At 49.7% G+C, this 68,180-nt stretch overlaps 4 protein-coding genes and 1 pseudogene across 15 annotated transcripts in view; 2 read left to right on the top strand and 3 right to left on the bottom strand.

Moving 5' to 3' along the window:
• The window catches only part of TIMM50 (translocase of inner mitochondrial membrane 50), an 8,986-nt gene extending 477 nt beyond the window's left edge, over positions 1-8,509 (bottom strand). Inside the window, exons 1-10 of one of the 2 annotated variants that reach the window (XM_084860969.1) lie at positions 8,361-8,509; positions 7,020-7,185; positions 6,374-6,405; positions 6,120-6,141; positions 3,737-3,795; positions 3,526-3,645; positions 3,111-3,215; positions 2,915-3,013; positions 1,265-1,421; positions 848-954 (exon numbers count right to left, since the gene is read on the bottom strand). In XM_084860969.1, the coding sequence (XP_084717095.1) occupies positions 848-954; positions 1,265-1,421; positions 2,915-3,013; positions 3,111-3,215; positions 3,526-3,645; positions 3,737-3,795; positions 6,120-6,141; positions 6,374-6,405; positions 7,020-7,185; positions 8,361-8,468 (975 nt within the window). In that variant the 5' untranslated portion in view covers positions 8,469-8,509. The remainder of the gene's footprint in view (positions 1-847; positions 955-1,264; positions 1,422-2,914; positions 3,014-3,110; positions 3,216-3,525; positions 3,646-3,736; positions 3,796-6,119; positions 6,142-6,373; positions 6,406-7,019; positions 7,186-8,360) is intronic. The other variant, XM_084860970.1, reaches the window with a different exon arrangement.
• A 4,480-nt stretch (positions 8,510-12,989) lies between these two features.
• On the bottom strand, positions 12,990-45,016 carry SUPT5H (SPT5 homolog, DSIF elongation factor subunit). 8 transcript variants are annotated; one of them, XM_084861395.1, is made up of 30 exons: positions 44,935-45,016; positions 44,589-44,666; positions 37,489-37,654; positions 32,558-32,623; positions 32,009-32,023; positions 31,479-31,548; positions 31,291-31,359; positions 31,114-31,179; positions 30,806-30,836; positions 30,424-30,492; positions 26,519-26,770; positions 25,319-25,408; positions 25,144-25,214; positions 23,499-23,604; positions 23,214-23,307; positions 22,987-23,123; positions 22,381-22,536; positions 22,159-22,305; positions 21,193-21,339; positions 20,984-21,109; positions 17,294-17,378; positions 16,867-16,986; positions 16,689-16,791; positions 16,476-16,603; positions 16,273-16,378; positions 15,721-15,879; positions 15,442-15,610; positions 15,121-15,324; positions 13,492-13,587; positions 12,990-13,412 (listed from the first exon to the last, which is right to left on the bottom strand). In XM_084861395.1, exons 2-30 carry the CDS (start codon positions 44,661-44,663, stop codon positions 13,269-13,271), a joined length of 3,267 nt encoding a protein of 1,088 aa, XP_084717521.1. In that variant the 5' UTR covers positions 44,664-44,666; positions 44,935-45,016; the 3' UTR covers positions 12,990-13,268. The 8 variants fall into 8 exon arrangements, with proteins under 8 accessions (XP_084717521.1, XP_084717526.1, XP_084717519.1 ...); XM_084861400.1 differs by having other exon boundaries at positions 44,914-45,015; XM_084861393.1 differs by having other exon boundaries at positions 44,589-44,730; positions 44,935-45,001.
• Positions 39,965-42,055, top strand: LOC311632981 (PRELI domain-containing protein 1, mitochondrial-like; annotated as a pseudogene). The gene is made up of 2 exons: positions 39,965-41,097; positions 41,268-42,055. The product of its transcript is annotated as a PRELI domain-containing protein 1, mitochondrial-like (transcript).
• A 4,211-nt stretch (positions 45,017-49,227) lies between the features above and the next one.
• Positions 49,228-52,613, top strand: RPS16 (ribosomal protein S16). Its single transcript, XM_084905670.1, has 6 exons — positions 49,228-49,338; positions 50,158-50,416; positions 50,552-50,653; positions 52,049-52,145; positions 52,253-52,300; positions 52,421-52,613. The coding sequence occupies exons 2-6, from the start codon at positions 50,180-50,182 to the stop codon at positions 52,564-52,566; spliced, it is 630 nt and encodes a 209-aa protein (XP_084761796.1). The 5' UTR covers positions 49,228-49,338; positions 50,158-50,179; the 3' UTR covers positions 52,567-52,613.
• A 561-nt stretch (positions 52,614-53,174) lies between these two features.
• PLEKHG2 (pleckstrin homology and RhoGEF domain containing G2) lies at positions 53,175-67,555 on the bottom strand. Of its 3 annotated transcripts, none has more exons than XM_084905669.1 (18): positions 66,991-67,555; positions 65,897-66,168; positions 65,719-65,819; positions 64,639-64,705; positions 64,482-64,528; positions 64,136-64,189; positions 63,693-63,830; positions 63,331-63,531; positions 62,831-62,923; positions 62,659-62,745; positions 62,274-62,307; positions 62,102-62,188; positions 61,937-61,984; positions 61,819-61,857; positions 61,636-61,652; positions 61,301-61,477; positions 60,276-61,194; positions 53,175-60,194 (listed from the first exon to the last, which is right to left on the bottom strand). In XM_084905669.1, the coding sequence occupies exons 7-18, from the start codon at positions 63,780-63,782 to the stop codon at positions 58,624-58,626; spliced, it is 3,363 nt and encodes a 1,120-aa protein (XP_084761795.1). In that variant the 5' UTR covers positions 63,783-63,830; positions 64,136-64,189; positions 64,482-64,528; positions 64,639-64,705; positions 65,719-65,819; positions 65,897-66,168; positions 66,991-67,555; the 3' UTR covers positions 53,175-58,623. The 3 variants fall into 3 exon arrangements, with proteins under 3 accessions (XP_084761795.1, XP_084761794.1, XP_084761793.1); XM_084905667.1 differs by having other exon boundaries at positions 55,408-60,194; positions 64,136-64,286; positions 66,991-67,110; XM_084905668.1 differs by lacking the exon at positions 63,331-63,531 and having other exon boundaries at positions 64,136-64,286; positions 66,991-67,110.
• Between the last annotated feature and the right edge of the window lie 625 nt (positions 67,556-68,180).

The following is a 68,180-nucleotide window of genomic DNA, read 5'->3' as shown; positions in this document are numbered from 1 at the left end:
CCCTGCATGGATGCTGGCGAGACTCAAAACCCTTTACCAGACTGCACTGTTCCTTTCCCTGGTCTCCCATTGCCCAGCCTGGAGCCCCAGGACTTCTGTGTGGATGGTGGGGGATCCCAGGCTCAAATCTCCCAGGAATTCTGGCCCTACTCCAAGGACCCAACACAGAATCTAATCAACCTCAGTCAAGATTCCAGGGAATCTCTTTCCCAGACTCAATCTATACTTTTTTAAAATACATATTTTTATTGATTTCAGAGAGGAAGGGAGGAGATAGCATCAGTGATGAGAGAAAATCATTGATCGTCGGCTGCCTCTTACACACCCCTTATTGGGGATGGAGCCTGCAACCCGTTCACATGCCTTGGACAGGGACTGAACTTGGGACCCTTCCGTCTGCAGGTCGACACTATCCTCTGAACGAGACTGGCTAGGACAATCCATACTTAGTCCTACTTCCAAGTCACCAAGATCACGGTAGACCACCAGAACTCACTCCTCAGACCTTGGGGCAAATGTTCATGGATCCCTCTTCCCAGACCTGATCCAACCCATGGTCCACAAAACACTGGGGCCCCCAGACCAGCTCAAGGCCACCAAGGACAACTCCTCTCCGGATCTATCTCAAATGCGTGGTGTTTTCTGCCTCCTTTTCTCAGAGCAGGTGCAGAATCAATTTTCCCATCATTATAAGAGCCCTACAGGACAGGTGGTGTGGACGAGAAGGAATCTATCTGCTCAAGGTCATAAAGCCCAGAGCAGAGCCAGGCTGCTCCAGGGCTCCACCGTCAGGACCCTGGAGAACTGCTGCGATGTCCCCCACCTGGGCTGGGATCGGAGCACCCACCTGCTCCAGCCGGCTTTGGCGCTGTTTGAAAGCCTCCAGCGGGTCATCCTCCAAGGCATAGTGCTCCAGCACAGTCCGGACATCCTCCACGCCATTCAATGCAATAGCTGGGGACACAGCAGGCAGGAGTCAACCAGGCTGAAGGCCAGAGGCAGGCAGGCCCACAAGAATAAAGGTCAAATACTAGGGGATCAGTGCTACCTGGAACACTTTTCAACAATTTAAAAGGGCTCCCCTAAACATTCCAGAGGAACACCCCAAACATGCTAAGCTTCTAAAGATTGCAAGATGTTTGTGGACCTTCCACATCTCAAGAACCCAGTTTTACATGAAAAACAAGCCAAAATCAAGTGACTGTAATTCCTCTTAAAGGTCAAAGGCTCAAGGGTCAGAAGTCAGGTCAGGGGTCAGTCTCACTCTTGAGGAAGACAGACAGGTCCAACAAGACCCGGTCATCAGAGTTGCCATCCCAGGGCCGCAGTGCGACACCATTGTAAGGCTGTAGGCGGAAGGCTTCCTTTTTGCAGTCCACAACCACCACACGGGCTGGGTCCCGATTCAGGCAGGAAATGTCCTAGAAGTCGGGAATAAGTTAGGTTAAAGCCTATGCTCCTTCCCTTCCCACAAAGAACCCTCAAAGGGAGAGACAGACACACACACACCATTGCACACCAGGTGCCTCCCAAAGACCAAGCTGGGATGATGGCATCAAATTCCCCAGGGAGCTAGTCACACAGATTCCTGGACCCAGGGTCTGGTACACAGGTTGACTTGGAGGTTCCCTGGGGAGGAGGCCAAGCATTTGTGTGTTCAACCACTGCCCCAAGTGACTGGGAAAGGTTGAAAGTTTGTGAACCTCTCACCCAGACAAAAAAGTGCAGAATGCCCTAGCTGGTTTGGCTCAGTGGATAGAGCATAAGCCTGAGGACTGAAGAGTCCCGGTTTAATTCTGGTCAAGGGCATGCTCCATCCCATCAATGTGTCTCTCTCCCATCAATGTTTCTCTCTGTGTCTCTCCCCATTCCTCCCACTCTCTAAAAATCAATTAGGTGCCGAGACCGGTTTGGCTCAATGGATACAGCGTCGGCTTGGGGACTGAAGGGTCCCGGGTTCGGTTCCGGTCAAGGGCATGTGCCTTGGTTGCGGGCATATCCCCAGTAGGGGGTGTGCAAGAGGCAGCTGATCGATGACTCTCTCTCATCGATGTTTCTAACTCTCTATCTCCCTTCCTCTCTGTACAAAATCAATAAAAATATATTTAAAAAATAAATAAATAAATAAATAAATAAATAAAAATAAAAATCAATTAGGTGAGGATTAACAACAACAACAAAAAAGAAACACAGACAGATCTATAGCCACACTGGGACTCACTCAAAGAAAGGTACCCAGATGCAGACCCTTCAAACCCTCAATCACAGTTCACATCCTTTTGAACCTTGAAGAACTACGTAGATCCACCAACATACAGTGAGAAAGCCAACAGACCCCTAAACATATGGGAACTTGGACCTAGACTAAGGTGACCAGACGTCCTGATTTTCAACAATTTGAGTCTTTCCAAAAATTGGGACTTTTTTGAAACGCCTTGGGACGCAGGACAAATTGTTGAAAATCGAACTGTCCCGCCAAGAGCGGGACATCTGGTCACCTTAGTCTAGATTCACAGAGACCCATTCACAGACCAACGAACTCCTGTTTCCATGGGTACGTTGCTGGTGATAGCAACAGACCTCAGGTCAAACAAACCCCAACAGGGTCTCAGATAAGATACCACAAATTACACAGTCCCAGAGACACTCAGTTCCAGACACAGAGAAATAAAAATAGCCTCCTTTTCCCTACTCCTTGCCCCTCTTTAGAAAGACCCCATTTCCCCCCACTTTCATTGCCAGATTCTGGGGGAGAGGGCCCATGGGCCCAGTCCAGACTGGGGACAGGATCAGACCTGGGGCAGACCCAGAAGCAGGACTGACACTAGGGTCAGAGATGGGTCCTCTTTCCCTCATGAAGTGCCAACCCTCAACCCCCAATCTCAGAGATCCATCCATGGCCCCAACATGGCACCTTAACATGGTGCCCGTCCATGTATCGTGTAGCATCCCGGAAGAGGCGGTAGGAGATGAAGCCGTGGGGGTCCACACTGTCGATGAGTGGAAATGCAGTCTGGAGTATAATACAATGGAGGAAGAACAAAGTCAGCTGGCCCTGCAGCTCTCTACCTCCCCCACGTAGACCCTCCCTCCCTTCTCCAGGGCCTCACCATGCCAGTCTCTGATGTGAAGATGACGATTTCATACAAAGGGGCAAGCTGCTGGAATAAAGTCTCTATGCCTGGACGCTTCTTAAACCTCCAGCCAGTGGCCAGCTGGGGAGAGTGAGAAGAAGAAAGTACTGAGACCCAGAGGTCCCAGAGTCCCCAAAAAAAACAAGACCCAGCCTGAGGGATTCCCAGACCAGCCTGCTCTTCCCCTGTCTTTGGGGCACTTGAGGGGTTCATGGTGGGGAGCATCACACCATGGAAAGAGGCAATGAGAGTGCCACCTCCTCCCCAAGATCACTGTGGAGCCTGGGCTAAATCCCAGACTGGCTCCAGGCTACGCTCCTAACCACATCATCATGATCTGCCACCCAGGTCTACCCAGTGTCCCCAACTCGCTGTCTTCCCCAGGACACACCGACCACTCAGGGTGCAAGAGGACGCCGGTGAGCTCCAAGACCAGTGTGTAGGGAGGCTGATAGTACGGCTCTCGCAGAGGGTCTGGGAGAAGGCAGGGGCTAGTGGGCTCGATGATCATCTGTGGGACAGGGACAGAATGGAGACATTCAGACAAGGAGCAGGAGGCTGGGGAATGCAGGGATAGGGACTGAGCCCAGGGCTCTTCTCACCTGTCTATAATCTTTGAAATATTTGTATGTCCGGCGTAACTGCTGTACCAGAATTGGATCTAGAACACCAGGGCACAAAGGGATTCCATGATAAGCCACTGTTCAACCTCTGGACAAACCATGGCTTTACTTATGTACCAGATAAGTAAAATGGTTTTGAACCAGCTCATTTCTAAGTCTAAAGGTAGAAGGCAATGACATAACAACCAGACAGGAACAAATATATTTATTCACCTGTCCAATTTTAACTCAAATACTTCATCCACACACCACCCCAGGTATAAAACAGAATGTTTATATATCTGCCCACTTGAAGCCCACCTATAACTCTGCTGACATGATGCCACTATATTTAGTTCATTTGGAAACACTAGGCTTCCAGATCTGCCTACTTTAAGCCATTATGATGAGTCCAGTTAAAAAATGATGGATAGTCCGGCCGGTGAGGCCCAGTGGTTGAGCACTGACCCATGAATCAGGAGGTCACAGTTCGATTCCCAGTTGGGGCACATGCACACGGGTTGCAGATTAAATCCCCAACATAGGGCATGCAGGAGGCAGCCAATCGATGATTCTCTCATCTTTGGTGTTTCCTGGTTTAAGTGAATTTATTGAATCAAATTAAAAATATAAACTTACATAACTGCCTACTTCAACATAGTATTTTTTGTTTTAAAAACCAAAACATTGGAACCAATTAAGTTAGTATATACCAATTTTATTTTATTTATTTTTAAATATATTTTATTGATTTTTTACAGAGAGGAAGGGAGAGGGATAGTTAGAAACATCGATGAGAGAGAAACATCAATCAGCTGCCTCCTGCACACCCTCCACTGGGGATGTGCCCTCAACCAAGGTACGTGCCCTTTGACTGGAATTGAACCCGGGACCCTTCAGTCCGCAGGCTGACACTCTATCCACTGAGCCAAACCAGTTTCGGCCCAATTTTACTTTTTAAAATATATTATTATTGACTTTAGAGAGGGAGGGAGGGAGAGAAAGAGGGGGGAAAGAAGGGAGGGGGGAGGGAGAGAGAGATAAACAGAGAGAATCATTGAGCGGCTTCCTCCTGCATGGCCCACTCTGGGGATAGAGCCCGCAACCCGGGCACGTGCCCTAACTAGGAATTGAACCTTGTCATAGGCTGACACTCAACCACTGAGCAACACTGACCAGGGGTAACCACATATTTTAAATCTGCTTGTTTACCTAACCAGTAAAAATCAGTATACTGATTTGTTTAAACCAGTATGATTCTGTTTCTACCCAGTTAAGACATCATATTTACCCACCTGCTCAGTTTAAAATAAACAATGTATCAACATCCCATTGTGCAAACTTCTAAACACTAACAGTAGCTTTCTGCACCTACCAACTTTATTTTTCTCCTAGGAAGGGCCAGGTGTGACAAAACTGACAACTGTCCTAGCCAGTATGGCTCAGTGGATACAGCATCCGCCTGTGGACTGTACCGCCCAGATTTGATTCCTGGTCAGGGCACATGTCTAGGTTGTGAGCTAGATCCCCAGTAGGGGGAGTGCAGGAGGCAGCCAATCCATCATTCTCCCACATCATCATTTCTCACATTCAACATACTGTACTGTGTTGAAGTAGGCAGTTATGTAAGTTTGTACTTTTAATTTGATTCAGTAAATTCACTTAAACCAGGAAACACCAACGATGAGAGAGAATCGTCGATTGGCTGCCTCCTGCATGCCCTACACTGGGATCAAGCCTATAACCCAGGCATATGCCCATAATGCTTCTATCTCTCCCTCTCCCTTCCTCTCTGAAATAAATTAAAAAATAAATTATTCATATATATATATATATATATATATATATATATATATATAAAAGAAACAGAAAACAAAAAATAAAGCATGAAAATTATATATTCTTTTAAAAACAAACAAATCTGACAACTATTTTCTACTGTCCAATCTGTCAGAAACTCCCCACCAAAAGCTAACTAAAAGGGGGAGGGAGGAAGGAGGCAGTTTTGGAAATGAGGAGCTTGATGGGGTAGAGCTTGGGGTGGGGAGAAGAGGCTGTTAAAAGGGGAGGGACTTAGGGGCTGCATATGCTCAGATCTAAGGCACAGGAAGCCATGTGTGTCTGGCAATAGACAGCACCTTCTCCCAATGCACTCCCACCCCAGACTCCCCTCCCCCCATCTGTCCCTGACCATCTGCTCCAGGGCTGAGGGGCCAGAGAAAGGGACTGGGGCATTGTAATGCCCTTCCCCCAAAAGTCATCTAGCTACTGACTCCCTTACCTCCAGGAGGAGGAGGAGGGGCACCATATGGGCAGAGCAACATCCCTACAAATGGCAGAGAAGGGAGGGTCAGGGGACCAGATTTTATGCTTGTTTACTCACCATTGTCGAATTCATCGGGAATCTATGCGGTAGAGAGAAAAACAGAGGGTTTGAGATAGCAGAGGCAAAATCCCATCACACCCAGAAAAGGAATCATCTCCAGGGCCCTGGAAGGAGTAGGCAAAGGTGCCAGGGAGGGAGAGACTCACTCTAGACCAGAAATGAGCCTGAATTAACCAAAGGAGGGGGAGGGTGTGTGTGGCATCCACAGGATGAGACCCCTAGCAAGGCCTTTGGGTGTCTTTCCCCCTTACCTTGGCACCAGTTTCATCCACAGAGTTGTTTCCTGCAAGAAAGACAGAGATGAACCAGAGGAACTGGGACCCCATCTCTTGGGCCATGAGGGAGAAAAAAAGTAGAGGCCCTGGATTCTTGGGTGTAAGGGAAGAAGGCTTGAAACATGGTCTCCTAAAACTGAGAGGAGGGGGCTTATAGCCAGGAAGCCTGGGTCTCTAAGGAACGAGGGAATGGGGCCAGATCTCCTGGGTCTCTGAGTGATAAAGGGACTAGTGAGGACTGGAGTTTTGGGTGCAGAGGAAAGAGGCAATTTAGGAGGCTGATCCAGGCCTATCCTTCCCCATTTTCTCCTCTTCCAACTTATTCCCTGTAGACTAATACAAAACCAACTAGATACAGTGGAACCTTGAGCACAGGGAATAGATGAGAGAAGAAAGGAGATTTCCCACTTTCCAAGGTAGATGTTCTAGTTCAGCGGTGGCCAACGTTTCGGACCTCACGGACCACCAGTGGTCCTCGGACCACCGGTTGGCAACTGTTGTTCTAGTTGACTGTCCTATTATAGGAGGAGCCATGGAATGATGATGGATAAAGAGGGGAAGCATCTGCAGAAGGATAAAGAGCCAACAGAACAAAACTACAGGACAGGAATATGTCCCTCACCGAAGATATAGACGACACTCACGGTTCCACCAGCCCCAAGCAGCCCAGCAAGCCAGAGTGCGACTTTTTTGGCATAGCTGGGACCCTCCGTGCCCTGCTGCTGCTGCTGCTGCTGTGACCCCTGGGCCTGGGCCTTAGTGCTTGGGCGGCTCCCGATCTCCTTGGCCTACAATTGAGAAAGCGTTGGTTAGCCAAATGAGAAGAGAGAGATGGTCAGGATGGTTCCAACACCCTGGGTCCAATAAGAATCAAGGTCCGGAGCCAGGAAGCAGACACCCACAGAGCCCCTGGGATTGTGTCCCTGGAGGGGCAGCCAGCAGTTTGACTGGGTGTCTCAGAGGGGTCAAGAAATACTGTCTGAGGCCGGGACCGGTTTGGCTCAGTGGACAGAGAGTCGGCCTGCGAACTGAAAGGTCCCGGGTTCGATTCCGGGCAAGGGCATGTACCTTGGTTGCGGGCACATCCTCAGTAGGGGGTGTGCAAGAGGCAGCTGATCGATGATTCTCTCATCGATGTTTCCTAACTCTCTATCCCTCTGTCTTCCTCTCTGTGAAAAATCAATAAAATATATAATAAAAAAAAAAGAAAGAAAGAAAGAAATACTGTCTGAGACATTCAAGAGTTGATAGGCCTGGAACCCAGGATACTGCAAGCAAAGGACTGGAGAACCTGGAGCCCAGAAAAGCAGGGCAGGGAAATGAGATCAGGAGCCTGGCTGAACACTGGGATGGAGGAGCAGAGCAATGGAGGGCGCACAGAGGACAGAACAGGGAGTTAAGGCATCCTGATGTCCGGAGCCCAGGTTATAGAGCGGAAGAGATTGCGAGCCGGGACGGGGAGCTGGGGTGTGGGGCTGCTATCGCTCGTCTAGGGATTGGGGAATAGGGCACGGAAGTGATGGAGCTGAAGGTCAGAAAGGCTGGTTCTCAGTCAACATGGAGGCAGGTCGAATCAAAAGCCCTAACAACATCTACTTCACCACCTTCACTACCGCGGGGAAAACACCCCCAGGGCCAGGCAGCGATTCCAGCGTCCCGAGTCCCTTCCCCTCAAGCTGTTCCCTGAGCGGCCATCGAGTTGAGGAACAGGTGACCCTCCTCCCCCGGCACCCACGTGGTGTCCAAAGAAAGTGGAGTCCAGAGAATGTCCTGGAACCCCTAGCACCCACCCCACCGCTGGGAAGCAAGTGTCGGTCACCCCGGGAGGCTGGGACAAGCCGAAACGCGGGCGGCGTTCCATTCAGCACCCTGAGGTGCTGCGTCCCAGAAACCTGGAGCGGCGACCCGCCTGGAAATCCAGGAAGGGGTCTTTGCAGCCGGAGCCCACCACCGTCCCGCTCACCTGGCCCGAGGCCCGCGGGGGCAGCGTCACCAGCCTCGCGCACAAGCCCCGCGCGCCGAGCGAGAGCCCGCTCCGCCAGCGCAGGGCCCGCGCCGCCGAGGCCGCCATCTTGGGCTGACGTCACGTGGGCCCCGCCCACTCGCCCCTCTTTCCTCCTGTCCCGGGCGGGGCTCTGGCCAATGGGGACGCAGGGGCGGGCCGCGTGGACGGCAGCCCGAGAGAGACAAAGGGCTTCGGGCGTCCAGCTGCGGCCGTGCACACCCGAAGCGGCCCTTCCGCCTGCCCCCGCGCGCCTAACAGGATGGGGAGCCCGCCTACTCCAGCGCCCCGCTACAGTACCTGCCCAGAGGTAAAGCTGAGCCCACACTGAAACCCTCAGGCTGCCAGCCCTCACAAGCTCGCTGCCTCACACGGAGGCCATCTGTCTGCGCTCCTGTTCTCAGACCCCTCGCTGCCCTTCCTCCCAGGTGGGCAGTCCAACCATTTCATGGGAGCCTGCAGCTAAAGAACAGCGGCCGCGTCGGGAGGTGTCGGGAGTGTGGGAAATCAATTAGCGGTCATAGGTAACCACAATAGATCTCCTTCAAATTAGTTTGAGAGGGGAAAGTCTGATAGTATTTATGTGAACTTTAAAAACATGTAAAACATGTTTTTAAACAGCAAGTGGGTCTAAAAATTACCCCACTTATAACCATATAACATTTAGGGGAAAATACTACGGTGGTAAAAGTATCAAGTCAAAAGACAAATGGGCCCTGGCCGATGTGGTGCAATGGTTAGAGCATCAGACTGCACACAGAAGGGTGGCGGGTTCCCTTCCTGGTCAAGCGCACAAGCGCAGGTACCTGGGCTGGCTCCCTGTCCACCCCACAGGGCCTGGAGCCTGATGGAGGCAACCAATCCATGTCTTTCACAATCATGTTTCTCTTTCTGCCGCCCCCGCGCTCCCCCCCCGCCCCACACACACACACATACACACACACACACTGAAAAGCAATGGAAAAATATTCTCAGGTGAGGATTAACAAAAGACAAATGCAATTAAGGGTTGTGGATACCCATGGGGGGATGGACTGCGGGTGCTGTTAAAGTGGGTGCTAGGGTGCTATTTGGTACATATTGTTTCCTAAACTGGGTGGTGGGAACACAGGTGTTCCTGGTATATCTTTTTGAAATATTTTATAATACACTAGAAGCCCTGTGCATTAAATTCATGCGGGGGTGGGGGGGCTGTTCCTCAGCCCAGCCTGCACCCTCACCAATTTGGGACATCCCTCTTCAATCCAAGACTGCTGCCTCCCAACAGCTCCCCTGCCTGCATTCTTGATTGCCCCTAACCGCTTCTACCTGCCAGCCTGATCACCCCCTAATGACTCCCCCACCAGCCTGATCAACACCTAAATGCCCCCTTGCCGCCCGATTACCCCTAACTGCCCTCCCCTGCTGGCCTGGTCACCCCTAACTACCTTCCCCTGCCAGCCTTGTCACACTTAACTGCCCTCCCCTGCAGGCCTGGTCACCCCCAACTGCCCTCCCCTGCTGGCCCTTTCACCCCTAACTTCCCTCCCTTGCCAGCCTAGTCACCCCTAACTGCCTTCCCCTGAAGGCCTGGTCCTCCCCAACTGTTCTCCCCTGCAGGTCTGGTCGCCCCCAACTGCCCTCACCTGCAGGCCTGGTCCTCCCACAACTGCCCTCCCCTGCTGGCCTGGCCCCCCCACCCCCCTCCACACACACACACACACACACACACACTGCCTTCCCCTGCAGGCCTGGTTGCCCCCAACTGTCCTCCCCTGCCAACCTGGGTCATCCCCAGCTGTCCTCCCTGCAGGTCTCTGCCCTCCCCTGCTGCCCATCTTTTCTTTTTTTTTTCTTTTTTAAATATATTTTATTGATTTTTAAAAATATATATTTTATTGATTTTTTACAGAGAGGAAGGGAGAGAGATAGAGAGCTAGAAACGTCAATGAGAAACATCGACCAGCTGCCTCTTGCACACCCCCTACCGGGGATGTGCCCGCAACCAATGTACATGCCCCTGACCAGAATCGAACCTGGGACCTTTCAGTCCGCAGACCGACGCTCTATCCACTGAGCCAAACCGGTTTCAGCTATTTTATTGATTTTTTACAGAGAGGAAGGGAGAGGGACAAAGAGCTAGAAAAACCGATGAGAGAGAATCATCGATCAGCTGCCTCTTGCACACCCCCTACTGGGGACGTGCCCGCAACCAAGGTACATGCCCTTGACCGGAATCAAACCTGGGACCTTTCAGTCCGCAGACCGACGCTCTATCCACTGAGCCAAACCGGTTTCAGCCCTGCTGGCCATCTTGTGTCCACATGGAGATAGCCATCTTGTGTTGGAGTGATGGTCAATTTGCATATCACCTCTTTATTATATAGGATTGTTACATTTGTAAAAGGATATTAGTTATCAAATGAGGAAGGTGAAGGAAGGTCATAGTACTAAGCTCCATTGTCTATACCTCCATGCCATCAGACAAGCTACAGCAATTCTTAGGCCACCACAATGTAGGCTCAAGAGAAAGTACAGCACAACAGGAGGAACTTAGGTTTCCTGAGTCTGGATATTGACTGATTTCCACACAACTCAAACATGAGTAAGACGTAACTTCATCAGTCGCAAGGCAGGTTTTGTTCTAACCTCTTTACCGTGTTTTCTCAGACATTCCTCTCAAGTGCCCCCTGGAGTAGGAAGTATCATCTTCTACATGGGGAAACTGAAGCTTAGGTAGGACCCAGTTGTTTGCCCAAGACCACACACCATGGAAGCAAGTGGGTCTAAAAATTACCCCAGTTATAACCACATATGGATTAAAAAAAAAATTTTTTTTTAAAAAGCTACATGCTAACCTGACAAGCTCAGGGAAGGCCTACATGACAGTTTTGCAAACTCAGAGACATAAAGTAACCACTAAGGATGGTCTGAAATTATAACTTTTAACTAAAAACAGGGTGGGTAGTCAGTGTCTTTTCTGACAAAGTTCCTCTTTACCTTAACTGAGCCTATTGTCTTTTTGCATCTTTGATAACTTATCTTAGCAATGTCAAGGTTACTTGTACCTTCCCTTTTTCAGGACCCCTTAGGGCACAACCAAATGCACTTTGGTGTCAGGACTGAAACCATAAATTCCTTCACTTGTTGTTAATTAGAGGCACGCTGCACAAAATTTGTGCAGGGGGGGTGCCCCTCAGCACAACCTGCACCCTCCAATTTGGGACCCCACAAGGGATGTCAGACTGCCCTTTTAGACCCGATCCAGGACTCACAGTCCAGGACTGCTGGCTCACAACTGCTTTCCTGCTTGCCTTCCTAATTGCCCCTAACCACTTCTTCCTGTCAGCCAGCCTGATCACCCCCTAATCTCTCCCGACAGCCTGATTGATGCTTAACTGCTCCCCTGCCAGCCTGATTGCCCCTAACTGCCCTCCCCTGAAGGCCTGGTCACCCCTAATTGCCCTCCCATGCAGGCCTGGTCCCCCCCCCAACTGCTCTTCCCTACTCTGCTGGCCCGGTCACCCCATCTTCCCTCCTCTGCTGGCCTGGTCACCCCTAACTGCCCTCCCTTGCAAGCTGTCACTTCTAACTGTCCTCCCCTGTAGACCTGATCGCCCACAACTGCCCTCCCTTGCAGATGTGGTCCCTCCCAACTGCCCTCCCTGCAGCCATCTTGTGTCCACATGGGGGCAGCCATCTTGTGTGTTGGAGTGATGGTCAATTTGCATATTACTTTTATTAGATAGGATTATTAACTGTTAAGTATACTGCACCCACCTAAGTAAAAGAAGTATGCGTCTATCATTTTTAAAAAAATCATTTTACTTTTTATCCAATCTCCAGAGGTTCTCCCCACCCCCCTTTGCTTTCTCCCATCTCTCAAATCTATCACCAGCCAAAACCAGTTTGGCTTAGTGGATAGTGCATCAGCCTGTGGACTGAAGGGTCCCGGGTTCGATTCCGGTCAAGGGCATGTACCTTGGTTGCGGGCACATCCCCAGTGGGGGTTGTGCAGGAGGCAGCTGATCGATGTTTCTCTCTCATTGATGTTTCTAACTTTCTATCCCTTTCCCTTCCTCTCTGTAAAAAATCAATAAAATATATTTTTAAATAAATGTTAAAAATTAAAAAAAAGAATCTATCACCAAAGGATTTCATGTAACCCACTCACATCTCCTTTGATTACAATGTATAAAACAAGGTGAAGAACTGCTATTCTCCAGAGAATTATCCAAATCCATTGAGATTCTGCTTCCTAGCGATTGTTTTTTTTGTTTGTTTGTTTGTTTTTTAAAGTTGGGCCTGGCCAGTGTGGCTCACTGGTTGAGAGTCAACACATGAACCAGGAGGTCATGTCCTTTTTTTTATATATATATTTATTTTTTATTGATTTTTCACCGGGGATGATTTTTCGCCTGCAACCAAGGTACATGCCCTTCACCGAAATCAAACCCGGGACCTTTCAGTCCACAAGCCGACGCTCTATCCACTGAGCCAAACCGGTTTCGGCTGCTTCCTAGCAATTGTTGACAGTTTGGCTCAAATAAACTCACAAAAATTCATTACAAGTTTGAATGTTTTCATATTAGCGCACACATACACACACAGGACTTTTGACAGCTTTTTATTGTAAGACCCTAACATAAAAGCAAGCTGAGGAAGGGGGGATACAGGAAGATGGGGACCCTCCCCCAGACTCTACTGTGATTCCCATAAACATCAAGGAGAAAGATAGGAATCCTGAAAGGGAAACAAAGGAAATACTGAACAACCAAGCTAGGGTCTGCTCCACACTTGAATCCTATGTCAGAACCAAGGACTAGGAAAGGAAAAAGGGACACCCTCTATTTGCCAGATGTCTGCCAAAGTTCACCAGCCCGGCCTGCCTCAAGCCTCCTGGAGCTTCCCCAGGAAGCGGAGGTTGAGGATCTTGAACTGTTCATCGAGGTCCATGTGGACGATGCCATCCTCACCATCGATGCTCAGCAGCACTCCTGTGGCTTCCCGATCCTCGCCCAGGATGACCTTCACCTGGAGAGTGGGCACGGCGTCATGTGCATGCCCGCAGCCAGTGCCCGCAGCCCATGCTCACAGCCATGTCCCTCCTTACCTTGTTGTTCTTGGTGGGGGTGATGGGCTCCAGGTGCTCACTGGAGATGCTGACAACCTTCTCACTGTCCTTCAGGTACACAGAACACATGCCTCCCTGGGGGTGGGGACAACCTGGTTACCTGACCTGCTCCCAACTTAGGGCTGATGCTCACACGCAGGGGACTTGGGCTCAGTGCTCATTCTAGGAAGTCACTTCTCCAAGGTGACACAGCAGGAAAGGCCAAGGCTGGGCCAGGGTCCAAGGTCTGGAGTCGTATGTAGGGGCAGGGTGACCAGATCAGCAAGAGAAGCATCAGAATGAAGCCACCTTAGGCCAAAAGGGACACTGCTTCTCAGACACTTAACTCTTCATCCTAAAATGGCTTCAGATTTTTCCACACACCTGCTCCTCCTGGGCCAGGGATGGCCCTACAATTCCTCAGTCCCCAGCCAGACTCTGAACCTTGTCTTGGCTCCTTCACTGACAACCTCCAGCTCTGAGGCCTGTCCATTCAGCCTCCTGAGGGTGTTCCCCTCCTCTCTCCTACCCCCCTCTTCCGCAGGCCCTGTAGTGCAGCCTGACCTTCCCCCAGCTTCTAGTCCCCAGGCTCACCACCCATCACCTTGATAGGGCAACATAGTGAATTAATTCCAAAAAACATATCTGATCCCTGCTTAGATTCTTCCATGATCTCCGTGTCCTCAGGACACAGTCCACATTCCCCAGCCACTTCTCCGGCTTAGTTCTTTATGTTCCAGACATGATGAACATACTTCAACTCCCCAAAACGTGTCAGGCTTTCCCTCACCTCTAGGCCTTTGAGAGTCCTCTCTGTCTGGAACATACTTAACCCCTTCTCCAGCCACTTACTCCGATTCATTCTTCAGGTCTCAGTGCAATGTCTCCTCTAGGAAGCCCTCCCTGACCCCTCCAAAGTCGGTAAGGTGCCTTCTCTGAGTTTGCCCTCTGGGCTTCCCATAGTCCAGCTCTGGCCACTTGGGCTGTCGGGGCAAGTCTGGTAACAAGTCCCACTAGAATATGAAATCTGGGAGGGCAGAGCCTGGAGCTGTTTTGCTTGGTCTCTGATGTTTAATTCACTATTTACTGGTGAGCCAAACAAGGTGCCAGTTCTTCAACTAAGAACTGGGACTATTTAGGAATAAAGACGGGATTAGTAATCAAAGAGTCACCAGGGCAAACTTAAAGCTTTTAGGCAGAGGTCCATGAGAAAGAATTATGTGGACCTATAAGATATAGACCTGAAATAGCTTGGGTGCTTTCCTGAAGATAGAGAAGTTAACTAGACAAAGAATGAAAGGAAGAGAATTCTAGACAGAAGAAAGTTATGAGCAAAGGTCCTGAGGCTAGAGGGAACTCGGTGACTAAAAAACGGAGAGGCCAGTAGTGCTGGAGCAGGGAGAGCCCGGGGGCTGTGGGTGCCTCGCGCTGTGGGTGAAGCCTGGCACAACAGAGCATTCAGTCCATGTTACGGAACTGATCTCAGAAGAGAATGTCACAAAGTAGCCATACTCATGGGTGGCAGTCATTATTCCAGGCAGCGGGAACCCCAGTCATGAACGTAACAGACTTTATGGAACACCCAAAGGAGAGGATGCCTGCCTACCCACCAGCCCGAACCCCACTTACCATGACACTGCGGATGACCCCCGTCTGCCCCACCACTTGCGTATCCAGATAGGTGTCCCGCACTTTCACCTGGATGTCAGTGGTTACCCAATCACTAGAGTTCTGCTCAATGCCTGAGCCTGGTGTATGTGGGTTGTAGCCACCAGGGGAGGGCGCTCCAGGTGTCATCGGACTGTAGCCAACAGGGCTCGGACTGGGGCTGGCCTGTAGGAGAAAGAGGGGCAGTACTGTTGGGAATAGGTCATCTGAGCTGCTTGTCCTTAAAGGCCTGAGACCCACCCTAGGCCACCACCCTCAAGGTACATGCCAGCTAACCAGCACCTGATAGGCCATGGGCGAGGGTGTGGGGTGGTAGCTGGCCGGAGAGTGGGTGTTCTGGTAGCCAGCTGGGCTTGGTGCCACCTGGTGGTAGCTCTGGGGACTAGGGCTGGGCTGGTAGGAGCCTTGTGGAGAGGGGGCAGCATAGGGGGAAAACTGGTCTGTGTTGTACCTGCAGAGACAAGGAGTGAAGGGGCCATTTGTTGGGGACAAGGAAGAGGAAGTGGTGGCATTGGGGAGAGTTTGGGCAGGAGTTAATGAGGGCTACCCTAGTGGACTCACATGGCTGGCGTCCCCGGTGTCTGTGGGTTGTACTGCGGGTTAACCTGCGGAGATGAGGGGTCTGGGTAGCCAGGTGTTTGGGGGTTAGGGGTACCCCCGTAGGCCTGTGGGGATGGAGTGGGCTCGTCGTCGAAGGCGTACTCATATTCTTCCTCAGCCCTGTTGGAGAAAGAAGTCTGTTTAAAATGGTGATCATAACAATGTAGCAAATGCTTCCAGAACAGCACTGTAACCAGACCTTACAACAGCCTCATCTGGAAGCCTCCATTTCACAGCCGAGGAGTCTAGAGTCAGAGATTAGGCTGCTCAGAGTCACACAACCTGTCATATGACCAAAGTCACACAATCTCCAAACCCAGATTTTAACCAGTGTGCTATTGAGTCAGAAAGATTATTTTGTCCCAGCCATGCTTACTCCTTCACAGACCAGCCAGGGCTGGAAGCAGAGAATTCAGGGTGAGCCTCTACTCCCCAGACACCCAGCATAACTCACACATGGCACACACTCACAGTAACTCAAAAAACCTTGTGCCCTCAGCAACTGGTCCTCACCGTGATGGCGTGTTAGGGTTGTTGGGATCCCAGGCCCCACTCTGGGCAGGAGTACGGCTGCCATCATGCAGGGGTGTCTGTGAGCCGTAATGCGGGGTGCGGCTGCCTGTGACAGGAGAGAGTGTCCTTCAGCACTGTTCTATCTCCAGTTCTCCAGTCCCCACCACATAACGCCTCCTCCCTGTCCCCTGGGGAGCACTCACCATCCTGAAGAGGTGTCTGAGACCCATACATGGGTGTGCGGGAGCCAGAACCATACATGGGTGTCTGGGAGCCATACATGGGTGTCCGCCCATAGGTTGAGTTCATGCCACCCGGGCGCCGTGAGCCCCTGTGGACAGAGACAACTAGTGGGGTGAGTAGGCCTTCTCACCACCTGATAACCCACTCCCAGCCTGCCCTGGCCCAGCCCGTACACTGTGGTGAGCCGCTGACGGTCTACAGAGATGGTCTGGCAGGTGGAATGCAGCTCCACTCGGGCCGTAGACTCCGTGGCATCCTTCACCACACCAATGTAGCCTGGTGGAGAGTAGGAAGTCAGACTGGGTGGGGCTCTCCTTCACCATGCCCCCTCCCCGGGCCTCCACAGATCACCTTTATAGGGCCCCTGGGAGATGCGCACAGTCTGGCCGATGAGCTCATTGTCTCTTCGCCCCCGACCCCTGCTCATGCCGCCACTGCTGCCACCTGGGCTACCAAAGCCACCACGCTGACCTGAGGGGGGAAAAGAACACCACCAGTCCCAGGGCCATGCCCTCCCCTCACGTTCTGTGCCCAGCTAGGGTACTCACAAACCCTCTCTTCACCAGTTTTCCTCTCCTCCCCTGTTGGGTTAGAAGCCTTCTCTGGGGTTCCGATCACAGCCCTGACCACCCTGGGCTGTCACTATGGGGCAGGGCCTGGTCTCCACTAGGCTGTGAGCCCCATCTGACTGAGCCGGCCCAGAGTAGGCACTCAGTGACTGTGGGCTGAACCTCCCTCCCCAATCCCCAGACATGGCCCCATCCTGACTCCCCCTCACCTCCAGCACTGGGGTGCATGGGGCTGCTGATCCGGGGACTCATTGGGGCAAAGCCACCCAAGGTGAAGTTGGTCACATCTCGTGGCTAAAGGAGGAACAAGAAGTGAACTGACAGGCAGGGTCTGGGTGACTGACTCCCAGCCCCCTTGCCAAACTGCTTGCCTGCATTTGAGAACAGTTCCTACTTGAACCTTCTGGCCACCATCCCCACCTCCTTCTGGTGACAATACCTCAATTTCCCTTTGTGGAAACTGCCACCACTCCTATGCCTTCGTGGGCCTGTTAATCAAGAGGCCCTAGTCGAGGCGTGGAACTGAAATGTGGTAGTCAGGAATTTAAATCCCCAGTGACACAAAAACTGCACGCCACGGACTTCATCATCCCATTTGCAGGGCCTTAAGGAAACCACCTCCTAGTCCCAGCTACCCAGACCCCAGGCCTGATTTTCTTTCTGACACCTGGTTCTATAGAACCTTCCTGCAAATACCCCTCAGGGCCTTTGCACTTGCTGTGTCCCTGAGATATTCATGTGGCTCTCCATACATATATTCAGGTTCTGCTCAAATATCACCTAAGGCCTTTCTTTAACCTCCTCTATCTAAAGCAGCACCCCCCATCATTCTCTACCTCCTATCCTTATCCGTTATAGACCATAGTAGTTAAAAAAAATAAGGAAAAAGCTAGGAAAACTTTCATTATAAATATCTATTAGACATTTTTCTCTTTAATGCCAATAAACTTCCTTTGGGTTTCTCACAAACACAAAGAAAGTAATGTAAGATGAAAATGAAATATATCATGTTAACAATGTTATTAATGTATGTACATATTATCAGTAATATTTAGCCTTTAAAACTTACGGGTTTTTAAAAAATCAGAACCATTTTTCATTTGTTAGTGGATTAGAGCAGCAGAATAAATTTAAACTTAACAAAGTCGATCATGCAATTTTGTATTACTTTTAAAATAAACACACCTCACCCTAGCCAGTTAGGCTCAGTGGCTAGAGCATCAGCATATGGACTGAAAGGTCCCAAATTCTATTCTGGTCAAGGGTGCCTGCCTAGGTTGCGGGCTCAATCCCTAGTGGGGCGCATGCAGGAGAGAGCCAATCAATGATTCTCTATCATCGTTGATGTTTCTCTCTTTCTATCCCTCTCTCTCCCTCTCTGAAATCAACAAAAATATATTTTTAAAAAATAAATAAATAATAACCACACCTCTGGTAGAGAGAGTGCTCTCCTTTATAGTCCACCTTCCCTTCCTTCCTGCCTCCCACAGGGGCAGCATATACACAGCTCTAGCAGAAAATATGCAAGTTAACCTAAACAGCACATAGGATAACTCTCTGCTAAGGAAGGATGCTCTGTTCCATTGACAAGGACAACTACAACAAAGTTCAACTATTTTTTTTTTTAAACTTTTGTTTTTTCTTAAGGTTTTTTGTTTGTTTTTAATTTTATTTATTTTATTTCAGAGAGAAAGGAACAGGGAGAGAGGGAGGGAGGGAAAGATATATGGGCGCGCGCGCGCGCGCGCACACACACACACACACACACACACGCATGCACGCACGCACGCACACATATCATTAATTGGCTGCCTCCTGCACAGACCCTTATTGGTGATCAAGCCCACTACCATAACCCAGACATATGCCCTGACTGGGAATCTAAACCATGATGCTCAACCACTGAGTCACACCAACAGGGCAAAGATGAACTACTTTTAGATAACTACTAGTTTTGGTAGCCAGATTTTCTGAAATTTAAAATAGGCATTATGTTGCCCCAAAACTATTTTGGATCACTTTTCAACATTCGTAAACAAAATAGTATTCTAAACATATATTATTATATTGACCCAGGATAAAATTCACTTAAAGAAAGCAAATTAGAGTAATGGAATGAAAGGAAATGAAGCAGGCATTATCAATAGCACCATCAAAACCCATACTGTAACCTCAGCCACACACCCAGAGTAAAGACTGTTGTAGTAAGAGGAATGTTCCATAGCAGTCACAAATAGCAACTAGATAGACTGTGGAGTAAAATCAAATACTTATATTTGAATATGTCTATGTCTGATCATCTTAAAACAAGAGGTATTTAGCTCTTTCTCCGCCATCGAGGTGCGTGCGCTCGCCTCTCCCTCACCATGTCTTCCCACAAGACTTTCAGGATCAAGAGTTTCCTGGCCAAGAAACAAAAGCAGAGCCGAAACCGGTTTGGCTCAGTGGCGGAGCGTCAGTCTGCGGACTGAAAGGTCCCAGGTTCGATTCGGTCAGGGGCATGTACCTTGGTTGCGGGCACATCCCCAGTAGGGGGTGTACAAGAGGCAGCTGGTCGATGTTTCTCTCTCATCGACATTTCTAGCTCTCTATCTCCCTTCCTCTCTGTAAAAAAATCAATAAAATATATATTTTTTAAAAAATCGTAAACCTATGGATGAGAATAGAGGTAAGGGAAGAGGGTGGGGTGGGAACCATGTGGAAAGGAGCTAAGGGAGGAAAAGGAAAAAATTGTAATAATCTAAACAATAAAGACTTATTAAATTTTTTTAAAAAAGGATCACTGTTGGCACCAATAAACATAGACTAAAATTGAAAAAAAAAGCCCCAACGGGTTTGGCTCAGTGGATAGAGCGATGGCCTGTGGACTGAAAGGTCCCAGGTTTGATTCCAGTTGAGGGCATGTACCTTGGTTGCAGGCACATCCCCAGTGTGGGGGGGGGGTGCAAGAGGCAGCTGATCAATGATTCTCTCTCATCGATGTTTCTAGCTCTCCATCCCTCTCTCTTCCTCTCTGTAAAAAATCAATAACATATAGCCGAAACCGGTTTGGATCAATGGATAGAGAGTCGGCTTGGGGACTGAAGGGACCCGGGTTCGATTCCGGTCAAGGGCATGTACCTTGGTTGCGGGCATATCCCCAATGGGGGGTGTGCAAGAGGCAGCTGATCGATGACTCTCTCTCATCGATGTTTCTAGCTCTCTATCTCTCTCCCTTCCTCTCTGTACAAAAACAATAAAATATATTTTAAAAAAATAAATAACATATATATATATATATATATATATATATCTTTTTTTCTTTTTTTTTTTTTTTAAGTGAGGTATATCTTGAGCTTTGGTGGGATAGCTCAGTTGGTTAGAGCTTCATCCCAATACATCATGGTTGTGGGTTCGATCAGGACACATATTAATAAATGCATAAATAAATGGAACAACCTCAAAAAAAATGTTTAAAGGTATAACTCTAAAACTTAAGAATAAAGATAAAGTTAAAAATAAAATAAAAACCCCCCTCCCCATCATTCTCTGTATCCTTTTCCTGTTTTACTTTTCTTCTAGTGCTTGTCATCTCACCCCACATTGCATGTTGGGCCATGTATGTACTTATCTGTTCACCTCCAAAGTAACAGCTCTAAGAAGACAGATTTGCCTCTTATCCACTACCTTTCTCATGTCTGGCACTTAATAGGTGCTCAATAAAACCAAATGCATGAATGATTTAGTAAATAGCTCAGAAACCCAATAAACCTTTTTCTTCACACTTTGCTGAGGACCCGACACTGACATCTGCCCCTCTAATTCTCTACCAGCCCATTCTTTGTCTCTCCTGGGGTCAGGGAAGGCTGCAGAGCCAAGCCAGGCACCCATTACACAAGGTGCCACCATGCCCACCTTACCTTTGAGCCCCCAGCCAGCACCAGGTGACGTGTCTTACAGACAAACATGCCCCCGTTCTCCACCAGTTTTTTGCAATGCAAGAAGGCAAAGCTGCGGAAGAGATGGCGAATCTCACCCTCCCGGCCCTGGAGGAAAAAGAACGGTCACTCATGGCTGTGCCCACCCCTACTCTTTCAGACGCAGCTGATGGGCAGGAGCTCATACTTACTGAGTGGGGGCCATCAATGACCTTGACGATGTCTTTTACATGGATGTTGTTTTGTTCCGAGTCCAGGGCCACAGCAAATCGGTTGTCCTTCTTCCGAGTCACAGCCTGGTGCCTGACAGTAACCACCTTCCCATACATATTAAGCACCTTTGAAGGGAGAGGGGGGATATTGAGGGGTGAAAGTGAAAATAGTGACCTGGAGTAAGGCTTCCCTTAAATGGAATGACCCTTCCTTGTGGGAGACTGCAGGACATCTAGGCTCCCTGGCTCTGGGTCAACCAAAATGTCAGAGCGCCAGCCCCTAGGCACTGGGTCAACCGAAAATGTTCCAAATCAGACTCCACCCCCTTGATTGAACACCAGGAACTGGAAAGATGGGCAGAGGAGTAGATATTAACATAATAGCTAATGTTTACCTGTCACTCTGTACCAGGCAGGCCCCATGCTAAATCTTTCAGATAAGATTTTACTGAAGCTTTAAAACTTCCCTCTGAGATGGATGCTGTCATGATTCTCATCTTACACATGTGGTGTCTCAGGCCAAGAGAGGGCAAGTCAGCAGCCCAGGGTAACACAGTACCAAAGTAACACAGATGTGAACCCAGAATGCAGGGTTCAAAGCACTATGCTGTGTGGCTCCCACATCCATGAGATTGGGTGAAGGAGAGTACCGGCAACACCCCTTACTTTAACAAGCACCGAATACCAGGGTGCATATTTAACCTCAGAAATTCATTCACAACTAATTAGGTAGATGCTGCCACTATCTCCATTTTATAGGTGGGAAGCGGAAACACAGAAAGGGTAACTGACGTGCCACCTGCCTAATCTCACACAGCCAGCTATGGGCAACAGAGGCAGGTCTGCAACACACAGCAGCCTGGGCTCTTCCCTGCCATACTCTGCCACCTCCCAGGATGAAAAGAGGAAGAGAGAGGAAGCCCCCAATGAGTGCAGCACACACACCTGGAAGGTCTCCCGCTCTAGTCGCACAATGACACCCACGGTCTGAGGGTCCAGCTGCACCAGCTCCCCCCATTCGTGCTGGCCCCCCACATCCACACCTGATGCCGTCTCTGAGCAGAGCTGCAGGTCCCGGGGGAGCACTTTCAGCTGCCAAGAGAGGGAGAGGAGTGAAGCAGGGCCCAAATGGATGCATATCCAGCCAGCTCCCACCCTCTGACCTACCTCATGCATGGTGAGGTCGGAGAAGAGGATGACAAAGTTCTCCTCCACTCGCACAATGAGGCCTGTGTCACCCTCGAATCGGCCAGCAATCACCTTCACATGATCCCCCATCTTGAAGTATTTCCTAAGTTCCTGGGCCGGGAACTCTAGCATGTCCTGGGGATTGGGTGTGGGGACAATGAGCAGGTAAAGCAACCACAAATCATCTGCCCCACCCATCCTCAGTATCCATTCAAGTTCTCGAAAAGACCCTAGCCAAGATTACTCCAGGCTCACACCAGACTACTTTAGGTCATCCATCGGGACAACCCTCAGACCTCCCCAGAGACAGTTGAACTCAGACAGGAGATCAGCCTAGACAACCCTTTATCCCATGGAGCCAACCTGTCCCCAGGCATGACATCAGATTCAACACTATCTCAGATCACCTGGAGACAGCCTCACCCTAGACCCACCATGCTAGCCTAGACAAGCCCTCGGACTCACAGACACACACACACATACACACTCCTATGCAGACTAAACCCAGCACCCACCTCATATTACTCATGGCTACAATGTCATGCCCTCATCCCAGTATATACATGTGGACAGTAGGGTACCTACCTTGAGGTCCTCATGCTTGGGCATGATGGTGATCTTGTTGCCGTCCACACTGAGAATCTTGCCCTGCAGGTTGATGAGCTCACCCTCACATACCTCCACGTTGTCCCCAGGTTGGAAGTTGTGCTCCCTTTCCTTCCCTGCAGGGGCAGACATGGGGCTGACATGGGGGCTGCCTGCCATGAGCCACCTGTTCCTCCTTGGCCTAAGTTACAGACAAAAGCAAATACCTGTGCTCTCAGTCACCACCTCCAGGTCAATACCCTCCGGCTGGTCCTCAAACTTCTCCAGCTCCGAGAGTGTGGGCTTCACACCCTCTGTGATCTGATCCCCAAGAGACAAGGGAAGAGGATGTAAGCCAGTGTCAGTGAGAATTATTCCCTAGAGACACTCCTGACTTGAGGGTTACCTGGAAAGACCTAGATAACCCACTGCTCCAGGGCCTGGGCTGCAGGAGGGAAAGCTTGGCCTCCCCCCTCCCCACTGCCATTAGCACGACCCTTTGGGACCCTCACCACAGCAGACATGGCGAAGCTCTTAAACAGAAAGCCCTTCCGGCTGTAACGGTTCCCCTCGAAGATGAGGAAGTCACCATCAGAGGCAACATCGCCCCCCAGGGACCTGGGATTTTGTGAGGGAGAGAAGATTGGAAGGGAAGGTTAAGAAGAGAATCTGCTAAAGGGGACATATGTAATACTTTAAGAAAAAGAGAGAATCTGCTGTACCCGTCTCCTCCACTGGCAAGGGAAGACTTCAGGATGACCATCTCATGCCATCCAACACAGAGAGGAGCAGCCACGCAGCCCCCACCCTCCTGCACCCCACTGCCCTTTCCCTGCTTTGTCTGTCACCACAGCGCATCATGCACTGATTAACTACTGTGTGATTCACCTTCCTAACCAGAATGGCAGCTCCAGAGGGGCAGAGACTCCTCTTTTTCCCCTCCAAGTATCTGCACATCACAGACACACAGTAAATACCAGTTGGACAAAATTTCAGAGTTAACATTCATGGAGCACTCAGCCCGTGCCTGGCCTGGACACACACTACCTCACTGACTCCTCCCCAAAGCCTGTGACATCAGTAATACGCTCTTCATTTTCCAGGGAAATGAGGCTCGGAAAGGCCTACCACATGGCCCAGCTGTAAGCCTGAGTCAGGATTCAAATGCAGGGGAAGGGACAGCGAAGCCTGTTCCTTAGTTCTACTGGCCCTGCATGAGGGGTGGGGGAGACATTTAGTTCCTGTTCCGGGGAGTGGAAAGCCTCTCCCATTCCCCAAATGGGAGATGTATGGAAGAGCAGGCTGAGCTCCACCTGCCATTCACTCAGACATCTGTCATTCACAGGGTGCATTTGGGAGAGGGACACGCATGCTCTGCTGGCTGTCAGGGCACTGTTGCCTCAGCTCGCTGGGGGGCAGGGAGGGGTCACTCTGGTTTGCTCTCTACTACAAAGTAAAGGAAGGTTCAGTCGGGTGGAACCAGTGGTGTAAATGGGTCAAATTCAGTCATGGGAGGTAGGAGCCAGGTCTATGAATCCAGATCAAAAGGCACATTCTAAAATGGTGATGATGAAAAACTGTCTGCCTGACTCACAACGGGTTCCAGAACAAGATCAGAGGGCAAGTGTCACTGGCAGCTCTTGTTTCTCCATATCCTCCTCTCCTACCTTCCTGTTGGAAATCCTGCTAGATCTGGAATGCTGGAATCCCTGAGCTGCTCTGAGTTCCATCCAACTGGGGAGGGGGAGGGGAGAAAGACACCCTGAGGGTAGGGGCTCTATACCCTCATCTTATTTGCCTGGGCATCAAGATATCAGGGGGAGAGACTTTGTAAAACCTGGCGTGTCGATAAATCCCATTTCAATATATGATACTATTAATCATGCTTACTACATGCAAAGTGATACTCTGGGCACACATGCATATTAATTCATTCAATTCTCCCTACAATCCAAGGAAGCAGGTTGTTATTATTAATGTTTGTAAGCAGAGTTAACTGAGGCATGAGGATGTTAAGTGACTTGCTCAGGCTATCCTCGCAGCTAACCACTCCCAAACTAAACCTGTCAGGGGTCCATCCCTGTGAGGCAACTGCAAAGGCACATTCTGCACCACAGCTCTGGGGACCCAACCCAGACAGTCCCCAAGGACACTCACCTAATCTTCTCAGCGTCGAACAGCCTCTGTGGAGGCCGTTTAAACTTCTTCCTTTTAGCAATCCAGTCTTTCTGTGGAAGAAAAGGGGCACGGGTGGAAGGTGAGGTAGGAGGGCTTGGCCACAACTGGGGTAAAGCATTCCCTCTCCCCCAGAGGCGTCACATCCCCAGGGTACCAAACTCATGCGGGCCTTGATGCGGTCATAGTCGATGCGTGGGATCATCTTCAGAGAGATGGTGTTTTGGCTGGGCTCCACATAATCCACCTGAGAAGGACAGGTGAGTGATCAGGAAGGGCCCAGCCCTCCCTCCCTGACCCTAGACACAGGAAAAAAAGAGATACAGGAGGGATAGGGATAGAGAGTGATGGGAAACCAGATTCCTGACAACTCCCAAATTCTCTCTCCAGCCTGTCTCCCCTCAACTCTGAAATTGACTTGACACCTCCACTTAGATGGCTGAAAGGTCCCTCAAACGTAGCACAATGAAAACTGACCTCCTGTTTCCCAAACCTGCTTCTCTCCCACTCTCCTCCCATTCCACCCTTCCTTCTGCTCAGGCACACCTGGGAGTAATTTTAACTCCTTTCTTTCTCCACATCCAATCTGTCACAAGTCCTGTCAGCTCTGCCTTCAAAAACTCTGACCTCTTTCCCATCCTCTACTACTCCAGCCTAGACCTGAACCACCATCACTGCCACCTCCACCATGGAATCACTAGTCTCCCTGCTCCTGTAGTTCCATGTAGTCTATTCAATTGTTTCTCAGCCAGGTAAAAAAATTTTAAATTTATTGAAAGGTAATTATTGTGGGGGGCTGTTCCATGCATAGTAAAATGTTAGCAGAATTCCTGGCATCTATCCACTAGATGTCAGAATCAACTCTGCAGTTGAAATAACCACAATGTCTCCATACATTGCTAAAATATAGCCTGGGGGCAACATCCCCGCAGTTTGAGAACCAGTCACCTGAGTAATTCTATTAAAAACAAAGTCACACTGTATCCCTAGAGCCCTTCCATCTTACTCCAGTAAAAGCCAGAGCCCAATGATGGGCCTTCCTGAGCTCACGACCTGCCACACTGCTTCAGTAAGAGATGGTCCTATCTTACGTCCCAATACATTTCCCCAATAACTCCACGTGCCTCATTCCCTCACCTCTTTCAGATCTTTACTCAACATGCTTTCATCATGCACAGAATGGTCATCCATTTCCTGTGTGCTCATGACAAAACCTAGGCTCTGCTTCACCTAATCTGAGTGGGGTGCTGCTCTCTGCACTAGGAAAGGGGCTGGAAAGGAGGAGGGGAGAACAAAGGAGCAGAAGTGTGAACATGAGTCCTGACTCCCAAGGCCACCCATCCCCACGCATAAGCACCTGTGCGATGTCATCCTTATAGATGCCTCGCTTGAGGCGAACCCAGGATTTTGGTTTCAGGTTGGCCACCTCCTTCACCACTTTGAGCACATCTGTCATTTCCTTGATGGGCACCATCTGCTGGTTCCAGTAGCCAAGCCGCAGGTTGCCCACGCCCTCGATGGCCTGCTTCACGTGGGTCTGCTTGTAGGCCTCCACGTAGATGTAGCCCTTCACGTGCTCCGGTGCCACCACCGACTTAATCTGCAGGGGCTGCAAGGCCGAGGAGCCATGGGAGAAAACAGTGAGACACAACTGCTAATGACAACTGTCACCTGAGCAGTCACTCTTCCAGGAATTCATCCCACAGAAACATGTTGGCCCAATGACATGGATACAAAGATGTTCACTGCAGTTGTATACAAACAAACAAGACTGGAAACAAAACATATATACTAAAAACTTAGAATGTGAAGACAACCATGCTCAGAAGTACACAGCTGTAAATGCCAACTTAAAAAAAAAGAAAATAGCCCTGGCTGGTTTGGCTAGGTGGATAGAGCATTAGGTGGATAGAGCATTAGCCTGTGAACTAAAAGGTCCCAGGTTCAATTCCAGTCAAGGGCACATGCTGGGTTGCAGACTCAGTCCCCAGTAGGGAGCATGCAGGAGGCAGCCAATCAGTAGTTCTCTCTCACTGTTGATGTTTCTCTCTCTCTCTCTCCCCCTCTCCCTTCCTCTCTGAAATCAATAAAAATATAAAAATAAATAAGTGTAATACAAACAAAACCTATTTAAAAAAAAAAAAAAAAGAATGGGGAAAAAAAGATTAGAATGGGAACAAATGAAATAGAGAATTAAAAAGAAGAAAAAAAAAGAAAAAACCCAATAGCCGAAACCGGTTTGGCTGAGTGGATAGAGCGTCGGCCTGCGGACTGAAAGGTCCCGGGTTCGATTCCGGTCAAGGGCATGTACCTTGGTTGCGGGCACATCCCCAGTAGGGGGTGTGCAAGAGGCAGCTGATCAATGATTCTCTCTCATCAATGTTTCTAACTCTCTATCCCTCTCTTTCTCTCTGTGAAAAATCAATAAAATATATTAAAAAAATAAATAAAACACCAAATCCAGCAATAAATAAAAAGGATCATCACCGAAACCATTCTACAATAGCTCTCTATCTCTCTCCCTTCCTCTCTGTAAAAAAATCAATAAAAAATATATATTTAAAAAAAAAGGATCATCCACCAGACCATAACTTTTATGGAATGTAAATTATATATCAATTTTTTAAAAATGTGTTTTTATTTATTTTAGAGCACATGTGTCAAACACAAGGCCCGCGGGCCAAATCCAGCCCACCAGGCCTTGCAATGTGGCCCGCACCGCACTGTCATCACTGCACTCCGCTGTCAGTTTATGACATTGTCAGTTTATGACTGTTCAGTAAACCATTCGGCCCTCGATTTAGGCTCGATTTTAGATTTTGGCCCCTTCTCTGATTGAGTTCGACACCCCTATTTTAGAGAGAGAGGAAGGAGAGGGATAGAAACATCAATGAGAAACATCCAGCAGCTGCCTCCTGCATGCCCCCTACTGGGGATAGAGCCCACAACTTGACAGGGAATTAAACTGGTGACTCTTCGTTCATGGGTCAGTGCTCAACAACTGAGCACACCGGCTAGGCTACATCTCAATTTTTAAAAAAACACATAATTAGCCCTGGCCATTTTGGGTCAGTGGTTAGAGCGTCAGACCAAAAACCAAGGGGTCACGGGTTCAATAACTGTCAAGGGCATGTGCCTGAGTTGCAGGTTCGATCCCCAGCCCTGGCTAGGGTGCGTGCGGGAGGCAACCAATCGTTATGTCTCTCTCACAGGAATCTTTCTTTCTCTCTCTCCCTCCCTCCCTCTCTCCTTTCCATTTCCTCTAGAAATCAGTGGAAAGAATATCCTCAGGTAAGGGGGAGTGGTGGATGCAGGAAGAGACTGAACATAACCTGTGCACCTATGGATGAGGACAATGGGGTGGGGAGGGGACGGAGGGTGGGGTGGGAACCTGGTGGAAGGGGGAAGAAATGAGTAATCTTTGTAATAATATGAACAATAAAGATTGAGTTAAAAAAAAAAAAAAAAGAATATCCTCAGGTGAGGATTCATAACAACAAAAAACATACAATTAATTTATTTCAGCATCGGTTGTGACAGTAAAAAATGGGAACCACGCATATTTACTGGGCATGGAAAGATGACTATGGCACTGACAAAAGGCTTGCTGCATAATTGTGTGTACAATAAAACACCACTTTGTGTTTTATTAAAAAAGCAAGATATAGCTGAAACCAGTTTGGCTCAATGGATAGAGCGTTGGCTTGGGGACTAAAGGGTCCCGGGTTCGATTCCGGTCAAGGGCATGTACCTTGGTTGCGGGCATATCCCCAGTAGGGGGTGTGCAAGAGGCAGCTGATCGATGACTCTCTCTCATCGATGTTTCTAACTCTCTATCTCTCTCCCTTCCTCTCTGTAAAAAATCAATAAAATATATTAAAAAAAATAAATAAAATAAAATAAAATAAAAAAGCAAGATATAATTTTCAACATGCAGAGAAAATGATCTGGAAAGACATACAAACCAACAGTAATTACTTGTAAAAAATGGGACTCAGATATGGAGATCTGAGCTTTTATATGTGTACTATTTTGCTAATTAAAAACAAAAACAGTCCTAGCTGGTTTGACTCAGTAGATAAGAGCGTCAGCCTGCGGGCTGAAGGGTCCTGGGTTTAATTCCAGTAAAGGGCACATGCCTGGGTTGCAGGCTCAATCCCCAGTAGGGGGCATGAAAAAGGCAGCCAATCAATCGTTCTCTCTCCTCACTGATGTTTCTATCTCTCTTCCTCTCCCTTCCTCTCTCTGAAATCAATAAAAAATAAAAACAAAAACAATAATCAGAGTCATAACTCAAACTGGGCTACTAGAATTTTGCCCAGGGCACAATATTGAGGTTTGTGTACACTTAAAATCATAATTTGCAGATCCTGCAACTGTCCACTTGGCCCCACTAACGCACACCACTGCTTCGGCAGGTAAAAGCAATATATTCAGCCAAAACAAAGCACATGAAGTAAGAAAGTTAGTACACCAGTGACCCCATGTTTCACAAATTTTGAGGACACCTTTCTAAGGTTTTTCCTGGTTCCAAACTGAGAAGTATATCTCTAACAACAACTACATTTATTGAACACAAGCTGCTAGACATGCCCCAGCTATTTAATCCTAATGATGCTGAGGCCCTAGCAGGACCCAGAGAGGAAGTGGTTTGATCGAGGTCACAAAGATAGAAGTGGCAGGGACCGGATTCAAACCCTGGCAGTCTGAAGAAAGATCTGTGCCCTTAATGCATTTGCTGCCTTGCATGTAGATGGCATTACTTCATGTTTTGTGTGCTGAGTGAGCCCTGAAAGGGCAGGGCCCAGCTCTGGCATGGTCACCACTGTATCCTCAGCATCTCCCAGTACAAGAACCAGCCTAGAGGAAAAGTTCAGCAAATGATGACTGTGTGAAAAGAAGGAATTCTCCTCAAGACAGACCTGTTCCCTGACCCCCCTAGTCAAACTGTCCCACGGTAGGACTCTCAAACAATAAAGGATGACAGCTACCCAACAGGGTTGGTGAATAGGCAAAACTCACTCTCAGGTAGAAAAAGCTCAGGAAGCTAAATAGCCGACTTCCAGAGGGCTACAGGAGCTTGGGAACCCAGCCAGAAATGCAGAAAGAGAGAAGACAGGGCACACAGAACGCTTCAATTCAGGGAGTAGCTTTTTCTTAGCTGAAGCAGCTCATTTAACAGGCAGTGGTACCCTTGAATCTACACTCTCCCTCCCTCTGGGCTTTGTCCCCCCACCCCCAAAGCCATCTGCCGACACGTACCGTGTCTGTGAACTGGTAAGCAATGAACTTGCGCATCAAGGAAATGGCTGTGGCCCGTTCCTCCCCAATCTGGAAGAGAGGCAGACGTATGAGACAAGATGAGTTGGAGGGCAAGACATGGGAAAGAGGACAAGAGATAACAGTAAGAGTCATCAGGCAAGGAAAAGTAGGAGAGAGAGGAACATGAGAGGAGAAATACAGAGCGCGAGTGATGAACAGCATGAAAGACAAAGGTGGGAGACAGTGAGGTGGAGGGGAGAGAGAAGAGTGGAAAGGCAATCAGGCCAAGGAAATTCAGAAAAGACACATGGACACTTCTCTCAGACAAAGCCACCTCCCTCATTTCCCTGTCTCCCCTAAGCCATGACGCCAGAGCACACACCTTACACTTGACAGTCCACAGATTTGGATCCCTAGACAGGAGAGGGAAAGAAAACCCTTTAGTGAAATTGTCTCATCATGAAACATACAAAAAAAATCACACCCATCCTTCCTCTTGCATCTCCTTTCCCCATTCTTCCACACATACGGAGAGAGAAAGGTGCCTTCTCACCCCTCCCTCCTCCCTCCTTTCACCCACCACTGCCTGTGTGACCATGTCCTGATTGATTTTAGGAATGACTTGTATGGGCACATCATCCAAGTACAGTACAAGAGTTCCACCTCAGCCCTCCTATCCCACCCCCTTACTTGACTCCTGGGAGCAGCTGCTGCTGAGTGATGTCATCAGAGAGCTCATCAGACCCTCCATACACCCTGGAGGGAAAAGGGCAGTTGGGAAGAAGAGGTGAAGCTCTGTCAGACCCCGACCCTTCCCACAAGGGGACCACCTCTCCTGGTCCCCATCCCCCCATCCAATGTTCTTACGTCTCTCCCCCAGATGTCTTGGCGTATTTCTTCATATAATACTCGCCTAATTCTTCTTCTCGCTGGTCCCTTGGGAGGAGAGGGGGAAGGATAAACAAGAATGGGAGGTTGAGGAGAAAAGATGGGCTGACTCACCCCCAAAACTCCCCGTGGGAGCCAATTTCACCACGTTCCCCCTCCCTGCTCACCTCCAGAGGTTCTGTAGGCGGCGAGCCCCAGAACGGTCTTCGTCCAGGACAACATTGTCAATATTGGAGGCTGCAGAAGAACGGGCAGATGGGGTAAGAGAAGGTGAAGAGCAGGGGCCTGGAGAAAGCAGTGGGGCTAAGAGGGCCAGAGGTGGGCCTTGGGGAGAACACACCTCACTGAGGAAACCCCAACTCTCACCCCCCAAATCCTGCTCAGGTTTCTGCTTCTCATGAAGAGACTGTCCAGCTGTTCCCCATCTCACAGCCATTGACTAAACACACCCTGAATTCCATCCCACACCACCCATCCCTGCATCCACACCTCCTACAATACTCATACACAAATATACACCCTCAGGCCAATCATAGCTAGAGGCTGGACCCAGAACCCCCTTACTCTGAACCCTAACATGAGTGAAAGACCCCAGGGACGAACAGGGATCAGGATGAGGGAGGGTGCCGAGGGCAGGAAAGAGGAGATGTCAGGATACGGGAGGAGGGTTGAGGAATCACACTTTTCAGGTTCTTACCTTCAATCTCTTCTACTTGGAGGAAGAGGAGGTGGTGGTGGTGGTGGTGGTGGTGGTGGTGGTGGGCGAGGGCAGACAAAGTATGAGCCAAATTATAGCAGCAAAATCAACCAATGGGTTGGGGGAAGGGAAAGGGAGGGGCACAGAAGGGTGAAAATCAAAAGTAAAGGCCAGGCACCAGGTGATTGGGGGAGAAGCCGAAATGTATGAGGCGCACAAAACGGAAAATAACAGGGAAGGGGGGCACTGGCCCAGGAAGTGGGGGGTATCTTGGGACAGGGCCCACCCACCCTATAACCCCCAGAAAGGATTTACTGGGGCCCTGGGATCCCAGAGTCCTCTCCCCACAATACCTACCACTCTACAGCCCCCGCCCCCCAACTCATGGGCCTCAAAGGAAAAGGGTAGGAGCTAGCTGATCTCTCCGGCAAGGACAGAAAGAAGCGAGGTGAGGACGGTGGGGTTTGGGATGGTGCAGGGCATGGGGGTGCAGGATGGGGTCTCAGGATCCTCTGGGTCACATCCCCTAGTGGTGGGGCCCACACACACCTTTCTCTAGGATGTCCTCTGCTCCATCTTCCCATTGGTCCTCATCCTCATATTCATCGTCCACATCTGAAACAAGGCCAAGTGGTCAGGGGCAGCAGGGGCAAAGGGTACCTCATGACAACAGCTTCCAGGAAAACTCCTTTGGGAGGTGGGCACAACTAACCCCCGTCTTCCAGGTCAGGACACTGAGGCTCAGGCAGGTGAGGTACTCACCTGAAGCCACAGGGCTGCTCCAAGCAGCGGGTCAGGTCTCCTTTGTAAATCCCCCTGGCTCTAAACGATCCCTCCCCTCAACCCTTCCCAGAGATCCATCTTAAAAGAAAAATCTAAGTAGACAAGCAGAAAAGTTTCCTCTCAACTATAAGGGAAGACATGTATATTGTTGTTGTTTTTTAAAGACAGAATTCATGGTTGATTGGCTTTATTATCATGCTCTTACATTTATAATGGCTACCTCTTATTGAGATTGTACTGTGTGCCCTGCCCTGTTCTGCATACTTGCTAGATTCCTCACTGAATCTTCCTGGAAACCCTAAAAGTTATCATCGTTGTTCCAATTTTATCCGGGCTCTGAGACCCAGAGAGGTTATCTAACTTGCCCAAAGACTCAACTGGTACCTGAGAGGCAACCTAGCTTCAGGGTCTAGCACTTCAATACTTTACAAATACTCTTCTGTATGCATCAAATATTACACTGAAAACTTAAACAATAGTGATAGTAGCACATGATGAAAAAAACCCAAACTGTATAGATGACATTAAGTGTACAGCAAGTCTCCCTCCCACTTCTAACCCCCACCATCTCAGTCTTCTTTTTCAGAGGTAACTCTGTAGCATTTCTTGTCCAGAGATTTGTGCATATATAAGAAACCCCCATCACTATTCTCTCCCTCTCTCTCCCTCTCCTTCTCCCCCGCCCCCCTCTCTCTCTCACACACACAAACACACACACAATTATTTTAAACACTGCTCTGAGCAGTAACACTAGCTTGGAGCTCTTGCATAGCAGACATGCCTCATATGCATATGCTGTCTGATTTCTGCTCCATAATTAGTTTTTCCAGGCCCTTATCATCAATGAACATTTAGGTCACCAAACATTTGCAATTGCAAAGAGGATTGCAGCAAGTGTCTGTCTTCATGTCTTTATGTACCTCTGTGAGTTTAACTGTGGAGTGAATTCCTAAAAAGGAATTGCTGGATCAAAGCATTAATGGGTAGAGCCACATATGTAACCTTTTAATAGGCAGTGACCACCCTAGCTAGTTTGGTTCAGTAGATAGAGCATCAGATTGGGAATTGAAGTGTCCCAGGTACAATTCTGGGTTGCAGGCTTAATCCTCAGTAGGGGATGTTCAGGAAGCAGCCGATCAATGATTCTGTCACCATTGATGTTTCAATCTTTCTCTCCCTCTCCCTCCCTCTCTGAAATCAATATATATATATATATATATATATATATATATATATATATATATATATATATATTTTTTTTTTTTTTTTTTTTTTTTTTTAAAGGACAGTCACCCAAGCACTCCCATCACCAACGCATAAGTATCCCTAGTGGCCCACATCTTGATCACATGGCATGTTATCCATTCTTTTCTTTTGATTTGCACCCATCTGCTGTCTTAGACCTTTTCTCTAAGCTAGGACTCCCTGCCCCTCTGCTTTTGAGAAAGGACCGAATCTCTCCAAGAACAGGAACACCCAGAGCATTTTCTGCCCCTCTGCTCTGTTTTCCCTGGGGTAAGAGAGTCCCCAGAAAATGGAGGGTGGTGTTCCAAGTCACTCCCTTTACATGGGTGTGGGGAAATGAAGTATTCTCATGTATGGCTGGTGGGGGCTGATATTTGGCCACAGATATAAAAAGCTTTAAAAACATATGCCTCCTCTTTGCTTAGCAATTTGACATGTAAAAACCTATGAGATATATGTTAGATGAAAAAAATCATTTTCACTAATTGTAATTTAGCATTTCCCATCAATTATGAATAATAAGCCGAAACCGGTTTGGCTCAATGGATAGAGCGTCGACCTGCGGACTGAAGGGTCCCGGGCTCGATTCTGGTCAAGGGCATGTACCTTGGTTGCGGGCATATCCTCAGTGGGGGGGGTACAAGAGGCAGCTGATGGATGACTCTCTCTCATCGATGTTTCTAGCTCTCTATCTCTCTCCCTTCCTCTCTGTACAAAATCAATAAAATATATATTTTTTTAAAAATTATGAATAATGACAATAAACCACAGCAGCACTGGCAGTGAAAACTTGTATTATAGCTACAGTTATATCAAAATCATTCACTCATTGCTACTTCAAAATTAGACTCTTATCAGACCCTCCCTCCACTAAAAATAGCTAATTAAATGTGTTAATGATGTTCCTTTAATAGTTTGACACTGTGTTTTCTCTTTGGAAACCTATGTATTTTAACAGTTTGACTCTGTGTTTTCTCTTTGGAAACTTATGTATTTTGTTTTACACATTTCAAAACATAATTCTAAGAACAGATCTATAGACTTTATTAGACTGCAAAAGAGGCCCCCCCCAAAAAAACAAATAAGAATCCTGATCTAGACAATAACTTGCATATGTGTGTCAAAATACGTGAAGATACTCACAGCAGTGCTACTTAAAATACTGACAAATATAAACTTCAATGTCTAACAAGAAACTGTTTAATAAATAAAACACATTATGGAACACTATGCAGCCAGCGGAAAAAATAGCTATTTCAGTGATAATGATAGTAGCTAATGTATATTGAGCACTTGGGTGCCACAGGTTGTTCAGAAAACTTTAACACAAATTAACTTTCTAACCTAAATTATTTAGGTTATATCCACTGGCACAAACATTGAGTGAGAAAAGCAGTTTATAGAACAGCATATATAATGTGGGCCTAAATAATCACAAATAAAAAGCCACCCTGTTGCTAAGGGCCCACTCTAGGCTGGGCATTGCACTCTGGGTTGCCATCAGCCTTAAGTGCTTTATATGCATGGTCTCCCAAATCCTCAAATTATCCCTGCTGAAGCAGGGAACTGTTTGTTCCCTTTGTACAGAGGGGACAAGAGGCTCAGAGAGACATATAGCAACTTGCCCAAAGTCACATGGAGAAAAAAGCAAAGCCAGGCCAGGAGGGACCAAGATCTGTTGGCCTTGCCGAAACCAGTTTGGCTCAGCGGTAGAGTGTCGGTCTGCAGACTGAAAGGTCTCAGGTTCGATTCCGGTCAAGGGCATGTACGTTGGTTGCGGGCACATCCCCGGTAGGGGGTGTGCAAGAGGCAGCTGGTCGATGTTTCTCTCTCATCGACGTTTCTAGCTCTCTATCTCTCTCCCTTCCTCTCTATAAAAAAATCAATAAAATATATAAAAAAAAAAAAAAAAAAGATCTGTTGGCCTCTACTACCCTGTGCTGTTATTTATCTCTAGATCATCTGAGCTTTCCACAAGCACAGAGCATTGTCAGTTTTTTAAAGGGTAATAATGGCATTGTGATTATGTGCTTTAAAAGGACCTATCTTGGCCTGGCTAAGTAGCTCAATTGGCTACAGTGTTCTAATCATATGCCAAGACTGCGGGTTCAATCCCCAGTCAGGACACATACGGTACAAAAAACAATTAATGAATGCATAAATAAATGGACAAATCAGTTGTCTCTCTCTAAAAACATTTTTAAAAATATTTTAAATCAATTCATTTTAAAAAGAAATTAAGCCTGGCTAATGTGGGTCACTGGTTGAGCATTGACCCATGCACCAAGAGGTCCCCAGTTTGATTCCCAGTTAAGACACATGCCCAGGTTTTGGGCTCAATCCCCACGGGGAATAGGTGGATACTGGAGACAGACAGATGTTGATGTTTCTCTCTCTAAAATCAATAAAAACTTTTTTAAAAATAAATTTTAATACAATAAAAGGACCTATCTTTTAGGAACATATATACAGAAATATTTGGGGGTAAAATTGTGTATTTGAGATTTGCTTTAACATCATCCAGCAGTAAATGGAGGAAGAATAGTAGAACAATCTGGTACTCATCTGCTACCTGTTTTTTTGTTTGTTTTATTGTTGCTAATCCTCACCTGAGGATATTTTCCCATTGATTTTTAGAGTGAGTGGAAGAAAGGGGGGGAGAGGGAGAGAGATACATCAATTGGCTGCCTTCTGCATGGCTCCCCGACCAAGGCCGGGGATTGAGCCTGCAACCAAAGTACATGACCTTGACCAGAATCAAACCCAGGACCCTATCTTGGGCCGATGCTCTGTCCACTATACCAAACAGGCCAGGGCATATTTGTTTTTTTAAAAATACTTATTTATTTCCCTAACCGGTTTGGCACAGTGGATAGAGCATCAGCCTGCAGACTAAAAGGTCCCAGGTTTGACTCCAGTCAAGGGCATGTACCTTGGTTGCGGGCACATCCCTAGGAGGAGGTGTACAGGAGGCAGCTGAACAATGTTTCTCTCTCATTGATGTTTCTAACTCTCTATCCCTCTCCTTTCCTCTCTGTAAAAAATCAATAAAATATATTTTAAAAACAAATAAATAAAAATACTTATTTATCGATTTCAGAGAGAAAGGAAGAGGGAGAGAGATAGAAACATCAATGATGCAAGAGAATCATCAATCGGCTGCTCCTGCATGCCCCCGACCAGGATTGAGCCTGCAACCCAGGCATGTGTCCCAACCTGGAGTCGAACCATAACCTCCTGGTTCATAGGTCGGCCCTCAACCACTGAGCTACACTGGCTGGGCTAAGTTGTTAACTGTTGACACAAGATGATGGGAAACGGGGGCTCCACATACCATCCTACTATTGTGTTTGACATTTACCAAATGTTGTTTAAGTACATTCAAGAAATAGAACTGAAGAGGCTGACGGAAATCCAGCCTCTGCTCAGCATTCGCCAGCCCTGGGACATACCAGCCTCATCCAGAATGAAGCCACCATGGCGCGGTTTCTTGGGAGGTCGGTCATCATCTTCTTCCTCTTCTTCCTCATCATATTCTTCCTCCTCTTCCTCCTCTTCTTCTTCCTCGGGCTCTTCCTCCTTCTCACTGCCTGCTGCGCTCCGCCGCTCCTCTTCTACCTGCAGAGTCAGAAGAGATGGGGCACCAGAGTTCTTTAACCCAAAATCCAGACACCAATCTCCCTACCCCCAAACATGACTTCAGGGCACTCTGCTCTGTGTGCACACCCTTCCACTCTGGCCAGGTCTCTCTGGTAGCCATTCTCTTAGTGACAGCATCACCATCTACCTGACCAATATCTGGGAGCTGACCTGGACTCCTCCCTCCACTAGACCTCCTTGCTAGCCCCCACCAGGCCTTTCCATTTGTTAGCTCCATGAGGCTTGGTTCTTGGCTTTCTGTACGACTCCCTGTGCCATCTCACCCATTCTCTTGGCTGTGAAACACATCTCTGTGCCCAGAACTCCCATCTCTCTGTGTTCCAGGCCACAGTGCTCAAATTAACCACCTCTTGCTGCTAATTCTTTTTAGTTGGTCCCTACCTACAAGACATCTCACACCACCGCCTCCCTAACAATATGCTCTTCCCTTGGCATCTGTCACACTATGCGCCCCTGGCTGTTCCCCAAACTCTCTGACTGCCCCTCTGCAGGTCCTCTTACTCTGTTCACCCCTCAAGGGCCCACTTTGTTTCTCACACTATACACTCCCTCCCTGGCCATTTTACCTTCCCCAACTTCAGTTCCTCTCTCTGCAAATGACACCCCATCTGTCTCCAGTCCCCCTTTTTTCCAGAGCTAAGAACCACCATATGCCAGCAGCTTCCTGGATGCCTCCCCAGGATGTCCTCTGAGTCCTTCACATTAAATCCCAAACTGACCTCCATGTCTTCCCCATTAGGCATCAAGGCATCAAATTTATGACCTTTCTGCTTTTTGAACCTCATCTTCCCAATGCATCCCTTCTTCTTCATCCCACAGAACATCTAGTCCAGAACATTGCCCTCTGAAACTTGGATCCCTGTCCAGCCTTCTTTCTGGTCTCTTGGCCTATAACCCCTCTTCCCTTACCAGTCACAGAAGGCAGTGATCCCTACAAAACAGTGTTTCCCAACTGTAATATTTTCTTCATTAATGTTTTAACTTCCTGCCATGCCCACATCAATACAACCCATTTGTCTGATATTTTCTTTAAATTCACTCATTTTTACTTACTTTGTAACAAGAGAAATGTTCTTATGTTTTAAAATAGTTCATAAGTAACAAAAAAATTTTTGAAGGTTATCTTGTCATAAATAGAAAGTAACCATAAAGATATGAGCAATACAATGTTAAGTCTCAGCAGGATACTTTGCCTGTTGTAGACTCTAAGCCAAAGGCCTGTTCTCCCTGATAAACAGAGACTAAGAAATTTCAGAGAGGTTGCCAGAGGCACAGAAGCACCAAAGTGAAACTTTTTCTATGTCCAATTTCCGTGACCCAATCAAAAGACAGGGTATAAACTAAATTGAAAAACACACAGATCAACAACAAAAACTTTTTCACTAAACGCTTGCACCCGACAACTCATGGCAGTGGTAGCTAGTGGGGCGTAGTGGGGTGCATGTGGCTGAACGTCTTGTCCTTATTCCACCTATAGCATTTCTTCTTCACCACCATCCCCAACCTGGAATGCATCTATAGTCTTGGGAAACTATGATCTAAAACATGAATTTGATCATTTGGTCCCATACTTATAACACGGCCATAGCTCCCCTCAAACCTCAGGTAAAGAACAAGCCCCCTGCCCTGGCCAGATAGTTCTGTTGGTTGCAGCATCATCCCATACACCAAAAAGGTTGCAGGTTTGATTTCCGGTCCAGGCGCGTACAAGAGGCAACCAATTGATGTTTCTCTCTCATACTGATGCTTCTCTCTCTAAAATCAATGAAAACATATCCTTATAGAGCGTCGGCCTGCAGAGTCAAGGGTCCCAGGTTCGATTCCGGTTAAGGACATGTACATTAGTTGCGGGCACATCCCCAGTTAGGGAGTGTGCAGGAGGCAGCTGGTCGATGTTTCTCTCTCATCGATGTTTCTGACTCTCTATCCCTCTCCCTTCCTCTCTGTAAAAAAATCAATAAAATATATTTAAAAAAAAAAAAAAAAAGAAAGAAAGAAAACATATCCTTGGTGAAAATAATAATTTTGGCCTATTGGTATAGTTCAGTTGTTGAGCGTTGACCTATGGATCAGATCACGGTTCTCTTCTGGTCAGGGCACAGACCAGGGTTGTGGGCTCAATCCCCAGTAGGGGGCATGCAGGAGGCAGCCGATCAATGATTCTCTCTCATCATTGACATTTATATTTCTCTCCCTCTCCCTTCCTCTCTGAATTCAATAAAAAATATATATTTTTAAAACCTATTTTATTGATATTTTACTGAGAGGAAGGGAAAGGGATAGAGAGTTAGAAATATCGATGAAAGAGAAACATCGGTCAGCTGCCTCCTGCACACGTCCCACAGGGGATGAGCTGCAACTAAGGTTCATGCCCTTGACAGGAATCAAACCTGAGACCCTTGAGTCCACAGGCCGACGTTCTATCCACTGAGCCAAACCACACAGGGCAAAAAATGTATTTTTTTAAAAACACCACCACTCTCCTCTGCCTCTCATTTTTACTTCAATCAAAATACCCACCACAGTTCTAACTGGTTTGGCTCAGTGGATAGAGTGTAGGCCTGCAGACTGAAGAGTCCCAGGTTCGATTCCAGTCAAGGGCACATATCAGGGTTGCAGGCTCGATCTCCAGCGGAGGGCATGAAGAAGGCAGCCAATCAATGATTCTCTCTCATCACTGATGTTTCTCTCTCTTCCTTCCTCTCTGAAATCAATAAAAATATATTTAAAAACAATAATACCCACCACCTTCCAGGAAGTCATGTCTGCCCTCTCCCCATTACACCCTAAGTAAAACTAGGCACACCCTCTAGGCTTCCTCCTTCAAGGCCCTAACTACTGAGAGCAGGGCCCAGGCCATCTCAGGCACCACGGAGTCCCCAATATCACCTGGCCCAGGCCTGGGGCAGAAAACAACTTTAGAAATGTTTGCGCCTAACAACTCATGGCAGTGACAGCTAGTGGGGCGCAGTGGAGTGATGACTGAGCTAGTGCCTGGAAGACAGGCCCCAAGCCCTGGCTTGGACACTGTGTGTCCCCTGGGCTCGGCAACCCTGATGGTGCTCAGGTGCTGATCCTGCCCCAGGGGGACAATGATGAAGTATTTCCTGAGCCGGAGCATGCTCTGGAGTTCCTGGGACCAAGTGTTCGCTGCCTTCTGGCAGCAGTGCCCAAACCCCTATAGCAAACATGTGCTGCCTGAAGACACAGTGCACCGGGAGGTGACCCCTAACCAGAAGCTCCTGTCCCAGAGATTCCGGACCAAGACCAACAGGATGCCCCACTGGGCCACGTGAATATTTCCTGCCAATGTTGCTCACTCAGTGTACATCCTGGAAGATTCTAATGTGGACCACAGAACCAGACCACAAGCACCTTCATCTAGAACAGTGTTTCCCAAAGTGTGGTACGCGTACCCCCAGGGGTAAGGGAAGAGTTTAGTGGGGATATGCATTGCACCGTGCTTAGCTGCGCCTAATTCTACGTTCTCATGAATACGAGGGATACTCAGCATTACGGAAATTATAGAAGGGGTACACATATGTTCAAAGTTTGGGAAACACTGATCTAGAACATCAACCATGCCTGGCTGATGGTTGTGGAGGAACAATTTGTTTACTGTGTGAACTCTTGATAACAGCCGCTGGAACGAAATCCACTAGGAAGCTTGGGTCTCCTCTAGCTTATTTGGCATCTCCAGAATTATGGTCCCGACCCATTCAAAAGCAATGTGACCATGAAGATAAAAGGTTTTGAAAACATCTTGGCCAAACCGCAAGGTGAGGCCCCTTCCAAAACCTTTGCTGAGACAGGCAAGGAGAAGGCAAAGGAGACAACACTGGCAGCTACAGAGCAGGCCAAGGACCTTGACAGTAAGGCGGCCACCAAGCAGCAGCAGCAGTTTGTGTAGACAGCCCAGACCCTGCGCAGCAGCACACCAGACCACCCGGCTGCCCTCCCACTGCCCTTCTGTATTTTATTGTTAAAAGTCATGTTCCAGCCTGACCTATTTTTTGGTAGTGGATTAGAGGTGGTATCTGTTTGGCACCTACAGTGCACCAGATACCTTACCCATGTCTGGTCTAGGCCTGCTTCTTCCCACACTGGATAGCTAAGAAGAGATTTGCCCAGGGTCATAGACAGCGTGCAGGCAAAGTGGTCAGAAAGTCTAGACTGTAAATTCCATGAGGGCAGGGACCTTTGTTTTGTTCTCTGCTGTGCCCCAAATATCTAGAACAATATCTAGCGCATAATGGGTACTCAATAAATATTCGTTGAATTCAATCAGCCTCCCCCCCAAAAAAACAAAAAATTCTTAACACATAATCCTAACCAGCCCACAAAGCCCACTTTTTTTGAGAAAGAGAGGATGGAGGAGAGAAACACTGATCGGTTGCCTCCAGCACAGCCCTGACGGGGACTGAACCCACAACCTGAGTATGTGCCCTTACTGGAATGGAACCTCCCATCTTCTATTGTAGGGGACAATGCTCCAACCGAGCCACACTGGCTAGGGCAAAGCCCCGCATTTTAACAACTCAAATTACTAGAATCACTGCATAATTTCTAGAAACCTTGTCATCATTCCCTTGGCACAGTCCCAGCAAAGCCTTCTTTCCCTCACTACTTACTATGAGCCCTCACTACTTACTATGTTTGTGTTACCTCAGGACTTGAGCATGCTCTTACACCATCTGTTCTAAGCATCCCCCTCAGCAACCATCCCCGTTTATGAAACTCTCTACCCCAAAACAGAAGGCTCCATGAGGAAGGCTGTGATCCGAACATGACAGAAACTCAAGGAACACTTGTTGAATGACTGAGCAAGTTACTGAAGCTGAGCATAGTGAACCAACTGATCTCTCCAATAAGTGGCCCATTATTTACCATCCCTGCACGTCTATCCCCAGGACCCAGGCCTTCAAGGACCATGCCAACATTTGGCTGTCAGAAAAGCCAATCCAGTCCTATCTCTGGCAGTAAGACACTACCTTTCCGCCTCACCTGGTGACAGCAGACGAGCCAGCCTACTGTGGTGTTAGGGAAGTGAGACCTGCCCAGTACAAACCAGACTACCCCAGCTAGGAAAGGAACGGAGGATCCTGGTCTCATTACCATCAGGCTTTAACCACAAGCAAAGTATCCTGAAGCCATGACCCAGAACTACAACCTGAAGCAAAGGCCCCGCCCCCACCACGATATCCCAATTCCTCCAACCCTTCAGTGGGAGCTGAGGACTTTCCAAAGGGCACAGGGATTGACAATCAGTCAAATGTCTACAGAGGACAAACAGACAATATAAATAAGTGGGACAGCTCAAGGGAAAACCATGGCACTCTCCACTAACAAGTATAATATAAGAAATCTTTCCTTTTCTTTATCTGCCACAAGACAGGCAAGAGGATAAATGGCAACTGATATATCCTGGGAACTAGAGAAAATTCCCTGCTCTAAAGAGGGCTGCCACTTCTTAAGCAAAGAGCTAGTGTGCAGAGCAATCCTGAGTCTCAGGCTGCTGGCTCCTCCCCTTTTCCTAGAAAGCAGGAAATCTTGATTTTTACTGAAACTGCTCGTGTTAGCAACCAACTTACAAAATAAATTTACATTTCTGTAGATCAAATGAGATCTCTATAATCAGCATGTCATCTTCTTTATTAGTTTGTAAGTTGTTGCCTACTAAACTCCATGAAAGCCAAGATTTGCCTTGTTCCACTCTCTCTCCAAAACCTAGGATGTTTCTGGAACAGTGTAAATACTCAAACATTTATTTGTTCAATAAATGAGTAAATCAGAAATAAACGAAATAAAAGAGAATAACTGTGAATAAGCGGAATATCTGAACTCAGTTATGTCCCAGGAAATGTTCAACAGTTCCTGAAACGGGACAGTCAACAGACCAAAAACAGGTTGATCCTTTCAAAACATTAGATCACATCCCTTCTTTGCTCAAAACCCTCATGGCTCTGTCTCACTCAGTTAAGGCCAAGTTCCTCACCACAGCCTTCAAGATCCTATACCCAAGGTGGCTCGCAAGCCACATGCGGCTCTTCCACAAAATACCACGGCCTGGGTGAGTCCATTTTGAAGAAGTGGCATTAGAAGAAGTTTTAAAAATTTGGCTCTCAAGAGAAATTTCAATGGTACTGTTGATATTTGGCTCTGTTAACTAATGAGTTTGCTGACCACTGCCCTACACCATCTGATTCTTATTTCTCTTATTGTTGAACTCACTCTGATTCTGCCCACTGGCCTTCTCGTTACTTCTTGAACACCACAGATGCGCCGCCAACTTTGCACCTGCTGTTTCTCCTTACTGGAACACTCTTCCGTATGGCATGACTTACTACGTCCACTCCAACAAGACTTTTGTCAAAAGTCACCCACTCATACTCACCCTGACAATCCCTCTTCAAAATGCAACCAGGATTCCTATTCCCCTTCTCTCTACTTCAGAATACCTTCTAGCTTACTAAATGATTTACCCATCAATTTTATTTATTTACATTCACAAAGCCAAAGTTGTGTTTTTCACAAGGACAAAGATTTTTTAAATCTGTTTTGTTTACTAGTGTAGTCCCAGGGCAAAGAATTGTGCTTTACACATACTAGACATTAAAAATGTTTTTCTGGAATGACTGGGCAAGCCTAAAAATAAAAACCAATAATAAGTGCTTACTTTATGCCAGATTTTGTTATCCCACCGTACCTGGGGCATCCCTGGCCTTGGGATGCTCTGCTTGACTTGGGCTTGCCAACTTCTCTCTCTCTCCCGACAACCTGAAAGCTCCCATAAACCAGAGCTCATTTTTATCCCCGCTGATCTCGCACAGAAGCCTTTCTGCCCAGATCCTGTCCCCGCCTCAATGCCTCCCCCAGCGTCCCAGCCACAGACCTCGGCCTCCTCGCCGTCACTGCTGCGCTCGCTGTCCTCCTCCTCAGAGAAATTGCTGTCCTCGCTGTCCGACATATTCTGTTCTTGCAGGGAAAAGACGGCGGGCTCAGCGTACCCCCCAATCCAGAACCCCACCTTGAGCCTGTTTCCCGAAGAGAAAAAAAAAGCCTCTTAGCGCACTTCCGGCAGCCTCATTCTGGCAACCGTGAACCCGAAAGGGAACTTCCTTACGCCCCCTGCTACACCTCCAGAGTCCCTAAGTCTGGGCTCTATATCTCCCTAACCCCGGCGACCCCCGGGCCAGCTGGGTCGCCAACCAACCTACCCCACACCCCTCCGGTCCCACCTCCGCCTTCGGCACCAGCTGCAGTTCACACGACGCCTGGATGGGACTGACGTAACCTCTCGCGAGAATCTGCTCGTTGGCTTCGCCTAACGCGAAATTTCTGGGGCTGATGCCTAATGACGCACTTCCGGTGTGCCATCTTGAGAGTGGCACAGCTGTCCGAACGTGGCAGCTGGAGCCGACATCTTGGGAGAGTCAAATAGGAGGTCAATTCTTCCTTCTGGGACCCGGACTTTTCAAGCCCAAGAATGTCGTCCAGACCGCCAACGCGGCGTGCCATGCGTAAGAAGGCGGGAATTAGCAAAAAATAATAACAAATTATCAAATAAAGTATACGTTATATCATGGACCCTCTCTAAAACATTCCTAGGAGGTAGGCAGCCCCATTTTGCAAGACGAGAAAACTGAAATAAGAAAAATTAACAGGAAAGTTGCAGACGCACCATGCTTGGGTGACTTCAACGCCCGTGATTTTGTTTGCAGTGTCCCTAAGTTGCTTAAATGTGAATTTATGTATTAGTCCAATAATTATTCATCAGAGAGGTGTCAAAGAGAACCAGGCGTGAGGGAGAGATATGAAAAATTAACCTGATGGCAAAAAAACGTTTGAAGCTTTCAGAACACATTGCTAATTGATAAGCATGGATTCAATTTACAGAAATTTACTGTACATCTCGTTAGTTATAGGGGAATGGAGTGCTGTTGGGCTGGCAGCAGGCACACAAGGCAATTACCAGAGTCAAAATACCTGGGTGTATCTCTGCATAAGTACAAACTCCCCAATCCAAACAATCCCCCAAACTGAACCCAAGACAGATTGGGAAGGGTCTCGGCACCCTAAAGAAATGATGCCCTTTCTGTAAGCTTGCTTTCTTCACACAGCAACTCTTTAAAATGATATTTCATGCTTCCATTCTTTCTTTCTCTTTTCCTCTCCCTCTCTCTCCCTCTCTCACTCCTCCCCCTTCTTCTCTCTCAAAAAAAATCAATAAAAACATATCCTTGGGTAAGGATTAAAGTAAGATTTCACACCCTGGCTGGTTTGACTCAATGCATAGAGCGTCAGCCTGCGGACTGAAGGGTCCTGGCTTGATGCCTGGGTTGTGGGCTCAATCACCAGTATGAGGCGTGCAGGAGACAGCTGCTCCATGATTCTTTCACATCCCTGATGTTCCTTTCTATCTCTCCCTCTCCCTTCCTCTCTGAAATCAACAAAAGCATTTTTTTAAAAAAATATATATTTTATTGATTTTGTACAGAGAGGAAGGGAGAGAGATAGAGAGTTAGAAACATCGATGAGAGAGAGTCATCGATCAGCTGCCTCTTGCACACCCCCGACTGGGGATATGCCCGCAACCAAGGCACATGCCCTTGACCGGAATCAAACCCGGGACCCTTCAGTCTCCAAGCCGACGCTCCAACGCTCTATCCATTGAGCCAAACCGGTCTCGGCAACAAAAGCATATTTTTAAAAAATAAAAAAATAAGATTTCATGTATAAAATGCCTATTGGCACTTTTGCAGAAAGACATTTACTTCAAGAAAGAGAAGGAACCTTCATTTTCTTCCTGTGGAGAATTCTTCCCTGGTGTATCTGTGGTTCTCAACTCTCAACCCTAGCAGCATATCAGAATACCTACAAATATTAGAGAGAGAGAGAGATGCATGATAGCCTCAAACCGGAAACAACCAATATCCATTGTTAGGAGAATGGATAAATAGTTGCTGCACATCAATACAGTGCAATAGTAACAAGCTACTGATACACATTTGAATACATTTCAGAAGCACTATGCTGAGTGAAAGAAGCAGCACTAGAATATGTAGATATGATCCTATTCCTATGAAATTCTAGAGGAAACAAAATTCAGACAGAAAGCACCTTAGTGCCTAGGACTGGAGGTGGAGACTGACTTCAAAGGAACGTGAGGGATGCTTTGGGGTGATGGAAATGTGGCTGCCAGTTGTAAAAGTTTGTCAGAACTTGCCCTAACTGGTTTGGCTCAGCAGATTGAGCCCTGGCTGGTTTTGCTCAGTGATTAGAGTGTTGGCCTATGGACTGAAGGGTCACATCAGGGGTGCAATTCCCAGTCAAAGGAACCTCAGTTGTAGGTTTGATTCAACCAGTCAATGTGTCTCTCTCACATCAATGTTTCTCTCTCTGTCTCTCCCACTCCCTTCCACTCTCTCTAAAAAAATAAATGGAAAAATAACCTTGGGTAAGGGTTAATATTAAAATTAAAAAACACTATACTTAAAAATAATAATAAAAAAAATAAAGATCGCTCTAGCCAGTTTGGCTCAGTGGATAGAATGTCATGGGCTGCGGACTGAAGGATCCCAGATTCAATTCTGGCCAAGGGTTGCAAGCTTGATCCCCAGTAGGGGGCATGCAGGAGGCAGCCAATTAATGATCCTCTCTCATCATTGATGTTTCTATCTCTCTCTACCTCTTCTTTCCTCTCTGAAATCAAAAGAAATATATTTTTTAAAATAATAATATAGCCAAAACCGGTTTGGCTCAGTGGATTGAGCATCGGCCTGCAGACTGAAAGGTCCCAGGTTTGATTCCGGGCAAGGGCATGTACCTTGGTTATGGGCACATCCCCAGTGAAGGATGTGCACGAGGTAGCTGATCGATAATTCTCTCTCATTGATGTTTCTAACTATCTATCCCTCTCTCTTCCTCTCTGTAAAAAAAATAAATAAAATATATATATTTTTTAAAAGATATTTACTGCCGAAATATCTGCTGAAAATTGGCTATTATGTCCAGGATGTGAATACTATCCTTGAGTATATGGGATCCTTGTGCAGTGTACAACCTTCACATACACACACACACACACACACACACACACACACACAACTGCCTGTCCACCTCAGAGGTTCAGTGTAATTAGTAAATAAGCTAATATACTTAAAGTATTTAGACTAGTATCTGGCCCAGGGTAAACACTATTTACGTGTAGCTATAACCATCATCATCATTTGTTGTTGTTATGTGCCATCATCCTTCTAGACTTCAGAGACAGCAGTGAACAAAATATATTTGTCAAGACTGGGGCTGGGTCATGGACTGACACCCAGTGCCTCTGCTGCTAACAGTCAAGTCTTCCAAGCCTAGTGGATTCTTCCTAAACTTCCAACTTCACTAAGAAGCTAATGAAATACTCACCAAGAGATCATCTGGGGTGTAGAGCCTGCCGTCATTTTTGTTTCCCTACAATTTTGAGGTAGGAAGGAGAATCAGATCTTGGAGGGAGAGAGCCTGACCTTCCTCAAACATGCCCCTGCTTCCCCTCCCTGCCCGTCTGCTGACTCTCCCCTCCTGCTCCTCACCAGCAGCTTCAGGATGGGGACCAGGAAGAAGAAAGGCTCCAAAGGACAGAGGGGTGGTCCTGAGCCCCCTGAAGGCCTTATCAGGACGAGAGGCCACATGGGCACCCTGCCTACCCCCAGGCTTTCTCTGGTCCCCTGGCCCAGTGGCTCAGGGTCCTGGAAGCAAGAGGTACAGAGAGAGGGAGCAAGTTAGAAGACTGGAGGAGGTGAAGGGAATGGCCCCCATTCCCTCCCTGTCCAGCTCCACTCAATCCACAGATACTCAGGGAATGCTCTCCAAGAGGCAGGGAAGATTGTGACTCCAGAGAGGGTCTGAGTCAGGGGGCTTACTCTCTCTCTCTCTCTCTCTCTCTCTCTCACACACACACACACACACACACACACACAGACAGATAAGAGGCTTGATTAGTACATGAGGATCAGCTGGAGAGTTTGGAAGCCTCCTCCTCTCCCAAACGGGCCCATAAGATAGTAGAATGTGGTGTGTGTGTGTGTGCAGCCTTTGGCCGTCTTCTCACTGGGCGACACTGTGCTAGGCCTTATCAGTGTCTGAAGGTACATAACAGGGGTCTTTGCTCTCCTTTCTACTTCTACTTGTCCCACATATCTTGAATCTCTGTGCCTGCCTGTCCCTGTCTGTCTCTTTCTCTGAGGGTTTGGCCTCTGACTCTGATTCTCCATCGCTTGTATTTTCTGACTGACCGGTGTCTCCTTTCTCCTCCTCTTCTCCCTTGGCCCCTTTGTCTTTTTGTTCCAAGTGTCCCCATCTCTCTCTTGTGCTGTTATGTCTGTGTGTCCCTCCAGGGCACTCCCTTCCTCCCTCCCCCTTTCCCTCTGGCTCTCTCACCCTTTTGGAGCTGGACTCTAAGCCCACCAACCTCCTCCTCATCTCAGGCCTCCAGGCAAAAGGTGAAGAATTACTACACCCCTTTGAACCTTGGACCCCAGACCCAGAGCTGCCAGAGAATCTGAGGCAACAGTGGGCTCCCTCCCTACAGCCTAAAGAGGAGCCTCCTGGCTGGGAAGGGAGCATCCTGACTGGGGGAACAAGGCACTCCTGAGGTAGCTCGGATGGGATGGGGTGGGGGCAGGGAGGAATTCTGCGGAGAGGGGCCCAGGGACAGAGAATGTTGAAGTGATGGAGGGGATAGTAGGGACTCCAGGTAAGGTGCCTGAGAGGGAGATTCTGGAAGCAGGTCTCTAAGGAATGGAGGACTCTGGGAGAGGAATTCCAAGGATGACAGTTGCTGGGGAAAGGAGGCTCTGAAGGAAAATAAATTCTTAAGGATGGTCGATTTTGAGGGAGAGGGCTCCGAAAGAAAAGAAGATTTTGTGAAAAGAGATTCTAGGGGGGTGGTTCTAGAAAAGATGTACTGTATTGGGGGAAAGGGAGATTCCGGAGGAGGGGATACTAGGGGTAGTTGGTTCTGAGAAGATTGTGGGGGGAACGATTGGGGAGAAAGCCATTGAGTGGAGGGAAATTAAGGGAAAGGAATCCAGAGTGAGGGACCCCAAGTGACAGATACAGAAGTGGACTTCTGAGAGGACTCGGGAAAGAGAAGACCCAGGTGAAAGGTGGGCTCCAGGGCGTAGGAGGACTCTGAATCCTGCATCTGGGAATCCAGCCTGACTTGTCGGTTCCGGTGGGAAGATTCTGGCGGAGGAGGCTTTGGGAGGAAGTCTGCGAGTGAGGAGAGTTAAGAGAGGCCTTTTCGCTGGGGGCTTAGGATCAGAGTTAGCTGGGGTAGGAAGGAGGTTAGTAAAGACCTGATTCATATGAGAACCGCTGTGACCAATGAGGGCTGAAGATGTGGAGAACCGCGTGTGCTCCTCCCCCTTAGGCTGCATGACACCCTTCAGGTCCTGCCCCTTCCACTCCAGGGTCCCGCCTACCGGTCTTGAGATGTGCCTTCCGGCCGCCAAGCGGAAGTCCCGCCCTCTGGCTTCCTCAGCAGCCGTAAAGCTTCTTCTCGTCGCGACGCTGTGCTCAAAGCGCCTGCGCACATCCTGTAAAGCCACCCGTGTGGCCTTACGTTTCCCTTTTCCGGTGTCGGCGCCGCGCGGTGAGCATCTCTGGTGTACTCCCGCAGTCATGCCATCCAAGGGGCCTCTGCAGTCTGTGCAGGTCTTCGGACGCAAGGTGAGCCGGGCGCCGGATGAAAGGGGTCGGGGAACCCGGGGTCTAGAAGAGGTCGATGGGCAGGTTTCTGGGGCCTACATGGGAGCCGGAACCCTGATCTCACGTGGCCCTCGTCTCTCCCCTCGGTTTCTGCAGAAGACCGCCACAGCCGTGGCGCACTGCAAACGGGGCAACGGCCTCATAAAGGTGAACGGACGGCCCCTGGAGATGATCGAGCCGCGCACGCTTCAATACAAGGTGCTGGCGCTGAGGGCGGGCGTTTGGGTTGAAGGGAGGCCTGGGACAGAGATTTTGAAATAAACAGTTTCCTGGAGTTCAGTGATCTTGGAAGCTGAGGAATCTGGTATCAACAGGGATGTTTAGAGGTTGAATTGAGGTCAGAAAAATGGGTTTTTGGTGAGGGTGGTGGGTTTTGGCGGTACGGAAGATGTGATAAAAGCTTACGGTGAGTGAAAACATGAATGTTTAGAGGGAAAGGATGGGGGGAGATGGAAGAGGGTAATGGAAGGATAAATAGTGATAGGAGACCTGATGTGGGGTGGTGAACACACATTATAATGTAGGGATGGCACATTATGGAATTGTACACCTGAAACAATTTTTAAAAAATATATTTTATTGTTTTTTTTTATTTTATTTTTTTTACAGAGGAAAAGAGAGGGCTAGAGAGTTAGAAACATCGATGAGAGAGAAACGATCAGCTGCCTCCTGCACACCCCCTACTGGGGATGTACCTGCAACCAAGGTACATGCCCTTGACCGGAATCGAACCTGGGACCTTCCAGTCCGCAGGCTGACACTCTATCCACTGAGTCAAACGGTTAAGGCTATTAATTTTAAATGTAAAGAATAACATCCATGTTTCGGGGTTAGTTAGAATTTATAGGTAGAGTCTAAGATCCTTGGTATAGCAGACATTACATTTTGTGGTTTACTCTTTTTGACCATCAGTTTATTTGAAGGCTTTTATGCACAGCCTGTGAGTGCTGGAGATAACAGTGACCCAGAAGGCTCCAGGCTCTGCCCTCAAAGAGCTGCCAGTCTACTGGGGGAATAGAATGGATCTAATACCTGACACTACTCCCAGAGTATTTGGAGCTGGGATGGGGGAACCCAGGCAAGGATTCTGGCATCTGAGTGGATCAGGGCAGGATGGGAGGTGGTTTGAAGGGAGACCTGGGATCTGATACCTAAAGCAGGTAAAATAAATGTGTCCAAGCACATGCAAGAGACATACCTGGCAAAATGAGTGTGTGGCACAGGTTATAGTGGTAATTTCTCTGAGAGGATGGAAAACTCAGGTGGGGAACCCAGAAAAGGCACCTGATATAGCCCAAGAGTGCCTTTTGCTGTTTGAGGCAGCTTTGGTAGCTGTAAAGGTTTCCTTGAACTAAAAGCCAGAGAAGTCTGAGGTGGGGCATCTGAGATGCAGGGAGGTTGCCTGCTTAGGTTGTTTTGAACAATCTCATTGGTCTTCCATTCCTCTCTGCTCCTGGCTGTGGTGGTAGCTCAACCCTCCCTCTCCCACTAGTTCTCTGAAGCCAGTGGTGGTAGAAGCTACATGAAGAGAGAGAAGGATGCACAATTGCCCAGATTGTGGTCTAAAATCCTATCGTCCCCCTGTTCCTCCAGCTGCTGGAACCTGTTCTGCTTCTTGGGAAGGAGCGGTTTGCTGGCGTGGACATCCGAGTCCGTGTGAAGGGTGGTGGTCATGTGGCCCAGATTTATGGTAAATCCCAGGACCTGGGCAACCGGAGTGGGAGGTGGCTCTGAGAGCGAGGTCCTACTCCTGAGTCTTCTAAAACTAATGTGCCTTATTTTGTGTGTTTTTCTCAGCAATCCGTCAGTCCATTTCCAAAGCCCTGGTGGCCTACTACCAGAAATGTGAGTGAGTGGGTCCTTCCCATCAGCGTTCAAGTCAAGTACTAGCTCTGGCATTTAGCTCCAGAGAGTAGGTGTATGCTTCTGTGGTCATCTAAACCTTTATCCCATTTCTATCTCCAGATGTGGATGAAGCTTCCAAGAAGGAAATCAAAGACATCCTTATCCAGTATGACCGGACCCTGCTGGTAGCTGATCCTCGTCGCTGTGAATCCAAAAAGTTTGGTGGTCCTGGTGCCCGTGCTCGCTACCAGAAATCTTACCGATGAGCTCATCTGGGTTCACCTTTATAATAAACAATGGTCGTGGGATTTAAGGTTTCCAGGATTGTGCTATCTTTTGTGGTATTCTTTAGCTTAAAAAAAAAAAATACAGGAAACACCCCATCCCACTGCCAGTCTGGATTTTAAGCCCTTCCATAAGCTACCATTCTGGTGTGAATAGGTGGAAAGGTAGATTGGGAGCAGACCTGGCTTTCCCTGCACCCCAGTGGAATGGAGTGTGCTGACACAGCTGAGATGGGGAGGTTTGGGGCCATGGGTTGTGTAGGGTGTCATGTTTTTGTTTTTTTAAAAATGTATTTTATTGATTTTTTACAGAGAGGAGGAGAAAGGGATAGAGAGCTAGAAACGTCGATGCGAGAGAAACATTGACTAGCCACCTCCTGCACACCCCCCACCGGGGATGTGCCCACAACCAATGTACATGCCCTTAACCGGAATCAAACCCGGGACTCTCCAGTCCGCAGACCGACGCTCTATCCATTGAGCCAAACCGGTTTCGGCATGGGTTTGTCTTTATTTCAATTCTTTTGCTGCTGGTTAGCACCTTAGGAAAGAGCATGGGAAATAACCTATCTAATAAAAGTAATGTGCAAATTGACCATACATCTATGCCCATCCGTCAATTGAGTGAGTGTAAATTAGCCCAACCAAGATTGCTGCAGCCCGGGAGCCCCAGTGCACCAGACTTCAGTCCTATAATAAAAGAAATATGTAAATTGACCACTCCAACATAAGATGGCTGCCCCCATGTGGATACAAGATGGCCAGCAGGGGAGGACAGTTGGGGGTGACCCAGGCTGGCAGGCAGGTGAGCAGTTGGGAGCCAGTGGTTCTAGATTGTGAGAGGGGTGTCAGACTGCCGATTTAGGCCCAGTCCTAGGGGTAGGGCCTAAACCAGCAGTGGGACATCCCTCAAGGGTCCCAGATTGGAGAGGGTGCAGGCTGGGTTGAGGGACACAACCCCCACTCCCATGTACAAATTTTGTGCACCAGGCTTCTAGTATACTTGAGTACAAAGACATCCTGGGTGGAGTCTGTAGTCAGCAACTAACAGCATAGCTGGACTGGGAAAGGAATTTTAATATATTTTTATTGATTTTTAGGAAGTGGGAATATGAGCTGCCTCCTGCATGCCCCCTCTGGGTTCAAGCCACAACCTGGGCATGTGCCCTTGACCTGAACTGTTGAGTTGGCAGGCCAAAGCTCTATCCACAGCCAAATCAGATAGGGCAGGGATTGTATTATCTGTAGCTTAGGTAATAGTGATCTGGGGGCAAGGATCCTAAACCCACAGGGGCGTCGTCTGGCTTCAACCACAATGTCAATACTGTCTCCTGGGGAAGTCAGTCCCAGTTACTCTCAGTAGTAACTTCTTACCGTTGGGCTACATGATAGAACATTTCCACTGTCAAAAAGGAAATTCTTTGTGATGGTGCATGTATATGTACAGCTGACAGGGAATGAACAGTCATGCACCGCTTAACAATGGGGATAGGCTCTGATAAGTGAATTGGTAGGTGTTTTTGTTGTGCAAACTACTAGACACAAACCTAGTTGGTACAGCCCACTACACAGCCTGTTCTGTAGGGAAGGAAAAATGTTTCCCCTGCCCTCTGGGTTCTTGGCTGACACATCACTGTAACAGGAGAAAAAATGTATTTCTCCTGTATATAAGGAAGAGGCCCAGGAAAACAATAATTCATCAAAATGGTTGTGAAGATGTTAATCCTGGCACCTAATTGGCGCTCAATCAACCCCCTAAGTTGGTCCTATAAAATTCTGTTATGAGGTAGTCCTTGTAATATAGCTGAAGCCAACCTTCGATACCTTCAGGTGAAGATTGAAGACCGGTTGGGGGGGGAGAGATCAGTTCTAGATCAGGAAAAGCACAGTGAACAAGGGTAAGGGTGTTAAGTCCTATCTTGAGTTTCTAGGTGAGGTCATCACCCTCTTGGTACAGTGAGGGAGACCTGTTGCCAATGGAGATTTCCCATTTACAAAAGTAAATGTCCTACAAAGGGTAACCTCTCCTTGATTTTCAGAGCTCCCACCTCTGCCTTTCCTTAGAATTAACCAGCCTGAAATAATCCTCATGCCAAACAGGCATGTTGTGAGGCGGCGATTTCTGTTCCCTGCAGCTCCGAGGCTGCAAACCTATACACATTTCTGTCCTGAAGACTGCAGGCAACTCTAACTGGTACCTGAGGAATGCATTGCACTGTCACATGTGAGAAAATGAGCGCAGTGGCAAAACGCAGCTCAGCGAGCTTTTTGCGTGGCAGCTGGAGTTCACTTGGGTTAACTTAGCTGACTGGCATTAACCTGACTCTCCCAAGGAAGACGGCAATATCCCGAGGAAAGCAGCAGCCAAACCCCACTCCTTTGTTTCCTGTTAATCCTCACCAGAGGATATTTTTCCACTGATTTTTAGAGAGTGAGAGGGGAGGGAGTTGCCCCTCGCATGCTTCCTGGTGCCTCAGGGATCGAGCCTGCAACCGAGATACGTGCCTTGACCAGAATCGAATACAGGACCCTTCAGTTCGCAGGGCACTGCTCTCCACTGAGCCAAACTGATTAGCCCCCACCTTTCCCTTTTTTAAAAAGAGTATATTTGTGCCGAAACCGGTTTGGCTCAGTGGATAGAGTGTCAGCCTGCGGACTCAAGAGTCCCGGTTTCTATTCCGGTCAAGAGCATGTACCTTGGTTGTGGGCACATCCCCAGTGGGAGGTGTGCAGGAGGCAGCTGATCGATGACTCTCATCAATGTTTCTAACTTTCTATCCCTCTACCTCTCTGTAAAATAATCAATAAAAAATATATTTTTTAAAAGAATGTATTGGTTTCAGAGAGGGAGAAATAAAAACATCAATGATGAGAGAATCAATCGTTCATCAGCTGCCTCCTATACACCCCACACTGGGGATCGAGCTGCATCACAGACAGGTGCCCGGACTGAGAATTGATCAGTGACCTGATTCATAGATTGACGCTCAACCACTCAGCCAAACCCTTGCCCTTCCCTTTTTGAGCCTGATTTTGCAGAAGCTCTAAAACCAGTTTACAACAGGCAAACTATTTTTCTAAGGCTGCAGAGCTGGGCTATGAAACAAATGTAATTGGGCAGGAATGGCATTTAGGTGAGGGACCAGGAGGGACTAAGGCAAGCCTGGTGCTGGTGGTTTTCCCACAGGATCCAGAGATTACCACACACACACACACACACACACCCGCTTCACTCCACCTCATTGAGGCTCCTGGCTGCCTCCCAGAGGCACAGCTGGGATGCATCTGGAGGAGCTGAAGGCACTTGCCTCTTTCCCTGCGCCAGGCCTTAGAGTAGACAGCCTTTTCTCCCTCCCTGACGCCTCCTCAAATACCGGGAATTCCGGCGCTGCTGGGAGCCCAAGTCAGGCTGTGAACTTTCCTTCAGCTGGGAATGTGCAGCTGGGGGTGGCTGGGAATGTGCAGCTGGGGCCGAGAGGAGGGCCAGCCTCTGTTCTGACCTTGGGGAGGCTGCAGCAGAGCAGGCCCAGGCCCTGGTGGAGGGCATGGTAACGGCTCAACTGAATAGAAGCCAGCAGCTAACGTTTATTAAGCCCGGCCTTGTCCCGGCCACCTTAACACCTAGGACCCTTGGAGTACCGGGCTGTGCCTCAAATTGGGGGTGTGTGTGGGGGGAAGTGTTCTTTATTGTGTCCCCGGTGGCAAAAACCGTGTCTGGCCCAGGCTAGGTACTCAGGAGAATGGACTGCAGGAAACAGAGTCCAGCTCTGCCCCTTGCCTGTGTGACTGGGCAAGTTCCTTATTCAATCTGCCTCTTTAGCCTCAGCTCTAAGGTGGGGATTAAATCCTCACTTGCCTTTTAGGGCTGTTGTGAGGACTCACAGTGAATGAGTTCACATGAAGTGACTAATGCCCATGGTATGCCATTAGGATTCAATATATCTCAGCCTTTTTTGCTGTTATTTGCTGAAACTTCAGATTCCTGGAGGTTCTGATTCTATAGGCTGGGACTAGGTCCTGGGACATCAGTGACTTTAATAATGTGCCCACGAGTCAGAGGCTCAAACACACTTGGTAATTGAAGATTCCTTCTCGGAATCTTTTTGTTCTTAATCCTCACCTCAGGTAATTTTTCCATTTTTAGAAAGAGTGGAAGGGAGGGAAAGGAGGAGGGGAGGAGAGAAACATCAATTAATTGGTTGTCTCCCTCATGCACCCCCAACTGGGGCCAGGGATCGGGGGATTGAACCTGCAATCCAGGTATGTGTCCTTGACCAGGAATCAAACTTGTGACCTTTCGGTGGGCAGGCTGGTGCTCTAACCTGGTGCTTCCCAAACTTTTGACATATGTGTACCCCTTCTATAATTTTCATATCGCTGAGTACCCCTCATACTCATGAGAATGTAGAATTAGGCGCAGCGAAGCACGGTGCAGTGCATATCCCCACCAAACTCTTCCCATACCCCTGGGAAGCGTACCACACTTCGGGAAACACTGCCAGTGCATCCCACTGGCCAGGGCTCAATCACTGAATCTTTACAATCACCCTACAAGATCCGTACACGACAGGATACTATTGTCCTCATTATACATGAGAAAACTCAGGCTCAGAGAGAGATTACATTGACACTAGTGCCTCAGAAAATTACAAGAAAGGTTAAATAAGATATGCAAAAGCACAAGAGGGTAAAATGTTCAATTAAAAAAGCTAATGTTACCAAAGATTGATTAGGTTATGCTTCTCACAGGGCATGCTGCAGCTGGGAGGGCATAATGGCCCTGCGGCCCTGGACAGGTATCTCAGTTGGTTAGAATGTTGTCTCCATATGCCAAGGTTGCAGGTTCGATCCCCAGTCAGGGCACATACAAAAAACAATTAATGCATAAATAAATGGAAAAACAAATTGATGTTTCACTCTCTCTTCCCCTTCCTCTTAAAATCAATCAATCAATCAATAAAATATTTTTTTGGAAAAAGACTTTGTCTCTATAACCTGAATTTTTGGGGGGTGACAGGGCACAATAAGGCACTGTAGAGGTCTCAAACTAGAGAAGGGGGAAAGGGAATCTGATTACGTGTGGGTGAGTATAAGAACTAGAATATTCATTAAGGTGGGAGTGTTTGCCAGGAGAAATCGGACATATGGGGGGAAAACTTCTCAGAAGTTTGATCCAATTTGGTGTTAGCACGGAACTGTCTTTGAAGTTCTGTAGTACCATGACCCAGCATAATCCAATGAAGGATGGATAGTGGTTGAGATGGTTGATGGGTTCGGAGATGGTTATGTGAACAAGATGTATGGTTGAACAGATAGAGATGGAAATATGGAGAAGGTTGGGTGGAAAACAAATGGGATGACAGACGGATCAATGGATTAATGGAAGAATGAATGCTAGATGGGTGGGTAGGATGATGGATGAATAGAGATGGTTGAATAAATCAAGGCATATGGGTGGATGATGGGTTGAGAGATGGGTGAAATAAGTGGAAAGATAGCTGCATGGATAGATGTAAAGGTGGCCGAGCAGATGAGGTAAGCGGGTGATGATGGCACACATGGAATGGATAAACTGCTAAGGGAATGAATTTGTACTTGGAACAAAGCTTCTTGGCTTTTCTGGATGGCCATAAAGTAGTTCATAAACCCTGTGAAATCACACACCAAATGGTAATGAGTCCAGGTTCCAGTAATTCTTGAAGGAGTTTGAGATTCCCCAAATTTCCAGAACCACGGAGTTGTGCTGTGACAGACCTTCCCACTCATCATCGTCTTCTGTTATCCCCCACTATCTCCAGAATGGGAAAAGAGGCATCATTTCATAACATTAATTGACAGAATATTAATCAAATCCCTACCCCCATCCCTGCTGAGTTAATCAAGGTAAGTAATAAGGACCACTTGCCAAAGCAGACCCAGAAGTTGGAAAGCCGCAGCAATTTTAGACTTGTCTTCAGTGTCTGGACTTCTAGGTGAAGTTCTGAGAGTCTGTGGCATTCGGTTGAAGTCCTTGCTTTTTAAGAAGCCTGATGTCCTGGCTCACATGTGGAAAGGGGCATCAGGAGCCCCCTGGGCTCTGGGAAAGCCCGCAGAGTCCTGGGTGGAAGCTAACAGAGCAGGGTGGTTCAACCTGACCTGGGCCTTGGCTGGCCGTAGCCGCCCACCACCCCCGACATGGATGTTGACTGTGGTGGCGTAGCTGAGCCTCCTGGCTGGGGGTGGTGGGGGTTGGGGCTGGGGCGGCGGTGAAGGTGCCCGTGATGTGGGGGCAGAAGAGGACCAGGAACCCTGGAAAGGTTGGGGGACCTCTCCCCCAGGTCCCTGCCTCCGAGCTAGGCTCTGGCTGATGTATGAGGCTGCCAGGTATCTTGAGAGAGCGGCTGCGTTGGGACCAAGGAGCTGACGGGTTGGGGGTGAGGGACTGTGGGGTGGAGTCAAGTTTGAAGACTCTGACCTGGCAACAGGAGAGACAGGGTGGCCTTCTATTGATAGTTTTGACAAGGCCACAGTGGTCTGAACTGGGGTGGGTGACAGGCCCTGAATGTCCCATGGGCCTCCTTGCTCAGGCAGAGGAGCGGCAGCTGTGAAATGGATGTCTGTGAGGCTCTTTTGCTCCAACAAAGGTGTAGGTTTGGGGACCTGGAGGTCTGTGAAGCTTTGCTCCTGGAGCAAAGGAACAGCAGTGGCACATTGGGTGTCTGGCAGGCCTCCCTGCTTGGGCAAAGGAGGGAGTGCTTGGACCCGTGTGCCCATGAGGCCTTGTGGCTGGGGCATGGTTATGGCAGCTGGAGCCGGAATGTCTGGGAGATCCTGGGGCAAAGATGATGGAGCGTCGGCTGGGATTTGGTGGTCGTGGTGGCTTCCATAGATGGGTAAAGGTGAGGAATCCAGAACCTGAATGTCTAGGAGGTCGGGTTCCAAGGGCAGAGGGGCGTTGGCTGGGATCTGATGGTCCAGGCTGCTTCCATGCAGAAGCAAAGGGTCAGCGGCTTGGCTGCAGACAGTGGCTGGGGACCGAACATCCCTGACACCTCCCTGCTTAGTTACTGGCATGTTGGCTGGACTTTGGCAGTCTCGGTCGTCTTCTTGCTTGGGCATAGGAGAAATGGCTAACCCTGTGGCACGAGAACAACTTCCCCGCTTCAGCAAAGCTGGGGCGGCTGGAACCTGGATGTCCGGCTGACATTCTTGCTGAGGGAGAAAGGTGGTAGCCGGAAGCTGTATATTCCCGTGGCCTCTCTGCGCAGGTGGAGGAGTGGTCACTGACACTCGCATTTCCAGCTGGCCTTCTTGACCAGGTAGAGTTGTACCAGCCGGCACCTGGACACCTGGGCCTTCCTGCTTGGGAAAAGGTGTGGTGGCTGGAATCTGGAGGTTCCAGAGGTCTTGCTCAGGTAAAGTGGTAGCACCTGGAATCTGGATGCCCTGATGGTCTTGCTCCGGCAAACTGGAAACATCTAGACCCTGGCTGCCCAGGCAGCCTCCCTGCTTAGACAGGGGGGCAGCCGCTTGAACCTGGGCAGCAGGGCCCAGAGGGACAGACTCCTGGGCCAAAGTCAGTGGGAAGGCCAGTTCACATACCAGCACGTGTCCAAACGCGGGCAGGGGCCCTGCATCAGAACAAAGGAGGACTGAGTCAGGTACTGCATTCCAGCACGGGCTCCCTCTGCACCCACATACCTGGGCCTCACCTGGCTCGGCCTGCTCCTGGGGCAGGCAGTGGGACAGCTGGGGTTTGGCTAGAGCCCGTGGCCTGCGGCGGGGAGCACTGGCCGACGCCCGGGTCTCAGCCCGCTGCATCTGCTGGATCCGCTCACTGTAAAGCCGGGCCAACTCTCGCACTCGGGATGCGGCCCGCTCTGTGCTGGGGGCTCCAGGCTTTCCACTCCCACTCCCTCTATGCAGATCCGAATCTTCTAGAATCAGGAGCGGTTCTGGGAACCCTGGCCGGGCCAACTGCCCCTGCTCCAGAGCCTGCCAGGCGCTCCGGATTTCTGAGCAAGAGCGGAATCCCAGCTCATCCCGGAACCCGTGATCGTGGGTGCCATCCTGGGGCTGGAAATCTGGAAATGATGCCCCATCGTCCTCCTCCCCTGCCTGCCCCTGCCCTGCCCTGCCGTCTGGGGCGGGCCCTCCCCGTTTCCCGGAGAACAGTTCTCCCCTGGTGGCTACAGCCTCATCTGGCTCCTGCAGAGGGCCGGGCAGCCAAGAGTCACAGGGAAGGGTGGGAGGGCTGGAAAGACCAGGAGCGTCGGGGACACTGGGTATGACTGGAAGGCAGGGCATTTCAAACACACTGGAAATGTCAGAGAGACCGGGAAGGCAGGGCAGGGGAGGGATTTCAGAAAGGCTGGACATTTCAGGGAGGGCGGGCACGGCAGGGTTTTTGGTGAGGCCAGGAATGTCAGGAACTTCAGCGGCACCGGAACTTTCGAGTCCCTCTAGGACGTGGAGTGGGGAGGGGCCCCGTTCGTCCATCTCCAGCTCTTCGTCCTCTTCGGAAGAGTCCCGGCTGGCCAGGGCTGGGAATGTGAGACTTTCACCACCACGTGGCACTTGGGAGTCTCCAGGGAACTCGGGAAGGTCGTGGGGAGGCGGCTGCAGTGGGCACTGGGGAAGAGACCAGCGGTATGGAGGTGTGTGGGCTCCCCGGTGCCCGGCCTGGGCCTGCCTGAGCGGAGAGCCCCAAGGACACTCTGATGGATGCCCAGCTCACCCCTGCATCCCGGAGGCCTCTTTGGTTCAGCAGTTCCAGGATTTCTTCAGTGATTGAGGTCCCAGGGGGGTCCAGCGTGGGGGGTCCAGTGTATTCCAAGTCCTCAGGAGGTCCAGGAGCTGGACCCGATGGCTGAGGCTCTAAAGAGGGGTAGAGCTCCCCCTCACTGCCAGCATGCTATGAGGAAGGAAAGAATGGAGGGCAAGCACCCAGCACCCTCAGCGCCCCCTCTTCCCAGTCCCCTTCGTCTTCAGACCCAGTTGATGACTCAAGCTCCCTCCTCCAACAGATTCTTGATTCTGGATCCCCAGACTCCAACCCAAGAGATTTCTTACCTTGAGTCTAGGCTTAGCTGGGAGAGGAGAAAAAGAGGAAAAAAGTGAGATGTAGGAATAAGTTTATTCTTTATAATTGATGAGCTGCCCCTATCACCCCTCCCCCGTACACACTGGCCATCCCATGGGAAGAGACAGACAGACAGATAGGGCTGGACCTGGCTGGGCTGGGCAGTCACTTACCATTCTGTGGAAACATGACATAAGGGTCCTTCACTGGCTCTGGGGAGAGGACACACTGATGTCAGGGGCCTAACTCCCACCCCGACCCCTAGTTAACCTTTCAGTGGAATCAACTCACCAGACTGTCTCCGGCCACGGCGGGCAGTGGAGGGGCCTGGAGACCGAGCTGTGGGAGAGGCAGACCAGAGCCTCGATACGAGCCCAAACCCAGGCTTCTCGGAGAGAAAGGGCTGGGGGAACATTCCCGAGTCCCGGGGGAGAAGCGGGTGGGGCTCTTCTTTACCTGTATTCCTTCTTCCAGGGGTGAAACTTCTGGGAGACCCAAGTAGGGGAGTTGCAGGCTCCGAAATAGGCTTACTTTTAGGAGCACCTGTGGGGAGATCCGGAGCTAAGAATCTACCATTTCTTGGCAGTAATCCCTCCACTTCCACCTACCAACCCAAGGCCCCGCTCACAGTGCAGGCTGTTTTCAAGAAGAACTTGTTTTGCCTGAAAGACACAAGGATGAGGGTTGAGGAGCCGGTCTCTCGAGCACCCGAGTCGCAGTCCCTCTGGTGAGTACTGCTACGTGCCAGGCACATTACATGGCTGCTGACAATGGCTCCCCACCACAACCCTAGGAGGTTGGTGCTATTCCTCCTGGTAAGGAAGCTGAGGTCAGAGAGGTGGCCCAAAGTCACAAAGCTGGGACAAGGTGGAGCTGAAATTCAAACCCAGGCAGCCTGCCCGCCACTTAACCATCACGTTTTAAGAGAGTCCCCTGCACTCAGTGTCTCCCAGAACTACAGGGGGCCGAGTCTCCGGCACTCTGACAGCCCCCAGCTGTGGCAGGAGCGGTACCTTGGCTGGGATAGAGGCAGGGTGGTTCTCAAAGAAGAGACGCTGGAGACAGTGAATCCACATTCTCTTCTCTTCTTGGTTCTTGGCCTGGCGGTAGGTGGGGGTGGATGGGAAGTTAGGTGCGAGGTCCACGAGCTAGAGGGAACCCTGCCCACCAGCCCATTCTCCTCACCTGGAGCAGGTGCCTGTGCTTGGGAATGGTCAAATCGGCCACCTTGAACCCTAGAGGGTCACGAGGACTCTCGCTCACACTCAGGTTGCAGCACTGAATAGGGGAGCAGAGAGGGTGGCAGGCTCAGAGCCCTTGCACTCAGCAATGTGGCCCTTGCATTTGGGTTCCTACCCCCTAGAAATAGGTGCCCTGCATGGCTGTATGGGGGTCCCCCTTCCCCTGTTGATCCTCTCCTCCAGGCTGGGCTCTGCTCTCCCTCACCAGCCCTCCCTACCCTCGTCTGGATCAAGACGTGCTTCCCCTGTGAAGACACTTGACTGGTGCAAATCCAGGCCCTCCCCCTCTGCATTCTGCGGGCCTCACCCATCCTTATTACACCTGCCCCCACCCTCAGACTCAGGAAAACGTGGCCCTGGTTGTCCCTCCTTACAGACCCTGCCCGGTCACCCCTTTAGGGATACAGGTATTGGTACATAGAATATAGTTTGCAGGTAACTCACAAAGATGTGACCCTTGTAGGTGTATTCTGGCCCCCGGCGTTTGGCCACAAGCAGCATCCGTGAGAACAGAAAGAGCAGCCGCTCACCCCCTCGAAGTCGGGGGCCGCCCCCTCCGCCACCTCGGAATGAACCTTCCAGCACCAGCTCCCCGAAAGCACTGAGCTCCGGGCCGGTCCAGCCACCCAGATGCCGCTGCACTTCCTGCCAGGACCCCCCAGGTACACGGGACACAGAAACACATCAGGGAGGCACACACATGCCGGCACAGGGGGGCGCACAACCTCCTGGGGCCACTTGCGAAGCACTGACCATCCCCACGAAGGCCTCCTGCCACTCCTCCCGCCCAGCCCACCCTGGGTCACCTGGAGGCGCGCAGCGTGCTCCTGCTTGCGCTTCATGTCGTTAATGTACCAGGCGACTGCCGTCATGGACACGATAGCCTCCTCCACCATCTCGCGGCCCCCGGTGCCCGGGCCCTCAACCCAGTGCTTGCCCAGCTCCTGCCAGGCAGACACCGGGCACCCAGAGAAAGAGGAAGAATGTAATAATAGAGACAGAGAGATATATAAAGGCAGGGGCATAGATGGAGAGCCAGAGGTGAAGAGAGACAAACAGAGAGAGACAGAAAGTGGAATCAGCTGATGCCAGTCCCCTTTGCCAACAAGACCCTACCTCAAGCGCTGGCACAGTTTGTAGGGATCTAATGCCTCCCCAAGCCTTGCCCAGTTTGTCCCTCTAGATGCACCCAGTGGTCCATGGGCAGGACCTGGCCCCCCCAAGCAGACCCTCAAGGGCCACAGCGAACCTGCAGCAACAGATGGTACTTGAGGATACGCTGAACGGGTTTCAGCAGGAAGCTCTGCAGGGGCAGCGAGTGGTGGAGCTGGGCCTGGCGCTCCTGCAGCCACAGGGCTGCTGGTGGAGACAGCGACAGCTCCCGGAGCAGGGCTAGGGAGCTGAGGGCACAGAACAGGTCAAGGGAGGGCCTCTCTCGGGGGCAGAGGTGAGAGGGGTGGGGGCAGGAAGGGGTCAAGGGCAGGTTAGGGAGAGTTCAGTGACTGTCATGGCATGGCAGGTGTAGGAGTTAGATGGGTTGAGTGGAGGGAGATTGGTTGGCACAACAGCTCCTGGCACAACCTGGGACCCCTCACCTCGGGTAGTTCATGCAGTACAACGTGTAGATGTCAAAATCTTCACTCTGCGGGTTACAGGGAATTAGCACCTCAGACTCCCCATGAGCCCCTAGCACAGGCTTGCTCCTCACTTACCCAGGCACCAGTCCAGACTGAGCCCTGGCACCCGACTCACCCGCTGCACGAAGCACTCTGCGATGCCCACTGCACTGCTGCTGCCCTCCAGGTCCTCCAGGAGCTGGCTGTGGGCAGAGGGAAGGTGAGAGGCCGCCCTGCCCCGGCCCTCCCAAGGGAGGACAAGAGGCCTGCTGGAGGCTTGGTGCGGCCAGCATCGCCCCAGGGGATGTCATGTCCAGAGGAAGAGCCCTCTGATCCCTACATGGAACATCACAACCTGCTCAGACTTCCTTGGACTGAACCACATTCCTCAGCCTGAAATCGTGTCACAGCTGGCTGGAGCCTGGGTGTCTCATGTCATGACCCAGGGGGAACAGTGTCATAACACTCAGAGCTGTGATAATCTAAGATTCCATTGCGATCCTGAGAGCTTGTCCTGACTCTCAGACCTCCTGCAACAATGTTACGCTCTCAGCCCTGGCCGAATATTGCAGTTGATTAGAGCATCCGGTTTGATCCCCAGTTGGGGCACATACAAGCAGCAACCAATGAATGCATAAATAAATGGAACAACAAATAGGTGTTTCTCTCTCTCTCTCTCAATTTAAAAAGTAGCCGGAACCAGTTTGGCTCAGTGGATAGAGCATCGGCCTGCAGACTGAAAGGTCCCGGGTTCGATTCTGGTCAAGGGCATGTACCTTGGTTGTGGGCACATCCCCAGTAGGGGGTGTGCAGGAGGCGGCTGATCGATGATTCTCTCATCAATGTTTCTAATTCTCTATCCCTCTCTCTTCATCTCTGTAAGAAATCAATAAAATATATTAAAAAAAATTTTTTTAAAGTAATAATCGCATGATCTGATTCTTGAAATCTAATGTCGTCCTCACTGGGAACCAACCATCCTGGTTTGTTCGGGACTGAGAGGGTCCCAGGACACAGGTCATGATCTCCATGCTCCGCCTGGGCCTTAGGTAGCGTTCTCCCAAGTCTGACACATCGCTAAGGTCCATCCAGATGCCTGGGCCCGGCCCCTTATTTGGAGGGGACCTCATCCGGATGCTCAGGCTCCCTCCCCATCAAGATCCCTGCCCAATGTCTCCACACCTAGCCCCCCTCTCCTGGCTCACCAGCCCCTGACCTGCTGAACTCGTAGATGTCCTCGATGTTTGCAAACAGCGTGCCCACCTGCTCCGTGCTCAGCCCCAGGACCCCGCCATCCAGCAGGGGGCCCAGGTAGTCCTGTGGGGATGACCGGGGTTACCAGGGCAAAGGGCTGGGCTGGGTCCCCACTGACCTCAGGGGCCCTCCTGTCTCACCTCCACAATGCTGCGGAGGTCCCGGACATAGGCCCGCTCTGTCTCCACGATCTCATGGGCCACACGCTCCAGCGTTGAGGGTTTCACCACACCAGGGGTCCCCACTGGCGACAGATGCAGGCGGATGGGGGGTCCTGGAAGGGGCTCCGGTCTGGAGGCTAAGCAGGCAGGGGGGGGCCCTGGGGCCAGGTCCCCCTCAGAGCCCACTGTGCTCAAGGATGTGGAGCTCCCAGAACGGCGAAGGGAGGCCATGGCAGGGGCTGCGGAGGCTGCTGGGGGTGTGGAGCAGGAGGTTAGGGTGTCTCCCCAACTGAGCGAGTGCTCTCCGCCCTCATGCTCCCACACATCTAGTCGACGTCTTTCCCACGGCTCTCTTCTCCCTACTGTGCTGCCTTCCTCCATTCCTGTCTCCCGTCAGGGTCCTCCTAATCCACTCCGTGGATCAGCCTGGATGTCTCTGTCAATGTGCTGTCTGACCCAGGCCCTGCCATGAGCACAGCCCCTTTGTGCCCTCGGGACAAGCCGGAACTCCTCTGGCCCAAAGGCCCCGGGCGGGGTGGCCACCAGAGACCACTCCAGGCTGCTCTCTTGCCACAGCCAGGCCACTTCTCACTCCAGATCCCAGTCACACGCAGCTTCTTTCAATTTCTTAAACAAGCAGCCTCCTCTTACCTCTGGCCTCACCACACGGCTCCCTCTGCATGGAATACTCTTCCTGGCCTTTCCCGATAGGTCCTCCTAATCTTTCTATTCTCAGTTTAGATGTTCCCTCCCCCAGAAGCCTCCTCCGACTTCCCAGGCTAGGTTCCCACAGCCCTGTGGGCCCCGGATGCTGGCTGCGATCACTCTGTCCTGAGATACCCAGTATGGATTGTCACTACTAGGGACGGTCCATCTTCCCCACCAGACTTGGAGCTCTGTGCGGGCAGGACTGGGCTATTCTGGTCACCCTGTGTGGCCGGCATTGCCCAACACTGGGGCCAGCCAGAGGGCGGCGCCTGGAATAAAGGAATGAATGCCCAGCGGGCTCTGCCCCTCCCTGGCATGCTCACCTGTCTGAGTCTCACACACAGTTGCACAGTCACACACCTCACCTCTGTGGCGGGGGCTGAGGCGAGGGCTGGGCTTGGACAGGCTCAGTCCACGGGCTCCCTCTGGCATGGCTGCGTGGCTCAGCGGCTTCTGCAGAAAGACCCCTTCTTTGATATCAAGACGTCATCGGCCTCCAATGGCCCACCCTCAGTTTGGGGGCCGAGAATTAGGAGTGTGGTCTAAATCCAGGGAGGGGCCCCTGGGAGTAGACACTCATGGGGCAGACAGAGGCAAAATGATAGAAGGAGGGAGACGAGGAGAGAGAACATAGAGGAAAAGATGGAAAGCCGAGACAAAGAAGAGAGAAGAGAGCCAAAGAGTGGCTGAAACTCGGAGTCTGGTCCGCCCGGGGCCGGAGGCGCAGGGATCCTGGGAACCGCTGGGCTCCGGCTGCAGCCCAGGGCGAGGGGCAGGGCTGGGAAAAGCCGTGGGCGGGAGGCCCGGGATCCCGGGGGAGGCGGCGAAGGCCGAGGGACCGGATGCCAGGGTCCAGCCGACGGCCCCCTCCCCCACCGAGAGCGGCGAGCCGGGGCGCGGGCCCCGAGGCCTGGGCTCCCCCACCCCCGCCCTCCGGCCAGTCCCTGGGCGATCGGCTCTGGAGCCCCACGCCTCCCCACGCCCCGCAAGCCCCCCGCTCCCGCCGGCGCCTTCGCGCCCGCCGGCACGCCCCCTCATTGTTTAGCTGCGGAGGCGCCGCCCCCTCCCCAGCCCTCCGGGGCCTCTCGCCTTCCCCCTCACCTCCCGGGAGTCTCCGGCAGAACCGAGGCGGCCCAGCTCCTATCGGCCCCCTGGCATGGTCCCCGGGGGGGGGGGGGGGGGGGGGGGGGAAGGCGCAGAGCCGACTCCGGGGCCCCTGGGTCTCTCTGCAAGTCAGGGGTGTAAACTTTGGGCTCTCAGGCCCCGGGAACCAGAACCCGAGGTCTCTTGGAAAGTGGGGCGCCGAGGTCCGAATGTCTTGGTCCTCTACATGGAGGATGCTGGGAGCCTGAATCTTGAGTCTCATATGGGGACGCTGCTAGGGACCCAAACTCCTGAGACTTCTAGAGAGGGCGGTGGACCGCACGGATTCCGGAGTTCCCCTAACTCCAGAAGCAGGAGTCAAACCACCTCCAGGCTGGAGTGCTGGCGAGTCCCAAACTCCTGGGTGCCCTTGGAGTAGCGCCCAAAACAAACAGGTCGGGGCGCCAGCAGT

This window comes from Pipistrellus hanaki, assembly GCF_964339955.1.
Source record: "Pipistrellus hanaki genome assembly, chromosome: 15".
NCBI lineage: Eukaryota > Metazoa > Chordata > Mammalia > Chiroptera > Vespertilionidae > Pipistrellus > Pipistrellus hanaki.
The sequence above is the reverse complement of the archived record's forward strand: the minus strand, read 5'-3'. Positions and strand labels throughout refer to the sequence as shown.

What these genes read in the sequence shown, in the direction of transcription:
- SUPT5H (XM_084861395.1), bottom strand. Translation starts at nt 44,663, where the DNA reads ATGTCGGACAGCGAGGACAGCAATTTCTCTGAGGAGGAGGACAGCGAG. An exon ending in CAGCTGCTCCCAGGAGTCAA is followed by an intron (nt 30,837 to 31,113) that starts GTAAGGGGGTGG and finishes TCTCCTGTCTAG; the next exon opens with GGATCCAAATCTGTGGACTG. An exon ending in GGTGGTGACTGAGAGCACAG is followed by an intron (nt 23,124 to 23,213) that starts GTATTTGCTTTT and finishes CTGCCCCTGCAG; the next exon opens with GGAAGGAAAGGGAGCACAAC.
- PLEKHG2 (XM_084905667.1), bottom strand. Translation starts at nt 67,057, where the DNA reads ATGCCAGAGGGAGCCCGTGGACTGAGCCTGTCCAAGCCCAGCCCTCGC. An exon ending in GACATCTACGAGTTCAGCAG is followed by an intron (nt 64,706 to 65,718) that starts GTCAGGGGCTGG and finishes CTCTGCCCACAG; the next exon opens with CCAGCTCCTGGAGGACCTGG. An exon ending in CCCTGGAAGAAGGAATACAG is followed by an intron (nt 61,985 to 62,101) that starts GTAAAGAAGAGC and finishes CCTCTCCCACAG; the next exon opens with CTCGGTCTCCAGGCCCCTCC.
- RPS16 (XM_084905670.1), top strand. Translation starts at nt 50,180, where the DNA reads ATGTGCCTTCCGGCCGCCAAGCGGAAGTCCCGCCCTCTGGCTTCCTCA. An exon ending in CGCGCACGCTTCAATACAAG is followed by an intron (nt 50,654 to 52,048) that starts GTGCTGGCGCTG and finishes CTGTTCCTCCAG; the next exon opens with CTGCTGGAACCTGTTCTGCT. An exon ending in GGTGGCCTACTACCAGAAAT is followed by an intron (nt 52,301 to 52,420) that starts GTGAGTGAGTGG and finishes TTCTATCTCCAG; the next exon opens with ATGTGGATGAAGCTTCCAAG.